The sequence below is a fragment of the Pelophylax lessonae genome (assembly GCF_965119305.1).
Source record: "Pelophylax lessonae genome assembly, chromosome: 4".
Taxonomy (NCBI): Eukaryota; Metazoa; Chordata; class Amphibia; order Anura; family Ranidae; genus Pelophylax; species Pelophylax lessonae.
In genome coordinates, this window is record NC_138771.1 from 356,336,881 (window position 1) to 356,408,969 (window position 72,089).

Below are 72,089 nucleotides of genomic sequence, written 5' to 3' on the forward strand. Positions count from 1 at the left end.
ATACAGATACACAACTACATTTTATAACAAAACATACATAGGACAGCAGGCATCTTAACCTGCAAAAACTCAATTTTTTTATTTTTTATTGTTTTTACTAGTAATGGCGGCGATCAGTGCTTTTTAGTGGGACTGGGACATTGCGACGGACAAATCTGACACAAAGTGACACTTTTTGGGGACCAGTGACACTAATACAGTGATCAGTGCTAAAAAATGCACTGCTACTGTATAAATGACAATGGCAGGAAAGGGGTTAACACTAGGGGTGATCAAGGGGTTAAGTTTGCTCCTAGGGAATGCTTTCTTACTGTGTGGGGGATGGATGTACTAGAGAAAATAAAAAGATCTGTGTTTCAGCTCAGCTGAAACACAGATCTCCATCTTCCTGTGACAGAACAGCCGTCTGCCTTGTTTACAAAGGCAGACCGCCGTTCTGTCATTCTCCTGCATGATCGCAGGTGACCTGCTGATTGGCTCCCGCTGTGTCGCGTCCCCTAGAACCCGTGCACAAAATCACGCATCGGTATGTGATTTTGCACAGCCAGGCCGCCCTGCCACACTATATATGCGGCGGGCGGTCTGGAAGTGGTTAAGCTGGATGAGTGGGTCCTGTAGTCCTTCACTAGTTGGGGGATCGGGGGTGGGTGACACATGCTGAGATCTGAGGGGCTTATGCTGGGACCTGTAGTCCTTCACTTTTGGGGGGATTACATCCCCAAAAGCAAAGGACTGCAAGTCCCAGCATGAACCCTGGCTGAGATCTACACATGTGACCTCCTCCTTTGCTGCCAGCTTACGCTCCCATGACACAAGGGGGAGCCCTAGGGGACCTCAGGGACCCAATACCTTTAAAGAGGTTGTAAACCCATGAAACTATTTTTTTTTTTTGCAACCTGAAAGAGAAACCCATAATGAGCTAGTATGCATTGCATACTAGCTCATTATGAAATACTTACCTTAGAACGAGCCCCCGCCGTGCCGCTCTCTTACCTGTATGACGGGCGACATGTCCAGTCACCCATCTTCCGGGATCGCGGCATCCGGCCATCTGATTGGCTGGAGCCGCGGGAGCCGACGGTCACGGCACCAGACTCTGAAGGAACGGCACCAGCGGCCGGTCCTTCAGAGCGCATGCACCAGTGATGTCACTGGCTGCATGTAAGGTAAATATCTCCTAAACGGTACATGTTTAGGAGATATTTACAGTACCTATAGGTAATCCTTATCATAGGATCACCTATAGGTACAAGTGTCAGAGGAGGGTTTACTTCCTCTTTAAAGAGGTTGTAAACCCACCTCACAAACTTTTACCTATAGGTAAGCCTATATTAAGGCTTACCTATAGGTGCTATAAATATCTCCCAAACTTGCACCGTTTAGGAGATATTTAGAGTGCATACTGCCGATGATGTCATCGGCGCAGGTGCTCTGAAGGAACGGCCACCCGTGCCGTTCCTTCAGAGCTCAGTGTCGTGAACGGCAGCTTCCGCGCGCAGGCGCAGTAGTGATGTAATCGCGCCTCCGGCCAATCAGATGGCCGGAGGATGTGAACCCGGAAGCAGGCCGGCCGGACATGTCGCCGTCCTGTCGCTAAGGTGGCAGCACGGCGGGGGCTTCGTTTTAAGGTAAGTACTTCACAATGAGCTAGTATGCGATGCATACTAGCTCATTATGCCTTTCTCTTTACAGGGCTTTTTTTTTCTCGGTTTTTTGGGGGACTTTACTTCCTCTTTAAAGAGGAAGTAAACCCTCCTCGGACACTTTTACCTATAGGTAAGCCTATGATAAGTCTTACCTATAGGTACTATATCTCCTAAACCTGCACCGTTTAGGAGATATTTACCTTACATGCAGCCAGTGACGTCACTGGGGCATGCGCTCTGAAGGAACGGTCGCTGGTGCCATTCCTTCAGAGTCCGGTGCCGTGACTGTCGGCTCCCGCGCGACGTCACCGCGGCTCCGGCCAATCAGATGGCCGGATGCCGCAATCCCGGAAGACGGGCGACTGGACATGTCGCCCATCATCCAGCTAAGCGGGTGGCAGGGTGGGGGCTCGTTCTAAGGTAAGTATTTCATAATGAGTTAGTATGCGATGCATACTAGCTCATTATGTCTTTCTCTTGCAAGGTCAAAAAAAAAAAAAGGGTTTACAACCTCTTTAACTGGACTGTATACAGCATGTATATTGATATATCTAGCTGCTCCTGACTCTAAATAGTTGTCTCATACCTGTATAATACAGGTATGAGACAGGTATATAGTGCCAGGAACAGCTAGACATCAATATACAGGCTGTATACAGTGCCAGGGGGTAAGTACAGGGAAAAAATGCTCCACATGTTGTCCACACATCACATCATGACACTTTTTTTTTTTTTGTCACTCACTGGAAATTCTTCTCCTAGTCCCGACCACGTCCTCACAGACACTGTGTCCACCGCAGCAGCCAGCAGGTAACTTCACTTTAAATCTGGATCAACGATTTGCCGCCGTAAGTTTACCAGGCCCCTCTCTTCTGCATCGGCCCCACGTTGATGGATGGAGGGAGGAGCCGGAGGTGGGCGGAGCTGAGCGGCTGGGGCCAGTAATCGGCGCGGAGGACGGCTGACCGCGGCGCTTTGCATGGGTCCTCCTCTCTGCTCTGGAGACCGTGACGTCACTGGTTGCTAGACGCTAAGCGGTGATCTAGCAACCAGGTCTCCAGGGCAGGGCAGTCGCCGGAACTTCCAGGAAGTGACAGACAGTGTCAGCGCTGCGTGCGGTGTGACTGTGTAAGTGCCTGAGCGGCGCGCCTCCCATTTTCAATCGAGTACCGACTGACACAATACTGAGCGGCCTTTTCTGAGGGGGATCAGATCGGCCCAGGGGGAAATTGCCACCTTGCCCCCCGGCCCAGCCCGCGCCTGTCCAGGAGCCAGCTAGCTGAAAAGGGGGTGCCTAGTGAGAGGACCCTGAAGTGTAGAGGGGGTGCCTAGTGAGAGGACCCTGAAGTTCAGAAGGGGTGCCTAGTGAGAGGACCCTGAAGTGTAAAGGGGGCACCAGCGGTTGGGCCCTGAAGAGTTAAAGTGTACAGCATGCAGTATGCAGTGCACAGTGTTGAGAGTTGCAGCAAGCACATGCAGTTACAAAGAGCTACCTCAGTCAGTGAAGGGTTGGGGGGAGCTGTTTACAGGACTTTTTAGCTAACCAGAGTGTCAAGAGTCGAGTCTCAGTACAGTCCAGGACTTTTTTAGCTAACCAGAGTGTCAAAAGCCAAGTTCAAGCACAGTTCAGCAAGTCAGTATTTTTTAAGCTCCAGCAAGCGTTGGTTGGCATCCAGCTGGCGTCAAGACAGCGCTTACAGGCATCTTTCTGCAAAGTGTCCCAGTTGTACCTAGTTCAGCCAGAGGAGTATCCCACGCATTCCCTTCTCCCATCCCCATTATCAAATAAAAAAACCAAATGGTCATTGTCTCCAATCTCACACTTGGGTATTCAGCTTTAATAGGCTGAAGGTGTCATGGGTAACAATGGCAGACCCACCAATGCCTGGAAAACCTGCTACACCTAATAAGACAGTTGTAGAACATATAATTCAGATGAGAGAGGATTACAAAGGTAATGCCTCTGGTCAAGGAGCACATGCAAAAAGTGCAGGAGGCAAAAAGAAGGGTGTACAAACGGTCTGCCAAACTTAGACAGTTCCAGGTTTGGGATTGAGTGTCTGTGCCTATTCCTACTGTGGAAAGTAAGTTCCTGGCCAGGTGGCAGGGGCCCTTTGAGGTGGTAGAAAAGGTTGGGGAGGGTAATTATAAGATACTCCAACCTGGGAAGAGGAAGCCCTATTAGATATTCCATGTAAATCTCCTGAAGCCTTGGAAGGACCGTAAGCAGGAAGTTGCCCTGGCTGAGGTCAGTCCTAAGCCCCCCGGTAGGGGAGAACTCTGTCCCAGTTTCCACCTCCCTAACCAAGCTGCCAACGCACCAGGTAAAGGAGTTCTTACAGAGGAAAAGAAAGACATTCTCAGGACTGCCAGGTCTTACCAGGGTTATTAAATATGATTTTGTCACAGAACCTAATATGAAGGTTCGAGTGAAACCCTATCGCATCCCCGAGGCACAAAGGAAAGTAGTGTCAGAGGAAGTCCTGAAAATGCTCGAACTCGATATCATTGAGGAATCGCAGAGCGAGTGGTTGAGCCCGATTGTGTTGGTACCGAAGCCCAACGGGACTCTGCGTTTTTGTAATGATTTCAGGAAACTTAATGAGGTATCGAAGTTCAAAGCATATCCGATTCCCCAAGTGGATGAACTGATAGAGAGGTTGTGTCCAGCTCGATACATCACTATCTTAGACCTAACCAAAGGCTACTGACAAATACCTTTAACTAAGGAAGCCAGAGAAAAAACTGCCTTTTCTACCCCAGATGGCCATTTCCAGTATAAAAGAATGCCGTTCGGCTTGCATTCCGCTCCAGCTACCTTCCAGAGAGCTATGGATAGAGCCTTATGCCCACATTGGAAATACACTTCAGTGTATTTAGATGACATTGTCATCTTTTCTACTGAAAGGGAATCCCATCTTCCCCGAGTGCAGGCAGTCTTAGACTCTCTGAAGAAAGAAGAATTTACTGTGAACCCAGAAAAGTGTTCCATTGCTATGGAGGAAACCAAGTACTTGGGGTACATTGTAGGTAGAGGGCTGGGCTGGTGAAGCCACAGATGAACAAAGTAAAGGCTATCCAGGCCTGGCCCCACCCAGTCACGAAGAAACAGGTGCGAGCCTTTTTGGGCATCGTGGGGTACTACTGCAGGTTTGTCCCCAACTTTGCCACTATTGCTGTACCTCTCACAGACATGACAAATGGTAAAAAGTCAGTTATGGTTTAAATGGAATAACAAGGCTGAAAAGGCTTTCCAGGATCATAAAACGGCCTTGTGTCAGTATCCAGTGCTGGTCCCTCCAGACTTCTCAAGAGAATTTGTTGTTCAAACAGATGCCTCCAGTGAAGGCTTAGGAGCTGTTCTGTCCCAAGAGGTCAATGGGGAGGAACACCCCATAGTTTTTCTGAGTAGAAAGTTAAAAGCCGCCAAGAGAAATTATGCTGTGGTGGAGCGGGAGTTCCTGGCTATTAAGTGGGCTCTGGACTCAGTCACTATGCTATAACCTGGGTAGGAGGTTTCGCCTGATGTCAGACCATGCCCCGTTGACCTGGATGAGACAGAATAAACACACGAATGCTAGAGTTACCAGGTGGTATTTGGTGTTGCAAGAGTTCAAATTTGTAGTTGAACACAGGCCAGGAAAGCAACACCAGAACACATATGCTCTCTCTAGTGCACACTGTAGGGTGCCCCACATTGCCTCTGAAACCTCTGCCTCGAGGCATGGGGTAGGGGGATATGTACAGGACACCGGGAATGTGTCCTGGATAGCAGGTGCATTGCCCCAAAATTTGAACTGTGATCCCTTTAATGTGGACAGTTGCAGAGCTTAAGTGGTACTCAGGGGTTAAGTCCCAGGTGAGGGAGGCTTCAAAGGCAGCAGAGGGAAATCAGCACCTGTGTCAAGGAAATGAGTGGAAGAGAGAGAGACACACAAGCTGTGTAGCAAGTGGAAGCTCTCAGACAAGCTGAGACACAGGCTGCTACCCCCTGTGCAGCCTGCCTGGCACCCTTACTTTGGAGGAGCCTGACCCCTATATGGGACCAAAGACTAGCGGTGAGCCTGCCTGCTTTATTATTATCAGGATTTGGACTGTTTATTTACTTTTGACTGAAGTAAGCTGTCTTTTGTTTTGCTGCGATTAAAAAATGAACTGTTTTGCTTCTACCAAACTGGCTGGCGGTCATTCCAAAGCTACCCCAGGTTACTTTATATAAATAGTAAGAAAGCGAGACCAGAAAACATTGGCCCCATAAAAGACGACAAAGGGAATCTGGCCATAGAGGACAGAGAGAAGGCAAAAGTGCTAAATAAATTCTTCTCTTCGGTCTTCACAAAAGAATTGGGGGGGCTACACTAACCCAGCTTGTAAACTTAACACAAATAAATAACCGGGACCGGATGGCTTTCACCCGAGGGTTCTTAAAGAACTAAGCCGGGTGATAGCCAGACCATTGTTCTTGATCTTTCTGGATAGTCTATAGACGGGTATGGTGCCAGCTGATTGGAAAAAAGCCAACGTGGTACCAATATTTAAAAAAGGGCTGAGATATATCCCGGGGAACTATAGGTCGGTTAGCCTAACATCAATAGTCTTTGAGATATTGGAGGGGATTATAAGGGACTATATACAAGATTTTAGTAAAGAAAACGGTATCATTAGTAGTAATCAGCATGGATTCATGAAAAATCGTCCTTGCCAGACCAATCTATTAACCTTCTACGATCAAATGAGTTGCCATCTAGATAAAGGATGGCCTGTGGATGTGGTATATGTGGACTTTGCAAAGGCCTTTGACCCTTTGACACAGTTCCCCGCAAACGCTTACTGTACAAACTAAGTTACGTAGGTAAGGACCATAGGGTGAGTACCTGGATTGAGTACTGGCTCAAGGGGCAAGTCCAGAGGGTGGTGATAAATGGGGAGTGCTCGGATTAGGCAGGTGTGGAAAGTGGGGTCCCCCAAGGATCTGTCCTGGGACCAATCCTGTTTAATTTATTCATAAACAACCTAGAGGATGGGATAGCCAGCACAATCTCGGTATTTGCAGACGATACAAAGCTAAGCAGGCCAATGTCTTCTATACATGACGTAACCTTACAAGCAGACCTGAACAAAATAATGGGGTGGGCAACTACATGGCAGATGAGGTTTAATGTTGAAAAATGTAGTAGTCAATATAGTCAATAGTAGGCAAATTAATGGAAACCCTATTAAAGGATAGGATTGTGGAACATCTTAAATCCCATGGATTGCAAGATGAAAAACAACATGGGTTTACTTCAGGGAGATCATGTCAAACAAATCTTATAGATTTTTTTGACTGGGTGACTAAAATAATAGACGGTGGAGGTGCAGTAGACATTGCATATCTAGATTTTAGTAAGGCTTTTGACACTGTCCCACATAGAAGACTTATCAATAAACTGCAGTCATTGAGCATGGACTCCCATATTGTTGAGTGGATTAGGCAGTGGCTGAGTGACAGACAACAGAGGGTTGTAGTCAATGGAGAACATTCAGAACAAGGTCATGTTACCAGTGGGGTACCTCAGGGATCTGTACTGGGACCAATTTTGTTTAATATCTTCATAAGTGATATTGCAAAAGGCCTCGATGGTAAGGTTTGTCTTTTTGCTGATGACACAAAGATATGTAACAGGGTTGATGTTCCTGGAGGGAAACGCCAAATGGAAAAGGATTTAGGAAAACTAGAAGAATGGTCAGAACTCTGGCAACTGAAATTTAATGTGGATAAGTGCAAGATAATGCACCTGGGGCGTAAAAACCCAAGGGCAGAATATAGAATATTTGACACAGTCCTGACCTCAGTATCTGAGGAAAGGGATTTAGGAGTAATTATTTCAGAAGACTTAAAGGTGGGAAGACAATGTAATAGAGCAGCACGAAATGCCAGCAGAATGCTTGGATGTATAGGGAGAGGTATAAGCAGTAGAAAGAGAGAAGTGCTTATGCCGCTGTACAGAACACTGGTGAGACCTCACTTGGAGTATTGTGCGCAGTACTGGAGGCCATATCTCCAGAAGGATATAGATACTCTAGAGAGAGTTCAGAGAAGAGCTACTAAACTAGTACATGGATTGCAGGAAAAAACTTACCAGGAAAGGATAAAGGACCTTAACATGTATAGCTTGGAAGAAAGAAGAGACAGAGGGGATATGATAGAAACATTTAAATACATAAAGGGAATCAACTCGGTAAAGGAGGAGAGCATATTTAAAAGAAGAAAAACTACCACAAGAGGACACAGTTTTAAATTAGAGGGGCAAAGGTTTAAAAGTAATATGAGGAAGTATTACTTTACTGAGAGAGTAGTGGATGCATGGAATAACCTTCCTGCAGAAGTGGTAGCTGCAAATACAGTGAAGGAGTTTAAGCATGCATGGGATAGGCATAAGGCTATCCTTCATACAAGATAGGGCCAGGGACTATTCATAGGATTCAGATATATTGGGCAGACTAGATGGGCCAAATGGTTCTTATCTGCCGACACATTCTATGTTTCTATGTTTCTATGTTTAATGTAAGGTGTCAGAAATATGAACGCAAGTTACTCGCTGGGGGAAGGACCTCTGGGTGAATCCAAGATGGAAAAGGATCTGGGGGTCTTAGTGGACAACAGGCTTGGCAGTGGCATGCAATACCAAGCCAATGCAAGCAAAGCCAACAGAATACTGGCATGTATAAAAAAGGGTATTCACTCCAGAAAAAAAAAAGAGATTATTCTCCCACTTTACAAGACTCTGGTCCAGCCACATCTTGAATATGCCGTCCAGTTCTGGGCACAGGTCCTCAGAAAGGATGTGCTGGAACTGGAGAGAGTCCAGAGAAGGGCAACAAAGATAATTAAGGGAATGGAGGACATCATCTATGAGGAAAGACTGCAAGCATTAAACTTATTCTCTCTGGAGAAGAGACGATTGAGAGGGGATATGATATTAATATACAAATACTGTACTGGTGACCATAGAATAAGGAACAAACTTTTCAGAGAAAGGGAATACAATAAGACACAGGGCCACTCACTAAAACTAGAAGAAAAGCAGTTTAACCTTAAACTTCCAGGGTTTTTTTTACTGTCAGAGTGGTAAGAATGTGGAATTCTCTTTCACAAGCAGTTGTATCAGCAGGGAGCATCGATAGTTTCAAAAAACTATTAGATGGGCACCTTAAAGACCACAACATACAGGGGTATACAATGTACGGTTAACAGTAAACACACAAACACACACACATTATGGGTTGAACTGGAAGGACTGATGTCTTTTTTCAACATTACTATCTATGTAACTATGCAGTCTCCGCTCTAATTCCTCCCAAAGGTGTTCTATCGGGTTAAGGTCAGGACTCTCTGCAGGCCAGTCAAGTTCCTCCATCCCAAACTCGCTCATCCATGTCTTTAAGGACCTTGCTTTGCGAACTGGTCCAAATCATTTGGTGTAGGCGGGTTAGGGTGTGGGTTGTTCTTCAGGGGTTTGGCTTGGCCCCTTAGTTCCAGTGAAGGGAACTCTTAAGGTGTCAGCATACCAGTACATTTTGGACGATTTCATGCTCCCAACCTTGTGGGAACAGTTTGGGGATTGCTCCTTCCTTTTCCAACATGACTGCACACCAGTACACCAAGCAAGGTCCATAAAGACACGGATGAGAGAGTTTTGGGTAGAGGAACTTGACTGCCCTGCACATAGTCCTGACCTCAACCCGATAGAATGCCTTTGGGATGAATTAGAGCAGAGTCTGTGAACCAGGCCTTCTAGTCCACATCAGTGCCTGACCTCACAAATCCCCTCCTGAAAGAATGGTCAATATTCCCATAGACACACTCATAACTGTTGTGGACAGCCTTCCCAAAAGAGTTGAATCTGTTATAGCTGCAAAGGGTGGGCCAACTCAATATTGAACCCTACGGACTAAAACTGGGATGCCATTAAAGTTAATGTGCAAGTAAAGGCAGGCATCCCAATACTTTTGGTAATATAGTGTATAAAGAGTAAAGGTTGGTATGTCAGTATTTGCTGCATCACTAGGGGTACATGTGTCCTCATCAAAGAATTCTATGAACAATTAATCATGGCCTGTGGGGGGTGGTAGTGGTGGGGATAAGGGAGAAGGGGGGGTCGAATATTCTAAAACCAAACCTAAATCATTCTCTTCTAGCAGCTGCATGTACATTTTGCTTATTAACGTCTTTCTATTATTCTAGATTTTCATGCATTTGTAATGATGTCTTAAGCTCTTTATCATGCAAGATCTTGAGGGTTAACTTTCAAATAAGTGCAAGTCTTTGCTTTAATCAAATTTGTCTATGTCAGCAGATATATTTATTGAAGATAGTTTGAAGTGATTTCAAATGAAATGTTTTTCTCTGAAAATAACAAACACCGTATTGCATAGAACAACCCCAAACCTCCTAGTCTGGGGTCCCCCACCTGTGCTCCAGGATTCTCCTTTTTTGCGTGTGCCATCATTAGAAGCCACTTCCTTTGGTGGCACACGCCCCTGAGCTGGGCTCTGTAAGTGTTGCATTAACACACACAGTGCATTTAGGCTCGGCCCTCTGCTCCCTCCTCCCTGGATTTGACTGAAAGCGACAGGAGCCAAAGGCTCACGCTGCTCTCGGCCAAGCCTGTGAGAGAGCGGAGAGAGGAGAGAAGTCCTGCAGACAAGCACATCACTGGATAGATACAGGACTCAGGTAAATATTTAAAGTATGAAGGTGGGGGGGGGGGGATCAGGCACAGAAAGTTTTTTTTTTACCTTAAAGCATAATTTCACCTTTCGTAACATGTTACATGATACACCCATATTCAGGGTGCAACATGTGACATGTTATGTGGGGATCTTCTCCCTCCCACTAGCTGTCACAATTATTCACAATGTATTGTGAATAGAAAACTACAAGGTCTGGCAACCTTTGCCTATTGGCTTGTAGTTTTCAATGAAGTAGTTTTCCTGTCAGATTTTTGTTTGTGGGTGTAAGTAAATTTAGGCTTAGCTGGCAACTAAGCCTGTGTGTTTTTCTGGGTCAGGGTTTGAGGGACTTAGGAAAGCCTGGATGACACTCAGACAGCATCTCTGCGACCTCCCCTTACTTCTTGAACTTGCTGGAAACTTCCTGAAGAATTTGCGTGCAGGTAAAGAGGAGCTGCGTGGAGTATTCTGAGGGCCCTGATCAATCCCCAACAGATGGGTTGGCAGGGGGCAGGCCCCCACAAATACTCTCGGGTGGAAGCTGGAGATGGAGTGTTAGGCTGTCGGTGGCCCTTGAGGGTGGCCCCTTAGTCTGGGGGGACGGGTGATCTCGGGCCTGGGCTTGGGTGCAGAAGGGACCCATTTCACAACACACGGAGGTGTCCTGACTGGAAGCACGGAAGCGAGTTGAAGACAGCAGGAGAACACTGCTGAGAAGATCTCCAGGGAGGAAGACAGCCTGGAGGGCTGGTGAGTGATACAGTTGAGAGGACTGAGAGGCATGCCTGAAAGGACTGGGTGGAGGCAGTCTGGGATGGATGCAGAGTCGGTCTGGGAGGACTGTGGAGTCTTAGCCAGGAGGGCTGGAGAGGGTGGCAGCTGTGGCCAGGTAGGCTGGCGGTGCCTAAAGAGGTGGTTCTGGGATCAGTAGCAACAGGAGGAGGACAGCTGTGCACTGGGACTTTGCTACACAAACAAGAGGCCCACCGTCTCTGCCTGTAAAGGGCATTTGCTATCGGTCTGACTGAGTCTTTGTCAGATCAACCAAATGGTGCCAGCTGGTCCTGGGAGTTGTAGTTCTACAAGCAAAATTTGTGCTCGAGGTAGAGGAGAAGTGTATATACGGACTGTATAAAGTTGTGTCCCTAAAGAGTTCTACTGCTTTGATCAAGTGGGCATTCCAGGGTATCACTATTCCTAGCCATGTTTATTCTCCTTAACAATTTTAGCCCCGGAAGATTTGGCTGTTCAAAGACCAGGCCCTATTTTGCGATTCTGCACTGCGTGATTTAAACGGCCACTCGCAATCTCCCGCAGGAGAGGGAGAAAGACAGATGGCTGATGTAAACACAGCCATCTGTCATTCTCACTAAAGTAATCACACAGAGACATGCGGTCCTACATAGCAGGATCGCATAGCCTCTGATTACATCACAAGCCACGCCCCCTGACAGTTAGAAGAATGCCCATAGGGACACACTTAACCCCATTGATCACCAGTAAAGTTAACCCCTTCCCTGCCAGTGTCATTTTTACAGTAACAGTGCATATTTAAAGCACTGATTACTGTAGTAATGTCACTGGTACCTCCAAAAGTGTCAAAAATGTCAGTCAGGTGTCTGATCTGTGCACCGCAATGTTGCAGCCCTGCAAAAAAAATCGCAGATTGCCGTTACTAGTTAAAAAAAAACAATTAAATTACATAAATCTTTTCCGTAGTTAGTAAACGCAATAACTTTTGCGCAGACCAATCAAAATACGCTTATTGCGATATTTTTTTACCAAAAATATGTAGCAGAAAACAAATTGGCCTAAAATGTTAAAAAATTGTAATTTTTACATTTTTTTGAGAATTTCGTATAAAAAAATGTGAAAAATATTGTTATTTTTTCAAAATTGTCACACTTTTTTGTTTATAGCGCAAAAAATAAAAATTGCACAGGTGATCAAATACCACCAAAAGAAAGCTCTGTTTGTGGGAAAAAAAGGACATCAATTTCATTTGGGTACAGCGTTGCACGATCGTGCAATTGTCCGTTAAAGTCACGCAGTGCTGAATCGCAAAATAGGGCCTGGTCATTGAGCAGCCAAATCCTCCGGGCTTAAGTGGTTAGGTATTGGGTTTCAGGGCTCAAAACTTCCATTTATCAGGGCTTATTGCCTCTCCTTCTTTTCAGGTCCATCAGTGATGCCTTCATTGCAATTATTTTTCCTTTCCTTTGGAATATTCTCCACAAGTTCTGTATTGTGTGAAGATTTTTTTTTTTTTCCTCTAGTGGTCTTCTTGCTGGACTGATGATGTCAGTGCTAACAATTTAGTCGTCATAGTGTAAACAGCAGAGGAACAGGTGAAGGAAATGATTAGTGTGGGGCCATTAAATGGAGAGTTACCTTTGGCTCCCAGAAAACCCTACACACTAAGCAGGAACCTAGGACAATTTATTTATTTATTTTTTTGGAGAAGCACCTCTGACAAGTTCTTATTGCATAAGAATTCCCAATCAGCATATTTACGTTTTTTAGGTAAAATATAGAACGGTATAAAACCCTGTTGTTTTTTTTTTTTTAATATACCCCCAGTCCATAGCAGCATTAGAAAAATTTTAAAATTATTGTTCACTGAGAGTACTATAATTTATTCTTTTTATGTAAAACATGTTTTGGAATGACAATTAAATATCATTATCCTTATCGTTACAATTAGGCCATGTTTTGCACTATTTCAATTAAATGTGTTCTTACCCCTTTCTAACTTGTTTTTGCGTTATTTTGGGAAAGGCTATATTTTACGTTTGTTATAGATATTTCACATCTATGCTTCTCAACAGTAGTGATGGGCTTTAATCTAGTCAAACATACGTTCGACTCAAACATTGGTTGTTCATGTGTTCGCTAAACACAAGAAACACCCAGGGCACTCAGCGGGAAGTTCGCCCACCGATGAGCGCCCCATATTGCACTGTGCGATTGCAGTGCATTAGGTGCTTGTGATTGGCCAAAGCATGCACCTGACCTGTATGCTTTCACCAATGACAATGTCCTGTCAGAGCCATGATTGGTCAAAGGCAGGGTGCCTATAGCCAATCATAGCTCAGGGGCTAAGTCCAGGCCCCACACTATATAAGGCTGCTTACACGCAGCCCTGTGTAGTGTGTTAGGAGTGGAGATTAGGCAGATAGTTAGTGGAATGTGCTTTCTGTCAGTTTAAAGCAGTCAGTGCAGTGTAGCGCAGGGCTGATTTTTGTGTAACAAAGTGTAGTGCAGTCACTGTAGTGCTGTGCTGATTCTTGTGTAACACAGTGTAATGCAGTCAGTGTAGTGCAGTCAGTGTAGTGCTGTGCTGTGATTCTTGTGTAACACAGTGTAGTGGTGCCACTGAAGTGTTGGTAATACAACACATCCGTGTCACCTCACTGATCCCGTTTTTTTGTTTTTTTTTCATTGATATAGTTTTTTTTTTCTTTTCTTTTCTTTTCATTTTTTTTTTTTTGTTGCAGCATCAGGTAATGTTGCTGCAATATTAGTACCCCCCCTTCTGTATCACAGGTGATATTCCTCCTGACAGCTAATGAGTCATCTGTAGTTAAGAACGCAGCGGCCAGCCTCCAGGCCTGCAGCTTAGCAACCAGCTATTTGCAAAAAAAACAGTCTGACCCCAGGCTGTTTTTGGACAAATACCGCATGTAATACCGCCAGCAAAACCCTGGTGGTAATTATTATCGCATGCTTTTTTAAATTTCTGGTAGGGATGGTCTTTATGTTCGAGCTCAACTCGAACATCGGGTGTTCGCGGAACACACGAACACCCGGGGCGGTCGACGGGAAGTTCGCTCGCCGACGAGCATCCCATAATGCACTGTGATCCATGCCCCGTTCTATATAAAGCTGCTTATATAGCAGCCCTGTGTAGTGCGTTAGTGGATATTAGGCAGGATAGTCAGTGGATTGTGTGTTCAGTCAGTTTAGTGCAGTCAGTATAGTGTTGTGCTGTGATTCTTGTGTAACAAAAGTGTGATGGTGCCACTGAAATGTTGCTGTATACAACACGTCTGTGTCACTCCACTGATCCCATTTTTTTTCATTGATCCTTTTTTTTTTGCAGCATCGGGTTCTGATGCTGTATTATTAGTACTCCCCCCTCTGTGTCGCAGGTGCTATTCCTTCTGCGTCAGCAGTGATGTTTTTTTTTATGGTGCAGCAGTACTAATAATATTTAGGGCATAATTGCTGTCCCCCCCTTCTGCGTCGCAGGTGCTATTCTTTCTGCGTCACAAGTATTTTTTTTGTGGCACAACAGCACTAATAATATTTAGGGCATAATTACTGTCCCCCCCTTCTGCGTCGCAGGTGCTATTCCTTCTGCTTCAGAAGGTGTTTTTTTTGAGGCACAGCAGCACGAAGAATATTAAGGGCATAAATATGCTTAATGTCCATACATAGAGATGAGATCCCGTCAACAGCATTCATGTGAGATGATGGCACACAACACCAATGTGTCCTACAGAGGCTGCTTACCAGACCTCCACAAATATGGAGCACGTATTGAAACCAAAGGGGGGGGGGGATCAGCTGTGGGAAAACTAACGTTCAGCCAGCTCCTCTCTTCCTCTCTCCACTTCTTCTCAAGATGTTATTGATATATGGAATGGGATGCCTAGGCCCTCATAGATGGGAGAGCCACCACCTGAAAGACAATGAAGCAATAATAGTGAAGCCCCGTTGATAACATTTGAAGGTTTGTTAAAAGGGTACTTACAAAGGTAAAAGATAAACAGGCATCCAAATGGTAAAATCAGTAGCCGCAGCTCAAAAGTGTGCCGGTATCATAGCATCCCACTACGCTATGAAACCGGTACGTTCTTGAGCCGCGGCTACTGATTTTATCATTTGGATGCCTGTTTATCTTTTACCTTTGTAGTGTTCAGGCACCACTAGGGATGGGTAAACAGTTTGGGCCGACTTCACCTATTCAGGTACTTGCCTAACACCGGAACTTTCTTGGCACTTAGCGGGATGTTCGCCCGCAGAGAGCACAGTCAATAGGTTGATAAGGCTTCCCTGCTGAGAGCTGAATTTAAAAAAAAATAATTGAAAAAAAATTAGGGTAAAAACAGCTTGGGGGACCCTTTGGGTCTTGTATGCCTTTTAAGGGGAACCCCATGGCAGAATTAAGAAAAAAAACGGTGTCGGGTCCCCCCCAAATTCTATACCAGGCCATTTGGGTCTGGTATAGATTTGAAGGGGAACTCCACAAAAAAAAAAAGGCATTGGTCCCCCCTCAAAATCCATACCAGGCTCTTCAGGTCTGGTATACATTTTAAGGGGAACTCCACGCCAAAATAAAAAAAAACTTTGTATGGTCTCCCCCAATATCCATACCAGACCCTTATCCGAGCATGCAGCCTGGCAGGCCAGGATGGGGGGGGGGGAAATGAGCGAGCCCCCCTCCACCAAAATAGGCCACTTGCCCTCAACATGTGGATGGTGCTTTGGGGTGCCTCCCAAAGCACCTTGTCCCCATGTTGATGGGGACAAGGGCCTCTTCCTGACAACTCTGGGCTGTCATTGTTGGGGTCTGTGGGTGGGGGGCTTATTAGAATCTGGAAGCCATCCAGATTCCAGGCCCCCCATGTGAATGGGTATCAGGTACATCGTATCCCTACCCATTTGCCAAAAAAGTGTACAAAAAAATACAATACACACAAGATGGTTTTTGACAAATACTTTATTTAAAAATAAAATCCATTGTCAATCACATAGCCAGCCACACTCGCCAACCTGAAAAAGGAAAAAAAAAAAGCTCCCCTCACGGTAAACACTTCCCGCGGACTGCCTATTCGTAGTTTGACAGTTCTTATATAGAAAACGGGTGGGACCACACCGGTTACATCACCCGGCAGCCCGTCCCTCGCAACGTCACGACCCAGCATTTATCGGTCCGTAATGTCCCGAAAGTGGAGCATTTTTTTATTTTGGGTCGGCGGGTGCAGCGGGAGGCGTGATTGATGATGGATTAACATTGAGGGACACTATTTTTTTTTTTTTTTTTAATAAAGGACTTGTCAAAAACTGTCTTATGTGTTTATTTTTTTGTACTCTTTTTTGGTGAATGGGTAGGGATACGATGTACCCAATACCCATTCACTTAGGGGGGGGCTGGGATCTGGGGGGCCCCCTTGTTAAAGGGGGCTTTCAGATTCCGATAAGCCCTCCACCCGCAGACCCCTTCAACCACAGCCCAGGGTTGTTGGGAAGAGGCCCTTGTCCCCATCAACATGGCCCCCCCTGCCCCAGAGCACCCCTCCTCATGTTTAGAGCTCATGGCCTGGTATGGTTCAGGAGGGGGGGCACTCGCTCGCCCCCCCCCTTCCTGACCTGCCAGGCTGCATGCTCGGATAAGGATCTGGTATGGATTTTGGGGGGGACCCTATGCCATTTTCTTTTTCATTTTCTTTAACCGTATTCTCGGGAGCCGACAATGCATTACAGCTGCGAGCAAGTTAAAATTACTTTTTTCCTTTAGAAAAGTCAATATTCTGAAGCAGGCTCTATAAATCGTACAGATGCACCACAGGCACATTAAAGGGACCCCCCCCCCCCCCCGGCATGATATTTAAAGGAATTTTTCATTTTTATTGTTTCACTTTAAGCATCATTAAAATCACTGCTCCTTTGATACATGTCCCCCAGGGCGGTACCAAGGTCCCCCATACACTTTTTATGGCAATAACTTGCATATTAGCCTTTAAAATTAGGACTTTTGATTTTTCATGTTCGTGTCCCATTGACTTTAATAGAGTTTGCATGTTCGCTAGAACTCTTTCCCTGTTCGAGATGTTCTGGTGCGAACCTAAGAGGGGCGTGTTAGGCCCATCACTACTTAGCAGCCATATAAGCTGCCATTACCAAATGCCTTGTGAAAACATTGGGCTAGCACTAAAGCCTGGCAGCTTTGACAGCTTTTCAGGAAAAGGTTGACAATGGCAGACCACGCATTTCTCTCATGGCAAATTTCCTTCAAGTAACTTCGCTTTGTTGAGAAAAAAACAATCCTTCTGGGTGAGTAATGTACACTGCAAGGATTTCAACAAACTTTGACGCAGATATGGACTGGGAACTATGTATGCTGATTGGATCTCTTTTTTTAACCATGCAATATGTGTGAGCTCTAGCTTGGGCAATGCTATTTTTTATTTATTTTTTGTTAGAACATTGGCCATTTACTTTGCTTGTGAATTTCTTGTAGACATCAGAAAATGTTTCAATCTTATATTCTGTTGTGCCTTGTTCACTTAGAAAAATAAAAGTAAACTGAATTCTGTCCAACTTTACATGGGTTCTTCTGCCCATAGTTTTATTTGGTAGCACCGAATCTACTAGGGTAGCATTTTGTACTGCAACCAGAGTATGGCTTCTGGGACACTTTTACCTAAAGTCTATTATTGTACATAAAAAAAAAAAAAAATAGAAAGCTATATGCCAGGTTCAATGCTCCTCTTCACGGTATGTTTAAAACTCTAATCTAAAGCAGCAGTCAGTGCCATCTTAAGAGCATTAAATGGCCCCGGGCATTGCAGTGCACTGGGGCCCTGTCTACACAATCACCCACGAGAATAAAAATGCAAATTATTGATAAGGCTATATTTATTGGTACAGCAGTGCCAGGCTAATGACAGCTTCCAAGTTCGGTGGCTGGGTCCGATGAACACACACACGGACAGGAGTCAGACTCGACTCTCCTATGTGTGTCTGTTCCTGTGGAGGCGGACAGGCATTCCTGCAGTTGTGGGCTCCCCCTCCATGGCCCAAGTGGCCTGACAGCAGCGCAGGGCCGACTGGCAATTGCCGCCTGCTAAGTTCGGCGGCGGGATGCACACGGGAATTGGGACTAATGCTTGGCTGGGTCGCTGGGCAGGTGGGGCCCCCGGGCAACTTCCCAGCGTGCCCATTTGGTAAGATGGCCCTGGCAGCAGTGACTTATGAAACAATGGGCCACATTTATGATGTGCCACAAATTAGTCCAAACAACTCAATCTTACTCTTACCGTAATTACTTTGTTTGCACACTGCACATGGTTATGGATGCAATAGTTACAGTGTAATTCTGCTCATTCAGTAACAATTTAGTTTACCAAGCAACCAATGCTCCAGTGTCCAAATGTACACCAGCTAAGTTGTGATGTTTTTGAGGCCTTTTCAAATCAGTTAGCCATTTTGCAGGCACCTTTTGATCTAGGAGCAACCAGGGCAGAATTCACATCTCAGGAGCCCATAGCAAAGAATAATGAAGCCCCCCCCCCCCCCCCCCTTCAACAGCTTTGTCAACCCTCTCCCCCCACAACTTTTTTAAACACATGGGAGAAAACATGGAAAATCTACTGACAGGAAGCGAGATTGTAATGGATGAAATACACATTTTGTGAGTGAGAGAGTGAGAGAGAGGGGGGGTTGGGGGGTAAAAGAGGGTGTGTGTGTGAAAGGGGGGTGAGAGAGAGAGGGGTAGGGGAGGTGAGGGGGGGGATGAGAAAGAGAGTGGAGGGTGAAAGATATCCTGGGCTCCTGGTCAGCCTCCTCCATAGTTTCTCGAGTCCTTGCTGCTTAAATTATATCTGCCTCTCATGGGGCTCCCTACTGACCTTGGGCCCTCATGAGGTGCTGTCTGAGGTGTTGCCGCTGTGGCAAGTGCCACTCTGGATAATGAGAGCGGTGTGTTGCCTTTATGAATCCTTAGCATCGTCACCTCAGTGCTGGCCCTGACCGCATGTGGTGCAGTCTTTTTTTTTTTTTATTTAACACCTTTATTATAATTTTCTTATGTGTGCTGTGTGAATGAAAATCCTATTGCTAAACATAATAAGGCACTTTGAGGATTCTACAGTACTTAAGACATTACAATATGCAATTCTAGTCCCCACTCACTGTGTGCTGCCAGTGCCATGCTACCCGCCGCTATCGGGATTAGTTTTACATCTCCCGCTCCCTGCCAGTCACCTCACATAGTCCCGTCACCTGAGCAATAGAGTGCATGACAGTCAGATCACTCTGCCGCCAGAGAGCAGCTGCCCAGAACTTCCTGAACATGCGTCGCGGCGCTGATAATGTACATGCGCCCGAAAAAGAAGAAAAAGTCCCTGCATTGCTCCCACCTCCTGGGCCCCTCTCTTGAGCTGAGCCAATCACGGTGAGCGATGTATTCTATCATTGAATGCAAAGCCTGCTCAGATTGGTGGAGTCAGAGAGGCGGGCTGATGTTACTCCGCCAATCCGAGCATGCTTTGCATTCAATAATAGAATACATCGCCCACCGTGATTGGCTCAGCACAGTATACTGTAGCCGTAGCCGAAGCTACAGTACATATGGTATACCGGTACAGGATTCCCGCACAGCCAGCGCCTTGAGATTACATCTACCGGTAATACTGATACTTAGGGTACCTTGGAGATATTATACTCAACGTATAAGATGATCCCCCCATTTTTGGGAGATTTTTTTGAGGTTCAAAAGTCGTCTTATAAGTCTGAAAATACAGCAATATTTCCTGGGATATCATCAGAAGGAGTGTAATGTCACTGCCCGGGAGGAGGGGAAGAGAGGAGAGAGAGAGCTGAGCGGTCACGTGATCGCCTGGAGCCGCTCTGATATAGGTACCGATCTGCATTGTTTTTTCTATAACACAGACACAGGGGCACTTATTGTTATATTACAGAGGGGATGGCAAGAATTTATATTAGATATGAGAGCAGCAGGAGGGGAGGGGGCAGGCACCCAGACAGGCAGGGAGGGGAGGGGGGAGAGGAGGACAGAGAGGACAGAGCAGGGCTGCGGATGACAGATGCACGTAAACTGACCATAGTGTCAGGTCTCAGCAGCCATGATAAACTGTGGTCAGTTTACAGAGGGGAGGGTAGAAACTGGCAGGATCAGCCAAGTTTTGTAGGTGATACAGGGGGCCAAATGACACAGCACAAGCACTTTGCTGTATAACATGCTTTAGGGAACAGAATCTGTTTTTGTTTTTTTTTGTTTTTTAGGTTAAAAAACGCTTTAATGCCTCATAATAACATTTTTACTCTAAAGCACTTTTTTTAATGCCAGATAAAAGTATGCATTAACAGTAAGAAAGCACATATTCAAAATAAATATATATTTTTTATTACATTTTAAAATAAAAATATACAATCTGAGTCTTCTTACAGAGTATATAACTTAAAATAAATATATAAATACATAAATAAATTAGGTTAATAAAATACATTTTGCATAACATTATCACAAATGTTTTAAGAAAGTACACTTAAAACCATAATATCCCAAGATCTTGATTATAAAAAGCTACACACACATACAGGGCTGTACACAGTGTAAAGTTAAACAAAACGGGCTGATTACATTATTAAGATCAAGAGATACTAATTATTGTAAACATATTTCTGTATTTCCTCCTTCTTGGATATAAAAAAACCCTGACTTAGTTGCTCAGTTTATACATAATTATCAAAGTAGTGTTTTTGGAATATCAAAAGAAGTTCATTAACAAACGATTTCAAGTCATAGCTTTCCTCAGGATTCACTGTACACTTCACCTAAAAAAAGATAAACAAATTACTAAGATGGAAAAACAGATAAGATCAGCATAGTATAGATAGTATGGCATGACAACATCAATGAATTCATTATGAAAAAACTGACACGATTCTCTAACTCTTCTCACCATCAACACTGTGACGGATGCACCACAAAGTATATATTCCTTATCATCTCACTAATGTTAAAAATATCTTTCCAAGAAAGTTAAAAAAATATTGTATTTTTTTTTTGTATGATGAGCAAATTACTGTACATACATTTGCATACCATTTATTCCTTAAAAGCTATGTTTTACATCTTCAGTCTGATGTACAGGCGCATCTCATAAAATTAGAATATCATCAAAAAGTTCATTTATTTCAGTAATTCAATTCAAAAAGTGAAACTCATATTTTTTTATGTAGATGCATTACCCACAGAGAGATATATTTCAAGCATTTTTTTCTTTTCATTTTGATGATTATGGCTTACAGCTAGTGAAAACCCACAATTCAGTAACTCAAAAAATTAAAATATTACATAAGACCAATAAAAAAAAGGATTTTTTTAAACTGAAATGTTGACTTACTGAAAAGTATGTCCATGTACAGTATGGTATAGACTATATAAATTCTTGATGGGGGCTCCTTTTGCATTAATTACTGCATCAATGCGGTGTGGCATGAAGGCAATCAGCCTGTGGCACTGCTGAGGTGTTATGAAAGCCCAGGTTGATTTGATAGTGGCCTTCAGCTCATCTGCATTGTTGGGTCTGGTGTCCCTCATCTTCCTCTTGACAATACTCCACAGATTTTCTATGGGGTTTAGGTCAGGTGAGTTTGCTGGCCAATCAAGCACAGTGATACCATGATCATTAAACCAGATATTGGTACTTTTGGCAGTGTGGGCAGGTGCCAAGTCCTGCTGGAAAATGAAATCAGTATCTCCATAAAGCTGATCAGCAGAGGAAAACATGAAGTGCTCTAGAATTTCCTAATAGAGGGCAGGGCTGACTTTGGACTTGATAAAACACAGTGGACCTACACCAGCAGATGACATGGCTCCCCAAGTTATCACCGACTGTGGAAACTTCACACTGGATCTCATGCAACTTAAATTCTGTGCTTCTCTTCCTCCAGACTCTGTGACCTTGATTTCCAAATGCAATGAAAAATTTTCCACAGTCCCTGATGATTTGGGGAGTCATGTCATCTGGTGTTGATCCACTGTGTTTTATAAAGTCCAAAGTCAGTGCAGCCCTCTACCAAGATAATCTAGAGCAGAGATATGCAAACTGTGGCCCTAAAGCTGTTGCAAAACTACAAGTCTGCCTCTGGGTGTCATGCTTGTGGCTGTCAAGGTCTTGTTTGCGTCATGGGACTTGTAATTCTGAAACATCTGGGGGGCCACAGTTTGCATATCCCTGTTCTAGAGCACTTCATGCTTTCCTCTGCGGACCAGCTTTATAGAGATGCTGACTTTATTTTCCAGCAGGACTTGGCATGTGCCTACACTGCCAAAAGTACCAATACTTGGTTTACTGATCATGGTATCACTTTGCTTGATTGGCCAGCAACCCCATAGAGAATCTGTGGGGTATTGTCAAGAAAATGAGAGACACCAGACCCAACAATACAGATGAGCTGAAGGCTGCTATCAAATCAACCTGGGCTTCCATAACACCTTAGCAGTGCTACAGGCTGATAGCCTCCATGCCACGCTGCAATGATGCAGTAATATATGCAAAAGAAGCACTGACCAAGTGCATACTATACCGTACATAGACATACTTTTCAGTAAGCCAACATTTCTGTATTAATATTCAAATTTTCAGAGAAAATACAGTTTGGGTTTTCACTAGCTGTAAGCCATAATAATTTAAAATAAAAAAAATAAATAAAAAATGCTTGAAATATATCACTCTGTAGGTAATGCATCTATATAAAATATATGCGTTTTTTACTTTTTGAATTTAATTACTGAAATACATTTTTTATGATATTCTAATTTTTTGAGATGCACCTGTACTAGCTTACACTTACTACTTACACATACTACCCCACAACCCCCATTCAGATCCAAAGATTTAGATTTAGGTTCTAGGTTTGAATTTGATTGGTGATTGAAGGTAAATACCTTTAAGATCTTTTTTTCATTAAGAAGGCAGTTATCCCTCCTAAGATAGCCCCACACATTACAACATATCCATATCCAATCTTCATACAATCTACCATTGATATATACAAACATTTTTGTAGTGAGGGCATACCTTAACAATCAATTCAATTTCATTCCATTCTTTTATTTCTTTACATTATATGGTTTTGGTTACATCTAAAATCAGATTGTAGCATGTATTGCGAGCTTCACTTTCAAGGGAAAGTATGGAGACAGAAGGTTTCAGTTCACACATATGTGATGTCAGACATCGCATGTGATTCGCAGCGCACTGCTCTGCAAATCACATGCGATGTCTATGCGTTACAAATTCAGACATACAGATTAAATGGCTGAATTTGCATCACATTCGGACCAAAGTCGCACAGGACCCTTTTTTCGGTCCTCGCCAGAATCAGATTGCATGGGTGTTCACACCTATGTGATCCAATTCATGTCCGAACTGACAGTTCGCACTGCGATATGCAAACTGATATGGAGGTGTCGTTACCTTTGTATTGACCCCCCCCCCAGCGATTTGCATATGGCAGTGTGAACTGCCTGCGAGTTGAGTGTGATGCGGGAACCTGCAGTGGATTTGCAAGGTTCCCGCATCGCATATGTGTGAACCAGCACTAAAGCTGGCCATAGATGGGTAGAATTTTGAGCAAAAATTATTGGAAAAGAAGATTTGTTCATTTTTGTAATTTTTAGTGGCTAAAAATTAAGGGAATTTTTTCCCCCACTGGAGCAAATTGGATCATGCTTTGTGGGGTTTTTTTTTTTTTTTTTTTACTTCCCCTGGATCAACTGTGGCTATAGGATTGTGTATATGGGATTGTATAATCTTTTTTTGGTTGAACTAGATGGACTTGTGTCTTTTTTCAAACTGACTATGTAACTATGTAAACCGCAGTTATAGGAAAACTCGAAGGAGCAGGTTGGAACATTTTTCTCAAACAAATGAATTTCTAACAGTGTATGTGGTTTTCGTTTTGGTAAAGTCCATTTGTTTCAAACTCAAATGTTAAAAGCAAATAAGTCTTTCAAATGAGAAATTAATGTTTTCAGAACGTTCTGAGAATTTCCGTACAAATTTTCCTAAGGGCCCTTTCACACGAGCGATCCAATCAGATCCACCTGTCAGTTTTTTAGGCGGGTCTGATCGGATCCCCCATGCATTTCTAGGAGGCAGCAGATGTCAGCGGAGATATGTCCGCTGACACCCGCTGCCATCCGCATCCGATCCTTTACGTGAAATCTGGACGGATGGAAACCCTATTTTCCATCCGTCTGGGGGATCGGATAGGATGGGATTGGATGAGAGCCGACAGGCGTTCCGCTCTCATCCGATTCCCCCATATAGATGCATGGGGCTCTGACACCTCCCTCTCCGCTCACAGAGTGGAGAGGGAGCTGTCACCTGCCTGCTCAGTGGGGATCTGTGTATCGATCCCCGCTGAGCAGCACGGATCCGCCTACGGAGGCGGACCATGTGAAAGGACTCTAAAACTTTTCATTTGGAATTCTATCCATCTATGGCCAGCTTTACTCCTCTGTTTACAGAAGGAGGTTTAATAAATGACCATCTTTAAAACGGAATAATAGCAAACTCCTCTAATTGCTTGTGATTCCTTCTATAGCTTCCAGTTTATAAGTGACCTGAAGTCCCAGCAAAGATACAGTGCCACTCTGTATCTGAATGGTGATCATTGGAGTAACAGAAGGCCACTTTCCTACTTATTTTAGCATTGCAGTAAATGTCCTTTAACCGGTTGCCGACTGCCCACAGTATATTTACTGCGGCAGTCAGCCCCGGCCAGGCAGAGTGACGTAGATCTACGTCACTCGCCTGTCATCCGCTTTAGAGCCAATAGCGGGCGAGCGCGCGCCCGCTGAGGCGCGCGCCCGCCTCGGCTCATTCACCCAATGTCCGCCGGTCACACTACGATCGTCGGTAGAACGGGAGAAAGGCAGAGCGGCTTATGTAAACAAGCCGCCTGTCATTCTCCCTGCGTAAAAATGCAGATCAGACGGTTCTACTATGTAGAACCGTTGATCTGTGTTTTTACACTAGGAGACCTGTCCCACCACAGTTAGAAGCACGCCCCTAGGACACACTTAACCCCTCCCTGTCCAATATAGTTAACCCCTTCCCTGCCAGTGTCATTTTTGCAGTAACAGTGCATATATATAGCACTGATTACTGCAGTAATGTCACTGGTACACCCAAAAGTGTCAAAAATGTCAGTCAAGGGTCCGATCTGTCCGCCGCAATGTCGCAGTACCGCAAAAAAAATCGCAGATCGCCGCCATTACTCGTTAAAAAAAAAAACACCAAAAATGACAAAAATCTTTCCCTTTGTTAGTAAACGCGATAACTTTTGCGCAAACCAAACAAAATACGCTTTTTGCAATTTTTTTTTACCAAACATATGTAGCATAAAACAAATTGGCCAAAAATGTTAAAAAATTTTGATTTTTACTTTTTTTGGGGGGGGAATTTCATATAAAAAAATGTGAAAAATATTGTTATTTTTGCAAAATTTACGCTCTTTTTTTGTTTATAGCGCATGATCAAAAAATCGCACAGGTGATCAAATACCACCAAAAGAAAGCTCTGTTTGTAGGAAAAAAAGGACGTGAAATTTGTTTAGGTACAGCGTCGCACGACCGCGCAATTGTCCATTAAAGTCACGCAGTAAAAAATCGCAAAAAAACCCCTGGTCAGGAAGGGGGTAAAATCTTCCGGGGCTTAAGTGGTTAAGTGCTTCTACACAAAGCATTTCCAAACAGATAAGAGATTTCTATTTTAACTTTCTATCTACATTTTATTTTTATTTATTTTTTCACAATAAAGTGCTTTATTGCGATAAAGAGGTTACACGGAACAAAATCATACAGAACGTTGTACAATAATACAAAAAAAAAAAGTAATGTAACAAAGATATAAATGATACACATTTTAAAGATATAATGCAGACATCCAAGGCCCCGCGTGAATGCAAATATTGCATACTGCATTATTGTATCATTATATCTAATAATGGATTTATCTAGATATGAAGTATGGTGCACTATTTAATAACACACATGATTCTTCCATAAAATGTAATTCTGGAAATATTGATTAATGTTGTATGTTTCATAAATTCACTGTGTGACACAGATGAGCTTATGGATACAAAGAAAACCTGAGCTTATTTAATTTGTAGCAATGGCTACAAATTATTATGAGTCACCATTAGAACCTACTACAGTATTTCCTAATATAGGAACTGAAGCACGTCAAACATTTATTGACTTTAATTATTTCACTTACTTCTTTTGAGAGAAATGCGAGAGAGCGTGTTAGTGAAACAATGTGCGCATCAGGGTTAGAGAGATTTTTGAGAGATTCAGCTCCTCTACAGGCTTTTTTTTCAATTGTCATATTCTAGTAAAAAAAAAAATACATTTAGTACTGCTTGACTTTAAATTGCATTAAAGACACATTAACATTAGTAACGAACTCATCGGGACTAATTTACTAAAACAATGTATTTTATTTTTCAGTATCAGTGGGGTTGATTTACAAAAGGAGTGCAATACAACTATAACTTTGCAAGGGAAACTTCACCCTGCTTAGTGAATGAAGTGAAGAATTGTTGGTTTCATTGATCAAATCATGTTGAATTTTTACCACATTAACTAACCTAAGTGAAAATGTTCTGCTTTAGTAACTCAACTTTATTAACTTCAACTATTGTAAATAATTAATAATCACGTTAGGACCATTTTACATCAGTGGGCCCAGGGCAAATATCTAATAGATGAGCACCAATTGCATGTTTTGATTCCCAAGATTTAAAAATGTATACCAATCTCTAGTAAGGAGAAGTATAAACAGGCTTTGCCGGACTACAAATCCAAGCATGCTCCATATATATCTCTGAGTTTGAGTTGAGTTTTTTTTTTTTAACAAAAAGTGTGTGCGTTACCATCCCTGAATTTAGCTGACATTGGATCTTAATGACTAGTATACAAAGGTATATGTAATACTTACTTTTTATATGTAATATGTATGAATGTACAGCTGGGTCATTGTAAGTAAAGCCTGGGCCTTAGCTTCCAGACCTGGCACCCAAAGGCTAATGGTGTCTCACCTATGACCAGTTGGTCTGTAGTAGCTCTGCCCCTTTTCCCTTTTTGCCCAAATGGCTAAATGCATCCCCTAAACAAAATGGGGTTTATTTATCAAAAGAGAAAATCATGTGAACTTTGTAAAGGGAATTCCAAACCTAAATGAGTGAACGTGGTAAGAATTCACTTTGCAAAGGATAACGAGTCATGTGAAAGGGAAAAAAATATTTTTGCTTGCGCATAAATGCATGACAGAAGACAACATAGATTGCCAATTAGATTGGTCACATTGCAAGGGAAGTTATATTTTGCAAGTCACTTTTCACCAGAACTTAGTAAAAGCTCTGCTGATTTCCATCATCCAATCATGTGCAAGTAAAAATGCCGTTTTTGTTATTTTAATTGAACATGATTTGATTTTCTCTGCTAAGTGAAATTTCACCCCATTCAGTATGCTCTGGGCAAAATTCACTTGCCTTTTTGCCTTGAATAAATCAACCCCCATGTAATGTTATAATTTACTATAAATTATGCATAACTAATTTTAATGTAAGAAATTAGAGCAACTGATTGCACTGATAAAAAAAAATACTGAAACTGCACATATAAGCAGTAGCAATCGCTGTTAAATATATTTGAATGGACAAATTCACTTTTAACCACATAATGATAACTGCATCATTTTAGTTTACTATTTCACTTAAAAACTTTCTTACCTTTTCCTCTGAATTAGTAATCACTTTGGGCACGAGAGATGTATTCACTGTATTCACAGAATGCTAAATGAGAAAGCAAGATAACTATGATTGAGATAAGGGTTGTACCTCACTCAGTATAGTACATACAAAGTTAAAATAGATTTTTCAAAACGTCACCTAGTTTTGTGAGCCTATATTTCCTTTCCTATGTAAACTAAGCTAAGTTTAAATTTTTATTTATTAATTCATTCATTTTTTTAACTAGCCTGATATAGGAGTCTTGCAAGTCCATTGACAATTACTTGCTTAGATCTTTGCTATCAATAAATATGTCATACACTGCACCAGAGCTGGTGACTTTTATAGTGCTTAATGTAGTATATTATAAAAAACAACTATAAAATTTAAATGAAGGGTCCACTTTCTTACCGCTCTCACTTTCTTCAGTTTTCCGATGATCTCTTCTATTGTTTGTTTGCTGTCCGAGGAATTAGGGACAGTTGCACTTTGTTTGCGGTCCAAGGGATTAGCGAAAATTGCACTTAACAGGAATAGTGCAGCACAAGCAGCGATCAATAGTTTAGTCATGGTTTTTCTAGTAGTGTACTAGTAGTGAACTCTATGTATTTCAGGATGTATATATAAATTGTCCTGACCAAGTGTCATCTTGGTGTGAGTTTTATAGCCAACTTAGAAACCTCAAAGGGAAATGACAAACACTACTTCAGAATTAGAATTTGCTGAGTGTTTAGTACGATTTAGCAGATAACAAATCTGCGATAAAAAAAATCTCGACATATGTAATTGTAAAAAATTTGTGTTTTAGAATAGCATTCTTGGAAAAAAACAAAAATACACACTAAGGGGAAACCAGCGGAAATAAAACCTCAAGTATATTGATAATGTCTACATTTATAAATTAATTTAGCAACAATTGATGCCATTCAATGATAAGTTTACCGTATCTCTGTAAATTTAGATTTCTTATCCACATTACATAATAAATGCAATTTTCTTGTACGATGTGTTATTTTAACAAATAGGAGCAAATGACTGAATTTGCGTTCTGTATGTAGTAGAGTGAGAAGTAATGAGTGTATTTAATAATTTAGTATAAAGAGCACTGCTAGCATTCAATTTATGTAAAGCAACTAATCAAGTTTGGCTCAATATCCCATGGAATATGAGCAGAATATCCCAAAGATGTGGGAACTGATATCAGGGAATGTGTGCCTGATAAGTTGAAATTGTATACAACTAAAAAGCAGGAAGCTGGAAGCTCTATACCAATAATATGATGGTTGTATATATCCTTAGATACCATAGAATTGGACAGTGTACACCAATACATTTTAAGGAATTCCATATGAAGTTGGTTACCTTATCATGGACTTTATACTGTAAATGCACTGAATACACATACAGGTGTCATTAACAAATTTGTTATTAAAAAAAAACTTTGAGGGGGTGTGTCTCAGTAATGATGCAGTAAAAGTGTGTTCCTCGGGAGCTCTGTGATCCACAGCAGTGCTCCGGCCTCATGCAGCCAGCAAACCTGACCCTGCCTTGAACCTCTGCACATGTCAGTCTCTGATAACCCGGCGAAGCCCTTGGAGACTGGTAGGAGATCGGACATTGCGACATACTTCCTCCGGCGTCCTGCAGCTCAGTGTGTCTCCTCTCCAGCTGAGATGGCGCCCCCGCGTCCACTCAACACCGGCCATACCTCGCTGAAAAAGCTTTCTAAACTGGCATAGGGCCATTCAACGGATACCTCTGCTTCCTCTCGAGGCTCCCCACAGCCGACCTCCATAATGGACAAACCACGGGCAGACACAATGGATGATCATCCATCCCCTGATCAATTGGAAAACCCTCAGCCTTCAGAATGGAGAGAACTGCTCTTACTAATACCGACAAAGCAGGATATAAATGAGATGGCAGCATCGATTGTGAGTAATCTTTCTCTTGAAATGAATGCCATAAAACAGCAATTTACACAAATAGATAACAAAGTAGCGGCTGTGGGGGTGGCCCAATCTATATTGGAAACCAGAGTTAATGCTATAGAAAACGCACCGGTCCATATACAGAATCAACTAACCATTTTGCAACTCCAACAGGATGACAGTGAAAATCGCAGCCGGAGAAATAATTTTAGGCTGCGGGGGGTCCCAGAAACAGTTCTGGGCCCCGAATTAAAGACGGCAGCTTTGGGGATATATATTTTTTTTTTAATTCCTGGGAAATACAAGGTGGGGATGTTGCCTTTGGGGGTGGGGGATGAGGGTAAGGGAGGGGGACATAAGTGTCAATTCAGATTGTTTAAAAATGAAGTATTGAATGTGTGTGCAGGGGGGTTGTAGGTCAAAAATGAGTAAGATTCTTTGTAGGCCGACACCCTATGGTCACATCTCCTTATTATCTTTTCTTTTTTTTCTCTTTTCTCATTTATTTTTTCAAATATTTTTTTACTTGCCGGTGAACACCTTTTATCTTATGGCGTTTTGCTGATCACATCTCCCACATTAGGAAGCGCCTGGTTGCGCTCGGTTACGGTATAACCAATTTTAATAATACCAGTATTGGTATATAGCTGGGGGGGAGGGGGGGTTTCTTTAAAAAAAAAAATATTTTTTTAGTGTTTGTTTTGGGCCTCCAGGGTAACTATGTCACCTAGCCCTGCACGAGCGGTCCCAGGATATAAGGTAACCACCCTCAATGTAAGAGGTTTAGCCACCCCAGAGAAACGGTCATGTCTTCTATCAGATTTAAAACACAGTCATTCACATATGGCATTTCTACAGGAAACATATTTTTGGAAAGATGTCATTCCCCGGCTATATAATAGGGATTACCCCTGGGTGTATCATGCTCCCTCACCAATACCCAAATCAAAAGGTGTGAGTATCCTCATATCTAAATTTTTGCCCTGGGTGTTTAAAGAGGAGCCGATAGACCCAGGTGGAAGATTTTTGTTGATTAAAGCCCCGTACACACGCACCGATTGTCGGCCGAACGATCGGCCGTCTTTTGTCCAGTGCTGTCGTGTTGGTTGAAAAGTGCTCAAGACTGCACACTAATTTTGTCGGCCAACAACAACCAACTTCAGAAGTGATGTCATGTGATGGTTAACTTTCCGTGTGTTTTTTCTTCTCTGAGCATGCCCAGTCTTGCTCATCTGGCTTTTGTCGGCCGAAATCTGTACTGACTGATGAACAATCAGCTGTTCTGGTGACGGCCAACAAAAATTTTAAAGCATGCAGACCAGATTTTGTTCGGCCGAAAAGTCGCAGTCGGTTGTCGGAAGCATCATACTAACAAGCCGACAATCGGCCGATCGGACGTTGGCCGAACATTTACGTCCGACAATCGGTACGTGTGTACGGGGCTTAAGGGAAGGGTTGGTCAGACAACGGTAACTTTATTAAATGTTTATCTGCCTAACTCAGATCATGTATCTTTCTAACAGCAATTGATTCCAGTAGTTTTGGGGTTTTCAAGAAGGGCACCTCGTGATGGGTGGAGACTTTAATTTTATACCTGAAACCCTCCTGGATTCTTCCAGGGGAAGTTCATGCATTTCCCATACCCGGTTACGCCGACTGCAGCGGGAACTGTCTCTCCTTGACCTGACTGACCCTTGGCGACTGATGCACCCAGGTGAGCGGGATTATACCTACTACTCTCCGACCCACAATGTTTACACTCGAATAGATCACATTTTACTCCCTCAAAGTGATCTCCCCTTGGTTATCTCCTCACATATCGATTCATTTTCTATATCAGACCACGCTCCTGTCCACGTAGTTATTGCATGGGAATCTGGACATGTAAAACCATGTACTTGGAGGCTCAATGAGTCATTACTCCAGGTCCCGGAGGTCAGGGTGGAGATAGAGTCTGCGATTTCTAATTATTTTAAAGATAATATGGATGACTCACTATCCCCATCTGTAATCTGGGAGGCGCATAAATGCGTAATTCGTGGGGTCCTTATGCGAATAGGAGCTTGACGTAAAAGGGAACAGGAAAGTAGATTGACAGCCTTCTTCTCACGGATAGTTTCTCTTAGTAAACAATACAAGCAATTCCTAACTGTGGAAAAACTTGTCACCTTAACTCAAGCGAGAGAAGAATTAAATTGCCTCCTGGTTCAGAAGACAATTAGAGGTATGGCATGGGCTAGGAGACACTACTATGAATTTTCAAATAAACCAGGTGCGATGCTTGCACGGGCTTTAAGGGGCCCGAGAAAGAGAACACATATATCTCATATACAAACGCCTGGTGGATGAGAGGTTCATACCTCGTCTGCTATTTCGGACGAGTTCTATTCATTTTATCATTCTCTTTATAACATAACAACCCCTGAGAGAATAACTTCCCCTAGCGAGGAGAGGGAATTATCAGAGATCTAGCTCCGAGAATCAGGAATGCCCACCCTTACAACGGAGCAGGCATCTACCTTGGAAAGGGCAATTACTATTGAGGAATTATCATCTGCCCTCTCACAATCTAAACCCCATAAGGCCCCTGGACCAGATGGGCTTTCTTTGCCATATTACCGGGAATTTCTGGCATATTTTGGTAAACCCCTCCTGGAGCATTTTAATAATGTAGGAGAGGGTGCCATGTTTCCTATTAACTCTTTGAGGGCTTATATAGCCCTTATTCATAAAGAGGGGAAAGACCCTCAGTTCTGCAGCAGCTATAGGCCTATTTCCCTTTTAAACTGCGATACCAAATTGTTTGCAAAGATCCTTGCGAATCGTCTAGTGCCACACATCCCCTGCCTGGTGCATTTCGACTAGGTGGGGTTTGTGCCGCATCGTGAGGCAAGAGATAACACTATAAGGGCTATTGATCTGGTACACGAAGCACGGGTTTCACATACTCCGATGGTATTATTATCTACGGACGCAGAGAAGGCTTTTGACAGGGTGGCCTGGAGCTTTATTCGAGCCACCCTGTCATATATAGGCCTGGGACCATGGATGCAGCAATGCATCCAGGCCCTATACTCCAGACCATCGGCAGCGGTACGAGTAAACGAATGGTGCTCAGATTACTTTCCAATCTCGAATGGCACCCGGCAGGGATGCCCACTATCACCTCTTATATTTATTTTAACGTTGGAACCCTTTTTGTGCTCAATACGTCGATCTAGCGATATTTCAGGCATTCGGGTTGCTGGCGATCAGCACAAGGTGGCTGCTTTCGCGAACGACCTTGTGTTTTTCATCACCAACCCGATAATAACATTTCCAAACATCTTAGCTGCTATTAACAAATATGGCAAACAATTACAAGATTAATCTCACGAAATCGGCAGTACTCAATGTATCGACACCATTTCAGGAGGAACATGCTTTACGAGTCTCATTCCCATTTCATTGGGCTGAGGGATCGTTCGCTTACCTGGGGATCCAGATTACAGCTGATCCAGCTGATTTATTTTGGAGGAAGCATATCCCTATGTTGGGGATTGTGAAGAGAGACCTTCATATATGGCAATCATTAACCCTGACATGGTTTGGACGCGGTAGCGCGCTTAAGATGAAAATCTTGCCCAGATTACTGTATTTATTGCAGGCACTACCGATTGCTGGCCCTATGTCTTTTTTTCAACAGATTAGGAAAAGGTTTTGCGCTTTTATATGGGCCTCCAGATCCCCTAGGATCAGGCTTCAAGTCCTGTCCCTTCCAAAATCAAAGGGGGGAGTAGGCCTTCCGGACATGCTCCAATATTACCGCGCCTCGCACCTCGTCCGTGTCTTGGACTGGCATTGTAATTTGGCCTCTAAGAGATGGGTGGGTCTGGAGATAGGTGCAGCTGGCCAGTTGACCCCCCCGGCCCCTTGGTCCTCTTTTTCGCCTATGGACCCTATCTTATCACACCCTACGATAGGTGCCACTCTACGAGAATCTCGGAGAGTCCAACAACATCCTGTCAGACTTCCAGTACAAAATAGAAATACATTATTCATACTACAGGTCAAGAATTGTGAACTTTGAGGCCTCAAATTACCTTGTCACTGATTCAGTCAAAATACCTTCAGTTTCAAGCACACACTGCGTCCATTGTTGAATTTGTGTTATTTACATGTCCTTGAGATGAGAAGCTAGGTTGTCTGCCCCCAAAAGGAAATTGTGTTTAGATAAACTTTGAATATAATGCTCTGGCAATGAAATTTCTCTCCACAATGGCAGATATTCAACAAGTTTCAGCATCACACCTGTGTCCATCCATTTCCTAGCAAATAAACTATTGTTTCTACCCTGAGAAGTCAAACAAACGGAAAACAGCATGGACAAAGACAAGAAGCTGTAATTCATTTATCTTCACCAAGATGGGGGTAGAGATTGTGTCATACAGACAATTGTCCATTGGAAGCTACATGGTGTCAAATAAACATTGTTCACTTAGACTGATTAGAACTGCATCTTCAAATGAATTTAATATAATCATAAGCTTATACAACATCCTTGCCCCATCATATACCAAAGGGGGGTGTGGAACTTAGGATGTTATGTTATATCTTCTATTGAGAATTACATTATATCTATTCTATAGTAATGTCTAATGGTCAGAATTTCTCCCATATTTTATATCCAGTCCCAAATCATGATTGTATTGTTGTTAACATAATAATCCCTTAATGGATAATATTCTGATTGGAAATAACATATGTGTAGAAAAGTTTACATATACAAGTTGTTGTGTAGCAATATATATATATATATATATATATATATATATAAAACTGTATATGTATCTATATCATTTTTACTGCTACTAAATGTAAAGTATCTGGGTAAATCAGTCATTTCCAAACAATATATATATATCGTATTAGTAATATACCCTTATTAAAATGCGTTACCAGGTCCAATCCTTACCTAGACACATGATGTAAATATTAGATGGTGTAATGTTCTGGTACCTCTGGTACCCTTATTTCCACATTTCTCTCTTAATATTGCGTCCCATCTTGCTATCCAAATGGAACGCATACACCTTTAAGGGCAATGACGTCATCGCCGGGCACCGCTATGAGCGGCTATTTCAATCGCCGGCTTTCTCTCACTCATTGCTCGTTCAAACCGCATGTTGCCTTGTCTTGTCCAATGCTGCCGGAGCTTCAAGCTATTCCCCTTGCCTGAACAAGACCGGAACCTCGCTACCGATCCAGTATCTCGCTACCGGATTACTCCATTACTCTTGGACCTTGATACTACTAACCCATCTAGTGATAAGTACCCCGCAGGGGATTCCTTCCTCAACCTAACTTTCACTATCTACTACTGCATACTAAAGAGACTATTACTATCTAAGCTATTTCTATCATCTGCATAGATTGCTAGCTCTTGGGACTACCATCACCTATCATTGCACTAGGTTACTCTCTCTTGCATACTTCATCTGCTGTCCCCTACCACCTGTTACTATACATGATTGCTAAAACCTATCTGCATACTATCATCATCTACCACTCTCCTGAATACTACTACTAAGTGCTCACCATTCTATTGCCTGTCTCTCACCTCTATTCTATCATATACATTCTATCACTCCAGGAACATCATATTGAGTGTATGTATATTTGCATAACAGGCTGTACACAGTGATGAAGTCCTGAGAGTTGGATATGTTGTTCAACACATTCTCTACATGACTACTGAGTGTAATAATTCTGCAGCTGCAAATCCATTCACTAACAAAAAACGCATGAGCGTTACAGATGGACACGTATGTATCCTGAGAATATGGACAGATTTTCATATTGTTTTTATGGTTATTATTAATTGAAGAACTTATCATGAAATTCTAATATCCAATATACTGAATGACTAGTAGAGGTGTTGCCCAATGACCTCATCAGTTAATGGTTAAGTAATCCCAACCAATGGGGATAAAGTTCCTCCTTCTGGGTTCAGCTTATGGTAATTTTTACTGCCCTTTTGTTCAACACAAAATAAAAAGATAACCCAGATGTGAGACACACACACATTACGACAACATTCATTACACTTACAACACACACGCTACTACATCCATACATATACTCATCTATACATACTCCATCTTGCTCCACCCTGTGTCTGAAACTTTGAAGGATGCCAAACGAAACTCCTCCCTAAGTGGCCACCATTTTGGGAAGGCAGCCATCTTAAGGACTCTGGTAATGACCATTTTAAGCTAGGAGCCATCTTAAGTGTGGTAAATATACCTTGCTGTTTATTTGATTATTATTTACTATTGTTTATTTCCTTCCTTATATGTTTTACATTTCCTATTTAAGGGTAATGAGATTACAGTCCCAGCCGTATTAACCATATTCGATTTTTCTCTAAAAGCTGATTTTTGTTTTTTTATAAGTTTTTATTAGTATCAAGTTTAGAGCAATATTAGTCTCCCGTTTTGCATAGCCTATTCTCACTCCAACTGCAGCGGAGTGACTGTTGGCTGCGCAATTCGCAGACAATTGTGGTCTGATTATCTAAAACATTTATCTATGGTTTCTACTATACCTGGGGAAAACGTAATCTTGCTTTATTTTTACTTTCATCAAAGAGCTACAAATCACATTGCATTTATCGTTTTAAGTTTACATTTTATGTCAAAGTTGTCTCTTTGTGTCACCTCAAGTCTATTTATTGTGAATACATGTCTTGTGAATAAATATACTTATAAATTCCCTACTGTAGTCTGTATTCAATAAGATTGGTATATGCTGTTAAAAAGAAATTAATTGATTAAAACGAACTCGTTATACTCGTTCAGAATAATATTCTCGAACGTGTAAAACACACAACAATCCAAAGATAGCTCCTGGGCCTTCCCCTCTTATCTTTATACTTGGCAACCCGGATTTCCCCCCGGGATGTACAAGTGCTAAGATATGTGGACTAGCCCAAATTGGAAAGATACGATTACTTGAAGTATGGCAGCAGGGCCCTGTGCCCACCCATGGGGAGATCACTGCATGGCCCGGATTAGATCTGAACCACTTGAGTATCTATCAATTACGACATTTCCTCCTTTCTGTTGGACAAAGGGGCTATATACCAAGGGCTTTAACTCCTTTTGAATCTTTATGTAGAGCAGGGGATCCCCTCAAACATACTCTATCCCTATTCTATTCAATCTTGGTGGAGGAACAACAGCTGTCGTTTCTATCTCAATGGGAGCGGGAACTTGCAATCAATTTGACGAAAACACAAAAGAATAAGATCCTAACACTAGTGCATAAATGTTCTATGGACTGCAAATATCAGGAGGTGGGATATAAAATATTAACTAGGTGGTACAGAGTCCCCATGCTGATGCATAGGATGGGAGCAGATTGCTCAGACAATTGTTGGCGTTGCGGGTCAGAGGGGGGTTCAATGCTCCACATTTTTTGGACTTGCCCCCTACTGCGACCCTTTTGGATTAAAGTTGCGGCAGTCATTAAGCAACTGACTGCAGTCGAGGTGGGAGACAATCCAGCGTATTGTCTCCTCCACCTCATGAGAAGTTCAATCCGCAGATATGAGATGTCCTTGACACTCCGACTTCTCCATGCTGCAAAGGCATGTATTCCAGCCATGTGGAGACAAACTAAACCTCCGGGAAGTAGATTTTGGTACTCAAAAGTTGATGAGATTTATAAGATGGAGGAGTTAACCGCCACTTTAACCGCTTGCCGCCCGCCCGCCGTCATATGACGGCGGAGCGGAGCGACCATTATCCTGGGCCACCGTCATATGACGGCGGCACTTTAAGCAGGGCAGGCGCGCGATCGCGTGCGCGCCGCCCTGCACTGCCGGTGTCGGGGTGTCCCCGGGACACCCCCCGTCACCGGCAGGGGGGAAACAGCCAATGGGCGTGGCTGTTTCCCATGTGATCGGCTGTGTTCCAATGACACAGCCGATCACAATGAAGGCGCCCACAAGATGACCGCGCATGCGCGATCGGGAGCGCGCAGCGCGGTCATGTCGGTGGCACTGTGTTCCGTAGGAACACAGCTGTCACCGGCGGTAGTAAACAGTCACTGACAGTGACTGTTTACTATGTGATCGGCTGTGAATCCATTCACAGCCGATCAGAAAATGTAAACAAAGAGCAGTAACTCAGTGTTACTAGCTCTTCTCTCCTCATACAGTTTCCAGTATGAGGGGAGAAGAACTAGAAATAGTGAGTTACTGCTCTGTGTACCTGTCAGAAAGTAAAATCACACTAATAAAGGTCCCCCCACACAGTCCTCAGCCCCCCCAATGTCACCTGTCACCCAACAGTCACCTCATCAGTGCCCAGAAATTGACACCCATAACGTTCACATGTGAGCGCAGCGATCGCGGGCAGAATCACTGCGATTCTGCCCGCGATCCGGAAATCATTGCAAATCGCGGGACGCCTGTGCGTTGCCCCTGATTTGCAATAGCACCCCAAACACTGTGCGATGTTGCCGCCATTTCCGCCTGCCGAATCGCGGTAACATCGCGCAAACATCGCATGACGCCCAAAAAAGGTACAAGAGTTTCTTTGGAGCGTCATATGTTGTTTGCACGATGTTACCGCGATTCGGCAGGCGGAAATCGCAGCAACATCGCACAGCATTTGGGGTGCTATTGCAAATCATGGGCAACGCACAGGCGCCCCGCAATTTGCAATGATTTCTGGATCACGGGCAGAATCGCAGTGATTCTGCCCGTGATCGCTACGCTCACATGTGAACATAGCCTAAAGTTCACCGGTCACCAGAGACTGCCATCAGTACCGCCGTGCACCATCGCCCGTCACCTGTCACCCATCAGTGACCATCGCCCGTCACCTGTCACTCCATCAATCACCGTCACCTGTCACCCCATCAGTCATCGTCACCTGTCACCCCATCAGTGATCGTCACTTGTCACCCCATCAATCATCGTCACATGTCACCCCGTCAGTGACTGTCATCTGTCACCCCATCAATCATCGTCACCTGTCACCCCATCAATCATCGTCACCTGTCACCTCATCAATCATTATCACCTGTCACCTCATCAATCATCGTCACCTGTCACCCCATCAGTCATCGTCACCTGTCACCCCATCAGTCATCGTCACCTGTCACCCCATTAGTCATCGTCACCTGTCACCCCGTCAGTCATCGTCACCTGTTTGCCATATACATGCAATCACTTACTGACCGCCTAACGACTATATGCGTCGGCCATTAAAAGCTAAATACTGGGGTTATGGCAGCAGATAGCCCCCATAACCCCGGTATTTTTTGAAACGGCGGGCGGTCGGCTTTCAGATAAGGGTGGTCCCAGTGGCGGATTCGCCGCGGAATTACCCTTACGGTGCAGGGGAAGAGGTGCCCCCCCCTCCTGCCGCGTCCCAGACGTTTTCCCAGCTTACCGGACCCGCCGGCAGCGGGGAAAACTATCCGGTCCCGGATCCTCAGAGACAGGAAGTCGAGTGAGGACAAGATGGCCCTCACTCAACTCTATGGTCTTGGAGGACCGGAGCTACGTCAAAAGACGTTGCCTAGCAACCGGTTTAAAGGGCCGCTTTTTTTTTTTGCTTTTTTTTTTCCTCTTTCAACAATTTTTTTTTTTTTTTTCTTTTTTAGTGTGGTTGTGAGGTGTGAGGTCTTTTTGACCCCAGATCTCACAATAAAGAGGACCTGTCATGCCTATTTCTATTACAAGGGATGTTTACATTCCTTGTAATAGGAATAAAAATGATCAAAACATTTTTTTTTTAAACTGTGTAAAAATAAAAAAATAATAAATAAAATAAATAGGGAAAAAAAAAAAAATTAAAGCGCCCTGTCCCCGTTAGCTCACGCGCAGAAGCAAACGCATACGCAAGTCCCGCCCACATATGTAAACGGTGTTCAAACCATACATGCGAGGTATCGCCGCGATCGTTAGAGCGAGTGCAATAATTTGAGCCCTAGACCTCCTCTGTAACTCTAAGCTAGTAACCTGCAGAAATGTTTAAAATGTTGCCTATGGGGATTTTTAAGTACCAATGTTTGGCGCCATTCTGTGAGCATGCGCAATTTTGAAGCATGACATGTTGGGTATCTAATTACTCGGCGTAACATTATCTTTCACATTATGGAAAAAAATTGGGCTAAATTTACTGTTTTCTTATTTTTTAGTTCAAAAAAGTGAATTTTTTTCAAAAAAATCGCATTTGGAAGACTGCTGCGCAAATATGGTGTGATAAAAAATATTGCAACGATCTCCATTTTATTCTCTAGGGTCTCTGCTAAAAAAAAATATATAATGTTTGGGGGTTCAAAGTAGTTTTCTAGCAAAAAAAATGATTTTAGCTTGTAAACACCAAGTGTCAAAAATAGGCCCAGTCTTAAAGTGGATAAATGGACAACTTTGTGTAAAGCGCTACTTGGATGTGAGGCCTATGTATGTGGCCAGGCTGTGAAAAAGTGTTACACATGTGGTATCGCCATACTCAGGAGGAATAGCAGAATGTATTTTGGGGTGCAAGTTTTGCTATGTACATGCGATGTGTTAGAAATATTGCATAAATTGACAGCTTTGTGTAAAAAAAATGTGTTTTCATTTTCTTTCCACATTTTCCAAAAACTTGTGGAAAAAAATGACATATTCAAAAGACTCATTATGCCTCAACAATTATACGTTGGGCTGTTTGCTTTCCAAAATGGGGTCATTTTATGGGGGTTTCCATTGTCCTGGTGCTCCAGGGCCTTCAAAAGTGCGATAGGTTGTCAGGAAATGATATGTGTAATTTGTGCTCCTAGAATGCTGGACGCTGCTACTCGGATGTTAGGCCTCTGTATGTGGCCAGGCTGTGAAAAAGTCTCACACATGTGGTATCGCCATACTCAGGAGGAGTAGTAGAATGTGTTTTGGGGTGTAGTTGCAAGTATACATGTGCTGTGTGAGAGAAATAACCTGTTAATACGGCAGTTTGTAAAAAAATAAAAATAAAAAAAAATAAATCTTCATTTTGCAAAGCATTGTGGGAAAAAATTACAACTTCAAAAAACTCATCATGCCCCTTATTAAATACCTTGGAATGTCTACTTTCCAAAAAGGGGTCATTTGGGGGGTATTTGTACTTTTCTGACCTTTTAGTGTCTCAAGAAATGAGATAGGCCTTCAGTACATCAGGTGTGATCAAGTGTGATCAATTTTCAATGAATAGCACCATAACTTGTGGACTCTATAACTTTCACAAAGACCAAATAATATACACTTATTTGGGTTTTTTTTACCAAAGATAAGTAGCAGTATAAATTTTGGCCAAAATTTGTGAAGAAAAATGACTAATTTGCAAAATTTTATGACAGAAACAAAGAAAAATGCGTTTTTTCACTATATTTTCAGTCTTTTTTTATTTATAGCACAAAAAATAAAAAACCCAGTATTGATCAAATACCATCAAAAGAAAGCTCTATTTGTGTGAAAAAAAGGACACAATTTTTGTATGGGTACAGTGTTGCATGACTGAGTAATTCTCAGTCAAAGTGTGAGAGCGCTGAAAGCTGAAAATCGGTCTGGGCAGGAAGGGGGTGAAAGTGCACTGTAGGCAAGTGGTTAAAGAACTGGAAGGACCAGACTAGAGACCGATGGAGGCCCTGGGTGAATTTCACTGGTACAGAGGCTTATCAATTGGAAGTAATTTAACGTGGCTCCTCATGGAGTGCACTAGATCTTTGTATTGGGCTACCCTGGAGGCCCTATTTTGAACTGTTTTTTTTTTTCTTTGGGGTTAGCTTATAATAGGCATTTTTCCAAGGCACAGAGATAGGCACGATGAGTGCCTTTCTAACTCGGATGACGATGATAGGAGACTTATTATGGGAAAATTCTCTCTCCCTTTCTATATTTCTCTCTTCAATGATTTCTCACACCACAATCAAATAAGGTTTTTTTTCACTTAGGGGGTTTATTCTTATCACGTTGTATTAAGTTTGAATCTGCATTTTTTATATTTTTTGACATGAGGAGGAAATCACAATGTGTATCATACGGTTTGAACACCCCCCCCTTTTTTTTTTTTCCTTATCACAATGTTTAATATTCACTTTTTTTCCACTGATCATGATGTGGGTTTTTATCCACATTTCTCCCTGACAAGCACAACTGTAGCACAACATTTAAAATATTGTAGGCAAACACTTATGGTGTAAAATTTTTTATTTTTTTTTTCTCTCGATTTGTTCGTCTCCTTTTTCATGATCATTTCTGTATAAAGGGTAACTGTTCCATGGAAAATGTATATTTTGTTTTTTGTTATATTTTGATTGCAAAATAAATAAAAATTATTAAATTAAAAAAAAACAAAAAAACTTTGAGGTCATAATGCTGAACCTGAGGAGTGAAAATCTATTAATTATTGAATATGTTTTATTTTTTTAATTCTTTATTATAGTTGCTGTTTACATAAACCCTCCATCCAGTATCACAGTGGGCACCAGGAATAATGAAAAAGTTGAGTACCTGTCAAGATTGCACACTGGTTCTTTGGGAAGTGTACCCCTTTTTTGGGAATCCCTTTAAAGGCACCTTTTAATGTTGAAGGGAATTTAGTCTAAGCACACAGGGTCAACACCATGTACAGCAGGTCTCCCTCCATTGGCTATTCATTTTCAGTGTTTATTATTTTAGCCTGGCTTATGTGTATAAATAATGTGTTTGCCAAATGTAAAGTGATTGTGAAATTCACCACTATAAGATAAGAAAGGGCGATGAGCAATATTTTACACTCTTACATACTTCAGTAAATCTAATATTCAAACGTGCTTTAAAATGAAGTGAATATTTCCCTGGTGAATGAGTGTTGAATGTCACATTCCCTGCTGTATTTTAAAAATACAAAATAAAGGCATCTACACTAGAATATTTTCTATTTACCTATTCCCCTGCCCATCCTCCAGAACTCTGTTGTAGTGAAGATCTAAGCCAGTGGCTGTCCACTTCAATGATACAGAGGACCTCATCTGTAACCCCTGACATCATCAAAGGGCCATATATATAATGTTCATGGTATGTAATACATTTAGGTGATTGTCAGAGACTGCAGACACGATAGCAGAAATGATGGTCATATTGTGGATATGCTACATTTATGTTGAAGACTGGGGGCATGATGCAAAAGACAGAAACACTAGGGACATAATACATGAGGCTAGTAGGGATCACTGCTGTTACCCATTTATAGACCAATCCTTATACTCCCACTACAGACTGCAGGGGGCCAAGGGATGCATAACAGGTACCAGTGGTCTGCATGTGGCAGCTTAGATGCTTGTGTCCAGTGCCAGGACAATGCCATCCAGTGCCTAGTGCAAAGATGGCAAACTGAGTGAATGGAAATAAAAGTGTAGCGCTTACCCCTGCAGGAGCCGCTTGGTATGATGGGTTCTCTGTTTTGGCACAACTCTGTAAACTGCCCTGTCCTCCTCTATCACACCACTGTATAATATTTGAAGCCTGCACACACCTGTACAGCTTAAGTACCGGTCCACATTTGTGTCATGCAGGAGCGCTGCGAATATGCAGCATGATCCCTCATCGCATCCACACCTCTGGCAGTTGACACTGAGATATGCGATATGCAGGGGGTGTCAATTAAAAGTTAACGACACCCCCAGTTGCGATCACATATCGCAGTACGATCTGCAAGTTCGCACAGAATCGGATCGCACTCGTGTGAACCACTATGCGATCCGATTCTGCTGCGGATAAAAAAAAGCATCATGTGTGAGTTTAGTGCGGATGCGGTGCGAATTCAGCCATACAAAGTGTATGGCTGAAATTTGCACCGCACATGAGATCGCATGTAATTTCGGAGCAGTGCGCTCCGAATTACATGCGATCTCCTCGATCGCACTAATGTGAACCGGGGCTAAGTGTTTGTTTACTGCCATATTATATTAGAGTACAGCAAATAGGCCACAGACTACCTACTAGTAACAAAAGTAAGTGCATTATCACAGGGCGAGATAAATGCAATGCACCAAGCTTATTGGAAGGCAACTGTCTATATTGAACTAAATAGGGTAAATATTACTCTATAGTAGTCTATAGTATTATAGTATAGTATTATTAGTCAAATATTAGTCTATAATATGGCAATTAGACTAGGCCACAATAAGGCTAATCCAATTTACAATGGTACACACAGTGGTAATAAAGAATAACATACCTTAAAAATGATAAACATCACAAAGAAAAGTCCCAGTGTATCTCTTGGCTATGATCAGTCAAAAAAGTTTCTTCTAGTGCACTCTGCACATACACCCTTAATAGTGAGTGGGTGTACGCTTTCCTGAGAGGGGTATCCCTTAGGATGTAAGGTGCGTGATTAGCAAATTTACGTTGGATAATGTCGGGCCCGTCTGTACAGTGGTGCAGGTGTTACCGTCTCTTTGAACTGCATGCAGTGAGCAAACTTTGGTGAGGCTAGGCAAGGGCTGCTAGTCAAATGAGGAAGTCTCCTCCTGGCAATAAACTGCTGACAATGATGGGGTGGGCACACATGAGTCCGCTCACCACTCCTGGTACACAATGAGTCTGGTCCAGAACCACAATCAGATCCTCACAAGGCTCAGACCCAGCGCTCGTGTAACAATCTTTCTGTGGCTCAGTCCTGGTACTCTGGTCCCTGAACAGGATGCAGCAATGGCACACCAATCTCTGCATAGGTTCACAGGCAATAGGTTCCACTCTCTGGTTCTCTGTACTGCACTCAGTTGTGGCACTCGTCTGTGCAGCTTGGCTTCCTCCTGCAAAAGACCCATTTTCATCTATGAAAGCCCAGGAAAAGCTCTGTGCTCTCCTTCCTGTTTGCATGGTGTTGTTTCCCTTGTAGTTTGCAACCCATTGGTCTCCACTACAACTCCCAAGGTTCCATGTGGCCGCAACATCTATTCTCTCCTTCCCACTGGCTCCCCCCCCCCCCAGATTTATCGGCAGCACTTGATCATCTGGTTGCAAGTCCTGGACCATAACTCTCAACTCAACTCTCAAGTTCCTTTTATTTTGCTGCCCTCCTAGCATCTGAGGCAGCCCAGGCCTTCTTGTATTCTATCTTTAGATTCTTCCTCAGACAATCAACATACCCCCATGGTATGTTACAGATGTTTGGTCTACAGACGTGCTGAAGGGTAGATCAACTGCTAACCGGGCCTCTCTCCCAAGCATAAGTATATAGGTGAAGTATCTTGTGGCATCATTCTCTGTGCTGTTGTAGGCATGCATGACGGCTAAGATATGCCTGCTCCATTGTTGCTTCTTTTCGGCAATGACAGTCTCAAGCATATCTAAGAGGGCGCAGTTGAACCTTTCTGGCTCTGGGTCCCTTTGTGGGTTATATAGGGTTGTTCTGGACTTATAAATGCTCAATGAACCTGGTAATTTTTTTTTTAAACAGTTTTTTATTGTCATTTTTCAACAACACAGTTTTAGCAGGAACATGTACAAATAGGGCACAGAACAAAATATTCAGCAATCAGTGAAAAATGTTCCATATTATGAAAGAACAAAGGACAATAAGATCATATAACAGAAAACCAAACAAAACTGAAATTAGTTATTTCCCTAATGTGTCTAAATGAGGCCACAATTCTCCCAGGTCTAAATGAGTCCATATCCTATGCTTTTTAAAAGGATTTACATCAGGCAAAACCCAGTGACTGACATGTCCCTTTGAGACATAACATTATGTCTCCCAACACGAACAGGATCACCAATAAGAATCAACAATTGACGAAATATTGCACCCAGCCATATGTACCCCATAATATACAATTGAAGCATATCATACCAAAAACCACTATGTTTAAATGCACTTCGTATTATATGTATTGTCTAATACACTTAGAATTAATCTTATTATTTTCACAGTATTGTTGTTGTTTTAACATTGTGTTCCAGGTTGCCTTAGATTTGCTCATCCATGTCCCCCTAGCGGCAAATTGGTATGGGCTGCCTTCCCAGCACAGTGGGGGGAAGTGCGGGATTTCTTCCTGTTCCTCCCCTCACATGCGAACCTCTCGGCCGCGATTCCCTTCTCGGGCGGTGGGGGGAGCACTTCCACGCCGGCGGCGCCCCAAGATCCCTCCTGGGCCTGGTAAGCGGGTGTGCACGCACAATGTTAAATCCTGGCCACTGGCATGTGCACCTCGTCATCAAGGCGCGCACATTGAGGCGGAAGCTATGGCAGTGGCCGGGGCCGTGGCCTTCCGGGACGCCGGGTAAACCATGGGGAGGCCACCTTTGACAGCCTCAGGTATCATCACGGGTGGGCTGGGGGGCACCTGTATCCTTTTCCCCAAACATGACTCCAATTTAAAACCTAGGAGGAACTATATAAACCCCTCCTCAAAAAATACATGTGATACTTTCTTGGGGTCAATGACAACAGGTGTGGCTTTGAGTGCACATGTTGGCTGTCAATGAAAGTTCAACTCCTTGTGAACGTTTTCTTTCATTTCATTAAACTACTACTTTGGTCCCCCCTTTTTCAATAATCGAATTGGGGTTGGTCAGGCTTGCTTGTCCTTACGCGGCCAGGCCACAATTTTGAGTATACCAATATCTAAAAATGATTTTTGCATTTATAATTTAATGCCCACATCCTTCCATTATAATTTTTTATTTTTTTGTTTTTATCATAGTGTGCACTAAAATGGGTTTCATACCATCGTATACACTTCCATTACTTTGTTATTAGACAATTTGTTTTCTTGCAATCACATTGTATATCCAACCAACTAAGCTACAGTGATTTGTCCTTCAGGTAATATTATTACTTAATCATTTCACCATAACATTTCTTATCACCTACTACAGCAGTCATTTCTACTACGCACAATCACTTCCCATCTTTCCTTTTCCCTCTTCTGTTTATTCGGATAGACTTTGACCCCCTAGGGTGCACACCATATGCCTTTCTGCTAAAACATTCACTTTTTTACATTGTTTTACATTGATGTATATATTTCTTACTACTGTGAATTTGTTTCAGGTGTGTCTCCCTCCCACCCTTTAGGATGCCTAAAGCATGATTTTCCGTAAGCCAGCCCTCCCTTGGGATTTGCCCTGGGGGCTCTAGGGGCGACCCGGGGAACAATCTGTATTTAAAGTCTCTGGTCGCAGAACTGTCCGTTAGCCACTAGTGGTAAATATACCTGCTGAGTCTATATGGTCAACTATATATGGTGATATGTTGTAATTCTCCCACTTTATTGTATTTCATAGATACTATAACCCCTCTGAAGAGAACCACGACTGTATTGGGTTGAAATGCATCAGAAAATTAGTTCTGGGTAGTACCACTGTACCAATTGAACATATTTGTTCTACCCTTTATTGTTGTTTTGTTGGATGGATCATGCTTTAAATTTTGCAACCAGAGCTCATATATTTTTTAAATCTGTGTGAAACAATCTTTTAAAGCGTAACTTTAAAGAGAGAAAAAAACATTCCCCTCTGGGTAATCTCTGTACGTTGCACGTATTTTAACAAACTTTGTTGCAGATTCCTACCTTTTGTTTTTCTGAAGATATCATTGTTTGTTCCTCTGTGCTGAGTGGGTCAAATGGGAGTCGTTTCATAATTATCTGTCTGTGGCTGTACCTGCAGCTGTGGCAGCTGCAGGTCTCTAATGAGGAACGCTGCTGGGCCTGCATCCCTTCAGATGTGTTCTTATTGGGAGTATCTCACCAAAAATGACATTTTTGTTGCAGGGGATGCCAGAAATCTGACTTGTATCTTAAGCAGACTTCTGGGAAAATTGGTGAGCCAATTATACAAGCAATAAATTATGTTTCTGGGGTGTGGTCAGTACACATTCTGTGTACATAACAGCTCTAGGTAGCCATATTGCATTACATTTTCAGAAAATTACAACAGCTGCAGATTGAAATGGAAAGGTCATTTTTAATAACATTCAATTACAATATGATTTGTGTCAGAATCGTATACGCTATGTTGTTTTTTCTTTATTTGCTGATTTTTTTTCCCCCACAAAAGTGGAGTTACCCTTTAATTAATTGTTTAAAAAAATAACAGTTTTTTTTTTTACAATATACTTGTTTTCATGATTACTTGCTGCTAAAAAAAACTCCTGGGGGAACTTCTACTACTTTTTGTCAAGTATTTGGGGCGTGCAGCCTCTTTTTCCCCAAATGTGTTTCTACATTTTCCCCAATGTGTTTTCTTTCAAAGTCTCTTTCTTGATTAGATTCTTGGATTCTTTGAAGCAGTCTATAATGAACAAATAATGTCTCTACTAAGATCTTGGCTACTGTGGATGCTTGTTGTTCTTGTGTTGGAAATATCTGGGTATAACAGGTGAAATAGTTTGTCACCACTAGGACATTTTCCTGTCCACTCAAGTCTGGTTCAGGGCATAAGAAGTCAATGTACAGATACCCATAAGCTTTTAGTTTTGGAGTTGACCCATGGGGCAGCTCTGGACAGCTGAGTCTTCCTTTGTGTGCAGCATAGGCAGGAGTGACAGTAGCTCTTTAATTCAACTTTAAAATACACTCACATGTCAAACGTGTAAAATCAGACTCTGCCATATACACACACTACCATGTATGCGCAGCCGCACGTCGGCCAACTATGATGTTGGAAGAAGTTAAGTCTATCGGCGTCTCTCACTCCGGTTATATGCCTGTTATATATGTTTGACATGTGAGTGTATTTTTAAAGTCTTTTAAAGCTTTACTGTTCGACAATATTATGCTATTTGGAGTATTTTTCCATTTTATGTTTGGTTCTGGCTTTCGCTTGTAGATAAGTTTACATACATATGGGAGTTTATCACTGATGTAAATTTATCTGTCATTACTGCCCTGGTTGATGTGGCTGGTTTGATTGCCTCTCTGGAAGGAACATTCCTGTCTGTGTGATGCTGAATTTGCTATGTTAATGAAAGTGTTTGTGAACCACTCTTATCAGGGGGTCACACTTATTACGGTAAGCAGTACCATGAGAGTGGATGGTGTCACCTTGGCTATCTTGGAGTTTCTTGTTTCCTTAATGGTTTCTGGGACTATTGAATTTAATTTTTCCCCTTTTTTTTTCTTTCTCTGGACTTTTACAGTATTTTTTATCACATATTTATTTTGTACACACATTTAAAGTATTGATGTTTATCTGTGATCGCTATTTACGCACTAGAGCACTGCACTATTGATTTTTATAATATCTTACCAAATATGTCAATGAATCTTGGGTATTATGAGCTGAACCCCAGGAACAGCCTCAGATCAATGATATTGGTAGGTCATGGCCAAGAGGTGACAACTTCTAGTTTCTTAGGGTCAGTGGTCACTCCTTCAGCGGAAACCACATTCCCCAGTTAAGTGACAGAAGTCTGGTAAAACTAGCACTTATCCAGGGACAGCTTCAACCCCTCGTCATTAAATCTCTTCAAGACCTTCTCCAGATGCTTTTCATGCTCTTCAAGGGTTCTGCCAAAGATGATGATATTGTCTAGGTACACCAACACTTCATTCAGGTTCATGGTCTCCACTGTCTTATTCATCAGCCACATGAAGATTGCTGGAGCTCCTAAGGAGACCTTGTGGCATTCTGTTGAATTTGAAAAGCCAATGGACAGATAAAGGCATCTTCTTTCTATCTTCAGCGTGCACGGGCATCTGATAGTACCCACTTTTTAAGTCCAGTACACTAAACCACTTCACCCCTGACCAGCTCTACATGGAATTTTCTATCCACAGAGTAGTGTACTGGCTGGAAATGGTTCTTCGTTGAGCATTCTGTAGACAAAGCACATCCTCAGTAATTCTTCTTCTGCAGTGCCACTATGGGGGAGGCATGGAAAGTCTTTGACTCTCAAATGGTGCCCAATCTCTGCAACTCTGCTGGTAACTCATCCTGGCCAGATCTACAGGGGTCCTGGGGAGGGCTGTGCCCCCCCAGATCTCACTTGTGCCCCCTAAAGCTCCTCTGACCCCCCCATCCTGGATGCTCTGCCCAGCTGCAGAGCTGCTTTCCTATCCCAGCACTATACACAGCTCCTCATCCCCACACTACACAGAGCTGAAATCACATTCCTTAACATACAGTCAGTCAGCCACAATCTGCACAGTGGGTAGCTGGCTGCTATGTTGCCATTCTGCCCTGTGAAATTCCCTGGTTGGAATGGCAGTATAGCTGCAGTAGCCAGATACACCCTGTGAAGATCGTAGCTGTGTGTAAGAGAATATGATTTTAGCTCTGTGTAGTGTGGGGAGGAGGGACTGTGTATAGTGCTGGGATGGGAAAGGAGCTCTGCTGTGTGCCTTGCCAGCAGTTATCCTTGCTTTCTGACTCTCCAGCTGTGATCCTTGTCCTCTGACTCTCCAACCGTGATCCCTTTCCTCTGACTCTCCAGCCGTGATCCCTGTCCTGTGACTCTTCAGCCGTGATCCCTGTCCTCTAACTCTCCAGCTATGACACCTTGTCTTCTGCCTCTCCAGTCCTTCAGATCACCCATTTGGCTCTTTTCCTGTATGGCTTGCATTCCTGAAGGCAAATTCGGTGTTGACCACTCTTTGCTCAACCCACATCAAAATCACTCTTAGAGAACATTTCTCATCATCTTTGGGAGTTGGGTTTTGTCTCTCTCTCCATTCAGGTGCGATCAATACATTCTATAGGTAGCACCTCTCTATTGGTATCTCATCTTTGACTCCCCCTCACCAAAACAGATGATGAGACCAGGTTAACTGGATTAACTTGTCCTATCAGCATAACTTCACTGAAGAGTCATTAATGTTGCGAAAACACTGATGAGAATCTTCCCATGAGTTCATTGCAAACCCTGGTCAGCACTGCTTCTGGGATCAACTCCACCCCCTTATTCAATCCTTGAGAGTCAGCTTCAAGGACACCATAGTGCCCCATGGCATGCCTAGCCCTAGTGTAGGTGGTCAGGCAAAGTAGCTGGCTTTTGTGTTCTTCCCCTATGCCAGCCAACTGAGCACAGTATACAGGCACTTGAACTGAGCACAGCGAACAGATACTTGCGGCTGGCAAACAGAGTTGTCAGTGACAGTCTGGTTCAGGTCTAGCTGAGTTCTGAGTGTAGTCGATATCCAATCCAAGGTCATCAACAAGGGAATCCAAACTAGCAGACACAGGAACAGAGCAGACAAACAGGGAGCTTGAAACGCATGTCACACACACTATCACAAGCAAGATTCTGAGGGTTTGGCTGGTGTAAAACAGGTTTGGTCTACACCCAAAGACTGGCTACATCAACTACCTTGCAGGTGGACAAGCAGACAGGGACAAAGCAGCCAAAACCAAGAGGCTGGAATAAGACCAGCAGCTACCACGGAGCAAGAACGTTACACACTCCTGACACCCCGGTTGATCCGAGCTGAACTCGACTGAAGTTCGCAGACATGCCACCTCACAGTAGGTTCCTATTAGAGGGAGTAAAGAGCAAAATCCTCAATCCAGCAGCTGCTGGGTCTCTGCTACTTCTGACAGGGATGACACTTCAGACAAACACCTGTCAGTGAGGTTCTGGAGAAGCAGCTGAATCTCCTAACATGCTCCTCCTCAAGATTGTGCCCGGGGAACATACCCTTTCTGTCTCCAATTTGTCCTGGCCCTGCCTGTGTCAGATACTTAGTTTCCTATGCTGTGCTTCTCTTCTGATACCCTGATACTCTCAGTATGTTGTATGCTGAACATTCTTCAGCAAGCTTTCCTCTGAAACACATCAGGGTTAGCAGTACTGTGACAGGTATGTTTTAAATGTTTTTTTGCAGAATAAAAAATAATAAAATTGGTACCCCTTGACCTCACACTAATTTGGAACAAGGGGCTGGTATCTCCAAGGCTAGGGGCCAGAGGAGGAACTTTTGGAAAAAGTACAGGTTTATATTATTTGATGTTATTTTTCACAATAGAGGCTCAGAAATAATATGTAAGGGTGGGCAACCTTGACCCCTGGACTCACAAGCTAAAGGGTCAAACTAAAACAATATAACAAAGTTTAATTTTTTTTTTTGTAATCAGAAACAAAGCTTTATTGAATTTGGTACAAATTCATAAACCATAAAAAAGAAAAGAGAAAAAAAAACCCCAAAGAAAATGGTGACATCACTTTTCACCTAAGGCAACACTGATAAAAAACATAATAAAAAAAAAAAAAGGGAAAATAATAAATATAGAAATAAGTCTCTCGGCCAAGAGACACAGCCATAGAGAACAATATATATAAAGATAAAAGGAAGGCCAAATGCGCTACCAATGGTGTATGAGACGTGTGAGGTGTGTATGTGAAATATAAATATATAGATCCAAATATATAAACAAATAAATAATCAGTAGAAAAAAGCGTCCAATTGTGTAGTGTCACCACGCACTGAATATATTAAGAAGAAATATGAATCAGCGCTATTTCCTTAGTGGGCAAGAGCCCACTGTAATTAATAAAATTCCTATGTGTTCAAAATATGATATGCTCCTTAAATATTTTGTAAAATCAAATGACCATAAGGACTGAGCACAAAATAACTATATCACAAATAAAGTGACTAAGTGCAAAGTAGGTGCAAATCAACCCCTCAAAGGTGAAAAAAGTGGTAGTGCAACACTCAATAATATATGAACTTCATAAATCAATTAATAATGTGCGATCCAAAAATAGATATAAATATATAGCCAGCTATATAGTACTGGATCCATATGCAAAGTGCAAGATGAAAATAATATAATAAATAGCACTAATAGTGAATAAACTTCATAGCGACAAAGTGTCCATGTGCACAGTGCAAAAAATAATCGATGAGTCAAGAAGGTGCTCCAGATGCATAAACCACGTGAATCTTCAATTTTCACAGGGTGTGTCACCATACAAATATATCCCAAGAACCGTAATCCTAAAATGAGTGAAGTGGCCGCTCACCTCCAACAACACTCAAACGAACGCTGTTTATACAGCAGGCTATTCTGGATACTCCTCTCTGTAGGGACTGATAGGGCCTAATCCTCAATCACCCATTTCTATGTATGGACTGGTTCAGCAACTGGTGTCACAACACTTCCAGGGACTCGTAGAGAATCTTCCTTCATATTCCCCTCATAGTCAGAATAAAAATGGGGACAACCTCACGGTGCAGTATGTAACAGACTTTGTTTAATAAAAAATGTGTAGACTTACAGTTAAGTAAGAACAAGCAGGCAAAAACACCGCAAATCGCAGTGAATCCGATGCTTCTGGTCACGGGCGTAGACCGGAAGTGACGTCACCCGTCTCCTCCCGATGCGTTGCGTCACACGTGCCTTGAAAAAGTCATGTGTAGTGACGCAACGCGTCAGAAGGAGCCGATGATAAAGGTGATGGACTGGCCGAGCATGTCTCCAGACCTAAACCCTACTGAGCATCTGTGAGGCATCTTTAAACCAAAGGTAGAGGAGCGCAAGGTCTCTAACATCCACCAGCTCTGTGATGTCATCATGGAGGAGGGGCAGAGGACTCCAGTGGCAACCTGTGAAGCTCTGGTGAACTCCATGCCCAAGCGGTTCAAGGCAGTGCTGGAAAATAAAGGTGGCCACACAAAATTTTGACACTTTGGGCCCAATTTGGACAATTTTACTTAGGGGCGTACTCACTTTTGTTGCCAGAGGCTTAGACATTAATGGCTGTGTGTTAAGTTATTTTGAGGGGACAGCAAATTTACACTGTTATACAAGCTGTACACTCACTACTTTACATTGTAGCAAAGTGTAATTTCTTCAGTGTTCTCACATGAAAAGATATAATAAAAAATTTACAAAAATGTGAGGGGTGTACTCACTTTTTTGAGATACTGTAAATAGTCTGGTTGAAAAAAGACACAAGTCCATCCAGTTCAACCAATAGAAGGGGGAAATAATTATACAATCGTACAGTATATATATATATATATATATATACAACCCTATAGTCACAGAGGAAGGCTAAAAACCCTAATTAAGCCTGATCCAATGCTCTCCAGTATGCAGAAAAAATCATTCCTGATCCCCCAAGAGGCAATCGATGTTCCCTGGGTCAACTTGACCTATAAATAATAGTATTTCGTTATATTATGGACACTTAGGAAAGAATCCAGGCCTTTCTTAAAGCAATCTACTGAGCTGGCCAGAACCACCTCTTGAGGGAGTTTTACACATTTTCACAGCTCTTACTGTGAAGAAGCCTTTCCATATTTGGAGGTGAAATCTCTTTTCCTCCAGACATAAAGAGTGCCCCCTTGTCCTCTGTGATAACCTTAAAGTGAATAATTTAACACAAAGTTCACTATATGGACCACTTATGTATTTATACATGTTGGTGATATCTCCCCTTAATTTCCTGCTCTCAAGAGAGAAGAAATTCAGTTTCTCTAATCTTTCCTCATAGCTGAGCTCATTAATGCCTCAGTTTGATTGACCTTCTCTGCACTTTCTCCAGATCCCCAATATCCTTTTTGTGAACTGGTGCCCAAAAACAGAACTGCATAGTCCAGATGAGGTCTTACTAATGATTTGAAACAACAAAAACAAGACTATTCCAATGCTGCAAGAAGACCAGATGGCATTCGTAATGGCTAAGCTGACGCGTTTCAAGGGAGAACCCTCTTCCTCAGAGCTAAAGTAGCAAATGACCCACTAAACATATATACCTGAAAACTGGACCGCCTTAATTAGTCTGTCCCACCCCTTCCACATCATTGTTGGTGTGCATTATCAAGGGTCCAATTGCAGTGCAAAGATCTCCATCTGTTTGTGAGAATTAAGTATGATACTTTTTATTCTTCAAAATGTTTTAATGAAATTGCACTAGGTTGGTGTTCCCTGCTCTTGTTTTTGTTGCTTCTAGTACATGTGGATACCCATGATCCTGAGAGGGCAGCAAGACCCCAAGTGCCGTCAATAAAATCTAGGATAGATAGGTCTTCTGTCAGTTTCCCTGACGATCGCGGGAGGGCAGCGGCAATCGCCGCCGCTTCTCCTGCGGCCCACCTCCTGCTGTGTCCAAACACAGTGGGAGCGCAGCTCCGGCGGCGCCTGTGCGCTGCCAAAACCTTATTCACAAAATCATGTAGTACTACATGATTTTGCACAGCCGAGTGGCCCTGCCGCAGTAATACTACAGCAGGCGGTCGGCAAGAAGTTAGCACAGTATATTTAAGCACGTTTCTGCACGTTTAACACAGTAAATTTCAGTGTGATACATACCATTTAACGCAGTATAGTTGAGTGCTTTAGTGCACATTTAACAAAGTATATTTCTGTGCACTACTGCACTGATAACATTGTATATTTCAGTGCGTTACGTGCCGCTTAACGCAGTATATTTCTGTGCGTTAGTGCACATTTAACGCAGTATATTTTAGTGTATTACTGCAAGTTTAACGCAGTATATTTCTTTGCATTTATGCACGTTTAACGCAGTATAATTCTGTGCGTTAGTGCACGTTTAAGGCAGTATATTTCTGTGCATTAGTGCACATTTAATGCAGTATATTTCTGTTCATTACTGCACCTTTAACATAGTATATTGCAGTGTGTCAGTGCAGCTTTACTGCAGTATATTGTAGTGTGTCAGTGGAATGTGTCTGTGTAGTGGGTACTCAGGTTAAAGTGGACCAAACGCCACTTTCTGTTGATTAAAGTGCATCCACATACACATTTCCACATCGTTAATACATTTTGTTAATAAGCACAACAAGGCCAACAAGGAGAGGCAGGAGTTCCCATGGCATTGTGAAGGGGCCAGCAGCGTATGTGTCCACAGGCAAAGATGAACGTGGTGAGTCTTAAGGCAAGGCATCATTTCCTCTGTTTAATGATGTTTCCCATGCTATCCAGCCACAGCATGCAGAGGAGGTGGTGGACTGGCTTACTAAACCATCCTCATCCTCAGGTACCCAAGCAGAGACTAGTGCAAAGTCCACTGCAGCTGCCAGAGTGGCTAAATCTGCCTCCTAGTCCTTGCTTTTCCTGCCATAGCCCCAGCGTCAAGCATGGAGGAGTCAGCGGAGTTATTTGAACATTACTCGATTCAGATGTTGGTTCTGAGTTTGAGGAAGGTAGGAACATGAGCCTACAGAGAGAGAAGAACACTGGTACACAAATTGGCAGTCATGTTCCCCCAGCCGGAGAGCCAAGTTGTCTCCACTGCTAATGAGGATGGAGGAGATAATGATTATGAGGTCACTGATGCGACTTGGGTGCCAGATAGTGCAGAGGAGGAAAGTGAGGGTGAGGCACAACCCCAATGAGGCAGCCATTATAAAAGAGTAGAGAGCAGCCACCCTATTCCATCACATTAACGAGCTGTTATCTCCCAGCCCACTTCCCACAGCTAAGCTGTCTGGGTCTTTTTTTTATCACATGTGCAGCTGATCGCACTGTTGCAATTAACAAACGTTGTCTCAAGCCCATCAAGCATGGCAAAAACACCAGCCATTTGGGTACCACACGCTTAACAAGGCATTTAACCTCCCACCACTCAGCCTGTTGGCAAGAGCACCTGAAAGCCACACAAAATGGATGCAATTCTGTTACTCCTCCTTACTCACCTCAGTCTAACCTCACTATACCTCATGACCTCTCAGCAGCCTCCACTGACAGGAATGATAGTATGGCGCAGGGTGTCCTAGGTCCTTGCAGCACTTCTGCCAGTAGCACGCTGACAGCTGTAGACTATAACCAAATTTCTCTGCCCCATCTGCTGTAGCAAGCCCAGTGTCTAATGAAAGCTTGTCAAAGCTGCTGGCTTTACAACTTCTGCCTTTCTGTCTGGCAGATTCTGCCTCCTCCCATGAATTTGCAGAATGTGCTGTACCACAATATCAGGTTCCCAGTTGCTATTTCTTTTCACATAAGGCCATTCCAGCTCTGTACCATCACATGTAAGGCACTGTTGTGGCATCGTTGGGCAAGGCAGTCAGCTGCAAAGTCCACATTAATGATGACATGTGGTCCAGCAAGCATGGTCAGGGATGCTATATTTCGTTCACAGCACACTGTGTAACTCTGCTTGCAATTCGGAAAGATGCGGGACAAGGCTCAGTCCTGCAGCTTGTAGTGCCATAATGTCTCCATCCAGCTAGTGGTGATGATGCAAAATTTGTCAGCTCTATATCCTCCTCCTTCTCCTCCATGCCCTCCTCTGCTGCATTGTCCTACAAACCACCCTCTAAGTGTCCTACACAAAGTACCCCCTAAGCGTCCAAGGGGCTATTCAATGAGTCAGACTAAAAGGTGCAATGAAGTGCTTCAGTTGGTGTGTCTAGGGGACAGGAACTACACCAGAGCAGAGATTCTTGCAGCTCTGCAGGGGTAGGCCCAGAGGTGGTTCATGCCATGCCAGCTGGAGCCAAGAATGGTGGTGTGCAATAATGGTACAAAAGTGTCAACTTTCCCTTAGACACATTTGCCATGCCTGGCACATGCCCTCAATTTGGCGGTGCAGCGTTTCTTAAATAGGTACCCATGGTTGGAAGATCTGCTAAAGCATCCCAGAAGAGTCGGTAGCTATTTCAGGTGGTCATACACAGCCAGTTCTCGGTTGGCTTAAATTCAGCGGAAATTCCACCTGTCCGTAAACCATCTGATTTGTGACATTCCCACCAGGTGGAACTCAACTTTGGCAATGCTGCAGCAGCTGCACATGCAGCAGAGGGCAACGAGTACCTGTGTGACTAAGGCACAACGACAGGCTTAGGCCGGCTCGGCTTTTTTCCCCCACGCCAATGGCTGCTGATAAAGGATGCATGCACTGTACTCTCACCATTTGAGGAGCCCACAAGGATGGTAAACCAGTGATAATGCATGCACCAGTGATACAATCCCTGTTGTGTTCCTGCTGGAGCAGACTTTGCGTGGCATTATGGACAGTGTCATCAAGGCAGAGCAGCAGGAGGAAGAGGAGGACTTCCTTTCCTCTCAAGGCCTGCTTACTGCAGACACCATTCTTCCTATGCAACAGAACATACAAGAGGAGGGGGAGTAGGAAAATTCTGGCAGTTTTGGAGACATTGAAGCAGAGGAAGCCATACGTCAAAGCTTAAGAGGTAATTTTCCGTCCCCAGAACCTTTGGGCATAGTAAGTGGCTAGAAGGAGGCAGTTCCAGATACTGTAATCCTCAGTGACCCAGAGGAGTCTGCTTCTCATGCCTCTGCAAACTTGCATTGCATGAACTCCCTCATGCTTCAAATCCTGCGAAAGAGCACAAGAATATGTGGCATCAAGAAGAAGGATCACTATTGGTTGGCAACCCTCCTTGACCACCTTTACAAGGGGAAAGTCTCAGAACTCATCATGTCCCCACAGAGGGTGCAGAAGATGAAATCTCTTGAGGACACCTTAAAGTTCAGTCAATGTCATGCTTTTCCCTGGTAGGTTACACTGTCGTGGCAGTGCTGGGACAAGGTCATTTGGTGCCCAGGGCGAAGATGGCAAAGTGCGCCCCCCCCCCCCGTTTTATGAAAGAATCAATGTCGTTTTAAAACAGGAATATACTTAAAACAATACAAACACAATTAGGTTTAATGCATTAAATTTACCTGAAAATGAAGCGTTTCAGCCATCGCTGGAGGCAGGGTCTATCTCTACCTGGTCTTCCTTCTGGGTTTGCGGCTTTGGCTCTGTGACTGACTAGAGCCATGATGATGTCACTCCCACGCATGCCGTGGTAGCCGCCAGATATGGCACACTGCTCTGAAGAAACAGCACGGGTGGCCGTTCCTTCAGAGCGCATGCATCAGTGACGTAACTGGCTGCTAGCTCAGTAAATATCTCCTAAACGGTGTATGTTTAGGAGATATTTACACTACCCATTCCCTTTACCATAAGAACAATCATAGCAACCGTTCAGCCGCTTGATTGTTCTTTCAGGCTTCTACCGGCTCACCCGGAGCTGGCGCAAGTTAACCATAGAGAATACTGAGGACCACATGGCAGTGTCTATAACTTTCGGAGGCCCAGGCGCAACATTATGTCGTCACGTCCGGCCTGGCAGTTGTAAATACTGCCGTGATCTGGGCTAGAAAGGCTGAGATCGTTTTGTTTTTTTTATCTCAATCTTTCCTGCCTAGAGGAGAGATGGTGGGTCCCAAGATCTCTCTGTAAAGAGGACCTGTCATGCCCTATTCTTATTACAAGGGATGTTTATATTCCTTGTAATAAGAATAAAAGTGATAAAAAAAAAAAACATTTAAAAGGAAAGTGTAAAAATATAAAAAAAAAAAAACGTTTCAAAGCGCTCCAATCCCCACGAGCTTGCACACAGAAGTGAACACATACATTTGTCGCACCCACATATTTAAACGTCGTTTAAACCACACATGTGAGGTATTGTTGTGAAGGTTAGAGCGAGAGCGATAATTATTGCTCCAGACCTCCTCTGTAACTCTAAACTGGGAACCTGTAAAAAATTTTAAAGCGTCGCCTATTGAGATTATTAGGTACCGAAGTTCCATGAGTGTGTGTAATTTTAAACACCTTTGAAAAATTGCTGCGCAAATACCGTATGACATAAAAAAGTTGCAATGACTGCCATTTTATTCCCTTGGGTCTCTGCTAAAAAAAACATATATAATGTTTGGGGGTAATTTTCTAGCAAAAAAATTATGATTTTTGCATTAAGGAAAGGAGTGCCAAAATAGGCCCAGTTAACTGTCCCAGGAACCTCTTATGGCAAGTGGACCCATCCAGGAAACTATATCACTGGTGGTCCCCAAAATACAAAAAGCTTGCTCGCCATAGTGTAAAAATCTTTAAAAACTTTATTTAACCACTTCAGCCCCCTTTAATGGCCATGCCCTTTTTTTGATATATGGCACTGTGTTGCTTTAGCTGACATTTTTTTTTAATTATTTTTATTAGTAATGACGGTGATCAGCGTTTTTTAGATGGACTGCGACATTATGGCGGACAAATCTGACACTAAGTGACACTTTTTGGGGACCAGTGACACCAATACAGTGATCAGTGCTAAAAAAATATGCACTATTACTGTATAAATGACACTGGCAGTGAAGAGGTTAAGACTAGGGGTGATCAAGGGGTTAAGTGTGTTCCTAAGGAGTAATTTCTAACTGTGTGGGGGAGGGAGGCAAAGAAAGATCTTTAGATCTCTCTCTGCCTCTGTGACAGAAGAGCCGTCTGCCTTGCTCCCGCTGTGATTAGACACAGCCGGTGCGCGTGCCCCCTAGAGCCTTAAAACAAAATCTCGTATATATGTATATGATTCTGCGCTTAAGGGCTGCCCTGCCGCAGTATATGTACGGTGGGCAGTCCTTAAGTGGTTAAGGTATACAATATTGCACTAACAGCAAGAAGAACATGTAATCACATAAGGATCAAAACAAGCTGGCTGGCTAATGACAGCTACCTGTCCATCCAGGATTTGAGAAGCGCGGTGCTGCGCTTCTCAAAGTCTGTGCAATCTGATAAGCAATCTATGGTGGAGGTGACTGTCACAGGATCACTCAATGGAAGGTAGCAGATGTGGATGTTACATAAGAACATTTTTTAGCTCATTGTTACGTTGTGTTTATCACTGGAGTTTGGCTCAATTTGTAATATGCAGCATGAAGGGGTTAATGTATTGCCACTGATCAGTGGCAATACAATTGAATACATTAACCTCTTCATGCTGTATACTACAAATTGAGCCAAACTCCAGTGATAAACACAACGTCCCCTGCTGCATATTTCAGACATTAAATACATAACCTAACCTCCTCCTCTCAGCCCGACAACACAACCCCCCCCCCACCGCTGATGACCGCCACTCCCCTAAACCCCCCCCCCCAACAAACTCTGCATCTAAGTAGTTAGATTATTACATCTTCGTTACTATGGGCTTACTTGTAAGTTGGAACATTTCACGCTGCAGATCTTAGTCCCTCCTACTCGGCTCCTCTAGGTTGCTGCTCAAGCTGCGCTCTCTTCTCCTCCCATCACGCCGCCCGCCTGCTGACTCTAAGTGAGTGACATCACGTGACGTTGGGCCGGAAACTATGGAGCGCTTGTCAGAGGGGAGAATCTCCCCTGACAGGCAAGGCAAAAGGCTGATCTGCAGTAGGCTTGTGCCGGGTGTGCAGGAGCACACTCGGCACATCGTTGCAAGTGCAGGTATTAGCGGCTGGGGCGATCACTCAGCAGTTGTCCAGTCCAGCCAAGCCATTTTTTACAAGTACTCTTCACTGCGCCCCCCCCCCCCTTCAATGAATTGTTCCGCCCAGGGCATCCCTCCCTTCCGCCCCCCCTTGTACCGGCTCTGTGTCGTGGAAAACATAATTTTGAGGCTTCTGTTGGTCAAGAGAAGAGCGGTGGAGAAGGGGTCTGCCCAAGTGATGCATCATATGGTGGACGATTATCTAGGGGCAAAAACAAAAATGAAGAGCTTTCCAGTTGATGAACCACTGGGTTACTGGGTCATGAGAATAGAGCACTGGCCACAACTTGCCCAGTATGCAAATGAGCTGCTGGGCTGCCCTGCATCCAGCATGCTTTTCCAACAGGCATTCAGTGCTGCTGAAAGTTTTGTTACTCATAATAGAACGCGACTGTCCAAAGATTCCGACATTTATTAAAATGAATCAGTCCTGGTGGATTACCAGCAGCTATTAAGCACCTGATTCCGATGATGCTGATTAAGTGTTTTTGGGATGTGGAATCTCTGCAAGACCTATAGGCTGCCTAGCGTTGTGGGTGTTAATTTTATCTGGAAGAATGTTTTTAGTGTAGGTTTCATGGGCCCAATTAACACCCAAAAACCAATTTTTCCACAGCTATTTGACAGGTGCATATAATTTGTACTTTTTGACAGCAAGACCAATTCTTGCTTTTATCAAGAGTACCTTTATAGGGTTATGGTGTGAAGGCACCCCTGACACCCAAAGACCAATTTTTCCGCACTTGTTTTACAGGTGCATATCATTTCAATTTTTGACAGCAAGGCAGTTGTTGCTTTCATGTCTGGGGAGTAATTGATAAGTAGGGCAGTATACAGAAGTCAGTATTACGTAGGGCAGGGTACAGAAGTCAGTAATACATATGACAGTGTACAGAGATCAGTAATTTGTAGGGCAGTGTACAGAGGTCAGTAGTATGTAAGGCAGTGTTCAGAGGTCAGTAATATGTAGGGCAGTGTACAGAGGATGGTAGAATGTAGGGTAGTGTATAGGGTTGAGCGGACACCTAGATGTCTGTGTTCGACGGGTTCGGCCGAACTTTAAAAAAAAGTCCGGGTCCGTGTCCCGGACTTTTACCGAACTTTTCCCGGACACCGAACCCCATTGAAGTCAATGGGGACCCGAACTTTAAGGCACTAAAATGGCTCTAAAACACCAATGGAAAGGGCTAGAGTGCTGCAAATGGCAGCAAAACGTAGTTAAGAGCATGGCAAGTGCTCTGCAAACAAATGTGGATAGGGAAATAACTTAAAACAACAAAAAAAAAACAGAAAAATAAAACAATGTTCTTCATCTCTGAAGGACGAGGCCCATATGGAGTAGGAGGGAGGTTGAGGTGGTGGTGGATGTGGCGGTGTCATAGGCGTGCGCACAGGGTGTGCCTGGTGTACCTGGGCACACCCTAATCACCTAGGGCACATAGCATTATCGCTCTGTTTGCCAGTGAGGAGATGGGAAAGATCTCCCTCGCACCTGCTCTGCTCTATTTCTCTTTGCCAGCAGGGAGAGTAATGTATCGGGGCCATGTACATGTAGGCAAACACATGCATGTGTATTTCAACTTTGGGGTGCACACCCTAATGCAATAGGCTGCGCACACCTATGGGCGGTGTAGGTGGAAGCGGCGGTGGAGGAGGACCAGGGCCGGATTAAGAGCATCATGGTCTTGGTGCTGAGGATTTTGAAGGGCCTTAAGGGCCGTGCCTTGGCATGCACCCAGAGGAGGAAGGGTGCAGCCATGCATGCCTAATTCAACATGGGATGCTGTCTCTGAAGCCCATAAACACATCCATGCATCGGCAACTGTCCCTCCTTGTCCGGCCTTCGCGCTGTGTGGGGAGGTTCTGAGGGTGCTGCCTGGGGAAGCGAGCATAGAAGCCAGACTTCTGTGTTTACAAGTGACAGAAGAGCGGTCACAGTGAATATGGCCAACCCGGGGCCTATATAAAAGGTAGGGGCCTGCATGGAGCTGCAGCTCCAATAGCCCCTACGTTAATCTGGCCCTGAGGAGGAGGACGAGGTAGCCAACACTGCTTCTTTTCACAAATTTTAAATGAGGGTACACCCCAAAAGAGTGAGAAAGAGCAAAAATTGAACAATGGCTGGGTAAGGTCGGTATCCATTGCTATTCTGCACAAGGTACGGAAGTCCCGTGGGATCCATGCCTGGTTCATTTTAATGAACGTGAGCTTGTCCACATTGTCTCTGGACAGGCGGCTGCGCTTGTCTGTTATAACACCCCCAGCCGTGCTAAATACCCGTTCAGATAATACACTGGCTGCAGGGCACGCCAGCACCTCCAAGGCGTAAAGGGCAAGCTCAGGCCATGTGCCCAATTTGGAGACCCAGAAGTTGAAGGGGGCAGACCCCTCATTCACTACATGTAGGCGTGTGCACACATACTGCTCCACCATGTTGGTAAAATGCTGCCTCCTGCTAAGACGTTCCATCTGAGCTGCTGGTGCTGCTGTTTGTTGTGGCGTGCTGACAAAGCTTTTCCACATTTCGGCCATGCTAACCCTGCCTTCTGAGGTGCTGGCGGTGCCCTGGTTGAGTTGGCGACCTCCTCCTCCTCCTCCTCTGCCTTGTGCTTCCACTGTGGCCCCGCTGTCAGATGGGAATGCCAGCAGCATCGCGTCTACCAGCGTGCGCTTGTACTCGCGCATCTTGCGATCGCGCTCCAGTGAGTGAATTAAGAACGGTACATTGTCCTTGTAACGGGGATCCAGCAGCGTGGCCACCCAGTAATCAGCACAAGTTAGAATGTGGGCAACTCGGCGGTCGTTGTGGAGACACTGCAGCATGTAATCGCTCATGTGTGCCAGGCTGCCCAGAGGCGACGAAAGGCTGTCCTCTGTGGGAGGTGTATCGTCCGTGTCCTCTGTATCCCCCCAGCCACGCACCAGTTATGGCCATGAGCTGGCCTGGGTGCCACCCTGCTGTGAACATGGTTCCATCTCCTCCTCCAGCTCCTCCTCCTCCTCATCCTCCAGAACTGTGCCCCTGCTGGACAATTGTGTCCCTGGCGTTTGTGTGTGCAGGAACCCACCCTCGGAGCCCCTTGCGAATGACTGCCCTGAAAGCCTTTGAAATGTTACCTCTTCATCCTCCTCCTCCTCCTCCTCATCCTGTGCCACATCCTCTTCCATCATCGCCCGAATTGTTTTTTCAAGGAGGCATAGAAGTGGGATAGTTAAGCTGAGAACGGCGTCATTGCCACTGGCCATGTTGGTGGAGTACTCAAAACAGCGCAACAAGGCACAATATATGCAAATGTCAAATATGCAAACTATGCCGCAATTTAATGTTTTTTACACCAAAAGGGTGTGTATTGAATAGCGGAATAGGATAAAAAACTGTGTATCTCACACGTACAAACACAGACTAGGCCCGATTAAATTTTTTCCTACCCTAAAGGGAGGATGAGGAAGAGGAGTATGGAACAGGCAGCACCCTCAAATCTTCAGAAGTATGAGATGAACCCCAAAAACTTGGAAAGGTGGATCTCACACGTACCGACACAGACTATTCCGCAATTTAATTGAGCCACAAAGGTTTTTATTGAATAGCGGAATAGGAAATATGATCAAAAAAAAGTGTATGTTTTTCACACGTACAGAAGCACACTAGGCCCCAATTACTATTGTTTGTACACCTAAAAGGATGGATGAGGAGGAGGAGGAGTATAGAACAGGCAGCACCCTCAAAGCTTCAGAAGTATGAGATGAACCCCAAAAACTTGGAAAGGTGGATCTCACACGTACCGACACAGACTATTCCGCAATTTAATTGAGCCCCAAAGGTTTTTATTGAATAGCGGAATAGGAAATATGATCAAAAAAAAGTGTATGTTTTTCACACGTACAGAAGCACACTAGGCCCCAATTACTATTGTTTGTACACCTAAAAGGATGGATGAGGAAGAGGAGGAGGAGGAGTATAGAACAGGCAGCACCCTCAAAGCTTCAGAAGTATGAGATGAACCCCAAAAACTTGGAAAGGTGGATCTCACACGTACAGACACAGACTATTCCGCAATTTAATTGAGCCCCAAAGGTTTTTATTGAATAACGGAATAGGAAATATGATCAAAAAAAGTGTATGTTTTTCACACGTACAGAAGCACACTAGGCCCCAATTACTATTGTTTGTACACCTAAAAGGATGGATGAGGAAGAGGAGGAGGAGGAGTATAGAACAGATGTGCTCGATGTGCTCGGGTTCGGCACATCGCGGATCGGGTGGACAGATTACTGGGTGGGGCTGGGGAAGACCCAGCTGTCATGGTACACGTGGGTACCAATGACATAGGCAGAGGAAGACGGAGAGTCCTAAACGATTTCAGGGACTTAGGCGCTAAGTTGAGGACTAGGACCTCCAAGGTAGTATTTTCCGAAATACTACCTGTACCTCGAGCCACACCAGAGAGGCAGCGGGAGATTAGGGAAGTTAACGAGTGGCTGAGGAGCTGGTGTAGTAAGGAGGGTTTCGGGTTCCTGGAGAACTGGGCCGACTTCTCAGTCGGTCACCGGCTCTTTGGTAGGGACGGATTGCACCTAAATGGGGTGGGTGCAGCCGTACTGGGTGCGAGGATGGCCGAAAAGTTAGAGGGGCTTTTAAACTAGGGAATGGGGGGGAGGGTACAGATGTAGAATTAGCCAGTGGAAAGCAAGATTCAGAGGGCAGAAATGGGGGCATTAGCGGTAGGGTGTTCGGAGCTCCTAAACCCAGGGTGGGTACGGGGAAAAATCAAGAGAGCAGCCTAAAAACATCAAATGAGGATAAATGTAACCGATCTAAATTACGAGGCTTGTATACCAATGCCAGAAGCCTGGCCAACAAGATGGGAGAGCTGGAGCTGCTGATGTTTGAGGAGGACTTAGATTTTGTGGGGATAACTGAGACTTGGTTCGACAGCTCTCATGATTGGATGGCGACCATTCAGGGGTATTCCCTTTATCGCAGGGATAGAGAGGGTAAAAAAGGGGGAGGGGTATGTCTGTATATTAAGAACAGTATACAGGTAAATATGAGGGATGATATTAATAATGGAGCTATGGACGAGGCAGAATCCCTATGGGTAGAGCTTCAAAGGGAAGGCACGGTGGGGAAGGTAATATTGGGCGTATGCTATAGGCCCCCCAACCAGAGTGAGGAGGGGGAGGCGGACCTCATGTTACAGATAGGATTGGCAGCAAGGATGGGAAATGTCATTATAATGGGGGACTTTAATTATCCGGATATAGACTGGGCAGAAGGAACCGCGCACTCAGCCAAGGCTAGGCAGTTCCTAAATATTTTGCAGGACAATTTCATGGGTCAGATGGTGAATGCACCGACAAGAAACAATGCGGTACTTGACCTACTGATTACCAACAATGCAGACCTGCTCACGGATATAGAAATACGGGAAAACTTAGGGAGCAGTGACCATAGGTCAATTGGTTTCAGTATTAATTACAATAATAGGAAACACAAGGTTAATATTAAGACGCTGAATTTCAAAAGAGCCAATTTCCCTAAACTGCGCTCGCTGCTAGAAAATATCAAATGGGATAGAACCCTGGGAACAAAGAACACGGAGGAAAAATGGGAGTGCTTCAAGAGCATACTTAACAAGGGGGTGGGCCAGTGCATTCCACTGGGAAATAAATTTAAAAGAACAAAACTAAACCCTGGGTGGCTAAACTCCAACATAAAAATGTATATTAGAGCTAAAGAAAAGGCCTTCAAAAAATACAAGACTGAGGGGTCAGTGGCAGCATTTAAGCATTATAAAGAGTGTAATAAGAAATGTAAAGATGAAATCAGGGCGGCTAAAATAGAACACGAGAGACATATAGCAGAGGAGAGTAAAAAGAACCCCAAGAAGTTCTTTAAGTATATAAACAGTAAGAAAGCGAGGCCAGAACACATTGGCCCCATAAAAGATGATAAAGGAAAAATGGCCACTGAGGACAGAGAAAAGGCGGAAGTGTTAAATAATTTCTTTTCTTCAGTCTTCACAAAGGAATCGGGGGTCTACACGAACCCAGCTTGTAAGGCCGAACTAAATAATACACCTCAGGAAGTGCCGCCATGGCTAACAGAAGATAGACTTAGAGCTAAACTAGAGAAGCTTAACATAAATAAATCCCCGGGACCGGATGGCTTGCACCCGAGGGTTCTTAAAGAGCTCAGCCAGGTGATTGCCAGACCATTATTCTTGATCTTTAAGGATAGTTTACAGACGGGTATGGTGCCAGCTGATTGGAAAAAAGCCAACGTGGTACCAATATTTAAAAAGGGGCCGAGATATATCCCGGGTAACTATAGGCCGATCAGCCTAACATCTGTAGTCTGCAAAATATTGGAGGGGATGTTAAGGGACCACATACAAGACTTTAGTAATGAAAACGGTATTATAAGTATTAATCAGCACGGATTCATGAAAAATCGTTCGTGCCAAACCAATCTATTAACCTTCTATGATGAAGTGAGCTGCCACCTAGATAAAGGTAAGCCTGTGGATGTGGTGTATCTGGACTTTGCAAAGGCCTTCGACACCGTTCCCCACAAACGATTACTGTACAAACTAAGGAAGATAGGTATGGACCATAAGGTGAGTACCTGGATAGAGAACTGGCTCCAGGGGAGAGTACAGAGGGTGGTGATTAATGGGGAGTACTCGGATTGGGCGGGTGTGGAAAGTGGGGTCCCCCAGGGTTCTGTCCTGGGACCAATCCTGTTTAATTTATTCATAAATGATCTAGAGGAGGGGATATCTAGTACAATCTCAGTATTTGCGGATGATACTAAATTAGGCATGCCAATATCTTCTATGCAGGATGTGGAAACCTTGCAAGCGGACCTGAACAAAATAACGGAGTGGGCAACTACATGGCAGATGAGATTTAATGTTGAAAAATGTAAAGTAATGCACTTGGGGGCCAGAAACCAGAAAGCAAGCTACTCGCTAGGGGGGGGAACCTCTGGGTGAGTCTAGGATGGAAAAGGACTTAGGGGTACTGGTAGACAACAGGCTTGGCAGTGGCATGCAATGCCAGGCCGCAGCAAGCAAAGCCAACAGAATACTGGGATGTATAAAAAAGGGGATTCACTCCAGAAATAAAGAGATTATTCTCTCGCTCTACAAGACTCTGGTCCGGCCACATCTGGAGTATGCTGTCCAGTTCTGGGCACCGATCCTCAGAAAGGATGTGCTGGAACTGGAGAAAGTCCAGAGAAGGGCAACAAAAATAATTAGGGGGATGGAGGACATCAGCTATGAGGAAAGACTACAAGCCCTGAACTTATTCTCTCTGGAGAAGAGACGATTGAGGGGGGATATGATATCAATGTACAAATACTGTACTGGCGACCCGAGCATAAGGAACAAACTATTCAGAGAAAGGAGATACAATAAGACACGTGGCCACTCACTAAAACTAGAGGAAAGGCGGTTTAACCTTAAAGTGCGTAAGGGGTTCTTCACTGTAAGAGCGGTAAGGATGTGGAATTCTCTTCCACAAGCAGTCGTATCAGCAGGGAGCATTGATAGTTTCAAAAAACTATTAGATGGACACCTTAAAGACCACAACATACAGGGGTATACAATGTACGGCTAAAAGCAAACACACACACACATCATAGGTTGAACTGGATGGACTCATGTCTTTTTTCAACCTCACTAACTATGTAACTATGTAACAGGCAGCACCCTCAAAGCTTCAGAAGTATGAGATTGTGTTCACTGTACCCCACAAAGATTGTGTTCACTGTACCCCACAAAGATTGTGTTCACTGTACCCCACAAAGGTTTTGTTCACTGCACCCCACAAAGATTGTGTTCACTGTACCCCACAAAGGTTTTGTTCACTGCACCCCACAAAGATTGTGTTCACTGTACCCCACAAAGATTGTGTTCACTGCACCCCAAAAGGATTGTCTTCTCTGCACCCCACAAAGATTGTGTTCACTGTACCCCACAAAGGTTTTGTTCACTGCACCCCACAAAGATTGTGTTCACTGCACCCCACAAAGGTTGTGTTCACTGTACCCCACAAAGGTTTTGTTCACTGCACCCCACAAAGATTGTGTTCACTGTACCCCACAAAGATTGTGTTCACTGCACTCCAAAAGGATTGTCTTCACTGCACCCCACAAAGATTGTGTTCACTGTACCCCACAAAGGTTTTGTTCACTGCACCCCACAAAGATTGTGTTCACTGTACCCCACAAAGGTTTTGTTCACTGCACCCCAAAAAGATTGTGTTCACTGTACCCCCCAAAGATTTTGTTCACTGCACCCCACAAGGATTGTCTTCACTGCACCCCACAAGGATTGTCTTCACTGCACCCCACAAAGATTGTGTTCACTGTACCCCACAAAGATTTTGTTCACTGCACCCCACAAAGATTGTGTTCACTGTACCCCACAAAGATTTTGTTCACTGCACTCCAAAAGGATTGTCTTCACTGCACCCCACAAAGATTGTGTTCACTGTACCCCACAAAGGTTTTGTTCACTGCACCCCACAAAGATTGTGTTCACTGTACCCCACAAAGGTTTTGTTCACTGCACCCCACAAAGATTGTGTTCACTGTACCCCACAAAGATTGTGTTCACTGTACCCCACAAAGGTTTTGTTCACTGCACCCCACAAAGATTGTGTTAACTGTACCCCACAAAGGTTGTGTTCACTGCACCCCACAAAGGTTTTGTTCACTGCACCCCACAAAGATTGTGTTCACTGCACCCCACAAAGATTGTGTTCACTGTACCCCACAAAGGTTTTGTTCACTACACCCCACAAAGATTGTGTTCACTGTACCCCACAAAGATTGTGTTCACTGCACTCCAAAAGGATTGTCTTCACTGCACCCCACAAAGATTGTGTTCATTGTACCCCACAAAGGTTTTGTTCACTGCACCCCACAAAGATTGGGTTCACTGTACCCCACAAAGGTTTTGTTCACTGCACCCCACAAAGATTGTGTTCACTGTACCCCCCAAAGATTTTGTTCACTGCACCCCACAAGGATTGTCTTCACTGCACCCCACAAGGATTGTCTTCACTGCACCCCACAAAGATTGTGTTCACTGCACCCCACAAAGGTTTTGTTCACTGCACCCCACAAAGATTGTGTTCACTGCACCCCACAAAGATTGTGTTCACTGTACCCCACAAAGATTTTGTTCACTGCACCCCACAAAGATTGTGTTCACTGTACCCCACAAAGATTTTGTTCACTGCACTCCAAAAGGATTGTCTTCACTGCACCCCACAAAGATTGTGTTCACTGTACCCCACAAAGGTTTTGTTCACTGCACCCCACAAAGATTGTGTTCACTGTACCCCACAAAGGTTTTGTTCACTGCACCCCACAAAGATTGTGTTCACTGTACCCCACAAAGATTGTGTTCACTGTACCCCACAAAGGTTTTGTTCACTGCACCCCACAAAGATTGTGTTCACTGTACCCCACAAAGGTTGTGTTCACTGCACCCCACAAAGGTTTTGTTCACTGCACCCCACAAAGATTGTGTTCACTGCACCCCACAAAGATTGTGTTCACTGTACCCCACAAAGATTGTGTTCACTGCACTCCAAAAGGATTGTCTTCACTGCACCCCACAAAGATTGTGTTCACTGTACCCCACAAAGGTTTTGTTCACTGCACCCCACAAAGATTGTGTTCACTGTACCCCCCAAAGATTTTGTTCACTGCACCCCACAAGGATTGTCTTCACTGCACCCCACAAGGATTGTCTTCACTGCACCCCACAAAGATTGTGTTCACTGCACCCCACAAAGGTTTTGTTCACTGCACCCCACAAAGATTGTGTTCACTGTACCCCCCCAAAGATTTTGTTCACTGCACCCCACAAGGATTGTCTTCTCTGCACCCCACAAAGATTGTGTTCACTGTACCCCCCAAAGATTTTGTTCACTGCACCCCACAAGGATTGTCTTCACTGCACCCCACAAGGATTGTCTTCACTGCACCCCACAAAGATTGTGTTCACTGTACCCCCACAAAGGTTTTGTTCACTGCACCCCACAAAGATTGTGTTCACTGTACCCCCCAAAGATTTTGTTCACTGCACCCCAAAAAGATTGTGTTCACTGCACCCCAAAAAGATTGTGTTCACTGCAGCCCACACACAGAAAAATGGATGTGGATCACTGACACCTGCCTATCTCCTATCCCACACCACACAGCAATATCGATTGTAGTTTGTAGAACACACTTTCCCTAAAATTCAGCAGACTCTGTCCCTAACAGGATTGAGAAGAGATCGTAGGTCAGGAGAACTAAGTGCAGACCCCACCCCACACAGCAATATCGATTGTAGTTTGTAGAACACACTGACCCTATAATTCAGCAGACTCTATCCCTAAAATGCCTACAACTCGCCCTGCCTAAACACTCCGACCTGTCCCTCAATTCTATCCGGACACAAATGTTTTTTTCCTGCCTATCTTTTCCTAATCAGCAGCCAGCACGTTGATGTGTGCTCTGTCCCTGATCTAAGCAGCATAATGACGCCGCTGCGGCTGCCTCAAACTTATAAAGACTTGGTCACATGCTTCAGACGGCCAATCACAGCTACTGAGACATTTGCAGGCATGGCTGGGATGGCTTAAGGCACACCAGTTAAACGATTGTTGATTGGCTGTTGAAAGCCCGCCATGAAAAGAGCGCCAAAGCATGCAAAACCCGGAAATAAAACGACCGAACACGGATTTTTACCCGAATATACAGTAAAGTGTCCGTGTTCGTGTTCGGGTAACAAAAATCCAATTATTCGGTACGAACACGAATAATACAGTCCGTGTTCGCTCAACACTAGTAGTGTACAGAGGTCAGTAGTATATAGGGCAATGTACAGAGGTCATTATTATGTAGGGCCATGTACAGAAGTCAGTAGTATGTAGGACAGTGTATAGGGATCATTAGGGCAGAGGACAGGGGGTCAGGAGGGTATGATACTGGGTGGTCAGGAATGCTTGGTGC